The 52,384-nt window shown below is 40.9% G+C and overlaps 6 protein-coding genes across 11 annotated transcripts in view; 3 read left to right on the top strand and 3 right to left on the bottom strand.

Moving 5' to 3' along the window:
• Positions 1-977: 977 nt before the first annotated feature.
• Positions 978-7,020, bottom strand: zbtb22a (zinc finger and BTB domain containing 22a). 3 transcript variants are annotated; one of them, XM_065470496.1, is made up of 4 exons: positions 6,663-7,020; positions 5,164-5,382; positions 3,732-4,500; positions 978-3,336 (listed from the first exon to the last, which is right to left on the bottom strand). In XM_065470496.1, the coding sequence occupies exons 2-4, from the start codon at positions 5,368-5,370 to the stop codon at positions 2,252-2,254; spliced, it is 2,061 nt and encodes a 686-aa protein (XP_065326568.1). In that variant the 5' UTR covers positions 5,371-5,382; positions 6,663-7,020; the 3' UTR covers positions 978-2,251. The 3 variants fall into 3 exon arrangements, with proteins under 3 accessions (XP_065326568.1, XP_065326567.1, XP_065326566.1); XM_065470495.1 differs by lacking the exon at positions 6,663-7,020 and adding an exon at positions 6,533-6,622 and having other exon boundaries at positions 978-3,333; XM_065470494.1 differs by lacking the exon at positions 6,663-7,020 and adding an exon at positions 6,533-6,622.
• An 888-nt stretch (positions 7,021-7,908) lies between these two features.
• On the top strand, positions 7,909-19,504 carry scn1bb (sodium channel, voltage-gated, type I, beta b). The gene is made up of 6 exons (XM_065470497.1): positions 7,909-9,274; positions 9,360-9,526; positions 12,223-12,460; positions 13,748-13,889; positions 16,961-17,035; positions 19,025-19,504. The coding sequence occupies exons 1-5, from the start codon at positions 9,226-9,228 to the stop codon at positions 17,028-17,030; spliced, it is 666 nt and encodes a 221-aa protein (XP_065326569.1). The 5' UTR covers positions 7,909-9,225; the 3' UTR covers positions 17,031-17,035; positions 19,025-19,504.
• Positions 19,505-21,663: 2,159 nt separating this feature from the next.
• Positions 21,664-26,315, bottom strand: naxe (NAD(P)HX epimerase). The gene is made up of 7 exons (XM_065471754.1): positions 26,177-26,315; positions 25,381-25,571; positions 25,194-25,302; positions 24,444-24,554; positions 24,227-24,337; positions 23,759-23,906; positions 21,664-23,078 (listed from the first exon to the last, which is right to left on the bottom strand). Exons 2-7 carry the CDS (start codon positions 25,551-25,553, stop codon positions 22,879-22,881), a joined length of 852 nt encoding a protein of 283 aa, XP_065327826.1. The 5' UTR covers positions 25,554-25,571; positions 26,177-26,315; the 3' UTR covers positions 21,664-22,878.
• A 1,925-nt stretch (positions 26,316-28,240) lies between these two features.
• Positions 28,241-37,349, bottom strand: LOC135932821 (lamin-A-like). 3 transcript variants are annotated; one of them, XM_065470502.1, is made up of 14 exons: positions 36,345-37,349; positions 35,588-35,708; positions 34,829-35,184; positions 32,911-33,067; positions 32,500-32,625; positions 32,229-32,399; positions 31,879-32,004; positions 30,944-31,164; positions 30,579-30,852; positions 30,370-30,477; positions 30,162-30,281; positions 29,961-30,017; positions 28,888-29,082; positions 28,241-28,769 (listed from the first exon to the last, which is right to left on the bottom strand). In XM_065470502.1, the coding sequence occupies exons 3-14, from the start codon at positions 35,164-35,166 to the stop codon at positions 28,734-28,736; spliced, it is 1,929 nt and encodes a 642-aa protein (XP_065326574.1). In that variant the 5' UTR covers positions 35,167-35,184; positions 35,588-35,708; positions 36,345-37,349; the 3' UTR covers positions 28,241-28,733. The 3 variants fall into 3 exon arrangements, with proteins under 3 accessions (XP_065326574.1, XP_065326571.1, XP_065326572.1); XM_065470499.1 differs by having other exon boundaries at positions 28,888-29,085; XM_065470500.1 differs by having other exon boundaries at positions 28,888-29,085; positions 35,588-35,834.
• Positions 37,350-38,336: 987 nt separating this feature from the next.
• usf2 (upstream transcription factor 2, c-fos interacting) lies at positions 38,337-47,331 on the top strand. 2 transcript variants are annotated; one of them, XM_065470503.1, is made up of 11 exons: positions 38,337-38,747; positions 39,447-39,490; positions 39,933-40,048; positions 41,308-41,427; positions 41,997-42,159; positions 42,241-42,328; positions 42,616-42,660; positions 43,733-43,791; positions 44,767-44,858; positions 45,320-45,448; positions 45,855-47,331. In XM_065470503.1, the coding sequence occupies exons 1-11, from the start codon at positions 38,710-38,712 to the stop codon at positions 45,942-45,944; spliced, it is 984 nt and encodes a 327-aa protein (XP_065326575.1). In that variant the 5' UTR covers positions 38,337-38,709; the 3' UTR covers positions 45,945-47,331. The 2 variants fall into 2 exon arrangements, with proteins under 2 accessions (XP_065326575.1, XP_065326576.1); XM_065470504.1 differs by lacking the exon at positions 42,616-42,660 and having other exon boundaries at positions 38,339-38,747; positions 45,855-47,330.
• Positions 47,332-51,300: 3,969 nt separating this feature from the next.
• tekt2 (tektin 2 (testicular)) overlaps positions 51,301-52,384 on the top strand; it is a 4,173-nt gene continuing 3,089 nt past the window's right edge. Inside the window, exons 1-3 of the mRNA XM_065471756.1 lie at positions 51,301-51,456; positions 51,564-51,689; positions 52,305-52,384. The exon at positions 52,305-52,384 is cut by the window's right edge and continues 126 nt beyond it. Coding sequence (XP_065327828.1) covers positions 51,301-51,456; positions 51,564-51,689; positions 52,305-52,384 — 362 coding nt within the window. The remainder of the gene's footprint in view (positions 51,457-51,563; positions 51,690-52,304) is intronic.

Raw genomic sequence — 52,384 nt, forward strand, 5'->3', positions numbered from 1 at the left:
ATATTGACCAGTGGGAAAATGCTGCATATACAGTACTTGTCAAATACTTTTAGATAAGAGGCTATTCATCTAAAAACATTTCTAACTACTCAAAAATGTAAGATTTGTTTATTTTGGTCAAATTTCCACTAGGAAGGGATTTTTATTAACCGATGAGAGAAATTGCAAGAATCCACTTTAGTTGTGGATTTATTGGTGTTTACTGCACTCTTTCGTTTTAGAAAAGTACCAGACTGTCGACTGGTCACTCCTAAAAAAATGTCTCCCTCTGATATTCATTTTGTTTTTTTTAAGTCTAATCATAGCCTCCTTCACTTACATCAACATCTCTTTAGACCTCATACTGATAGCAAAAATAAATAAATGGTTCCCAAATACAACAGATGAAATTAACAAAATCTACTCCAGTCACTGGAATTACTTTTTTTTTTAAGTCAACTGCCTTTCCCAGTTATGTATTGCTTTTGTTGAACCACTTGAATTTAAACTGATAGTCTCCACCTCAATAATATCTTAATAGCTTGATTTAAAATCCACTGTTAGCCTAAAATGGAAAAATTAGAAATCAGTCAGTGTTCACACCCTGCAAGCCTAAATGTAACTGGTAGAGCTCGTCTCACAGGGAAGACGATCATACTTATCTACTAGAAACCCAAAGTCACCTGTTTCAACCTGGAAAAGATGCTAAACTTCATATAAATCTAACAAGCTATTCAGGAGCCCAGTGTTAGCCTCTCAGGCCCTGATACACTGACTGGCTTTGTCAGCTACTGCTAGATAAAACTGTAATCTCATCACCATTGATTTTAAGTTTCTTTCTTGAGAAGTAATTTAACAAAATATTTAAAAATGGCCTCAGTGCACTAAAATAACACACAATATTAAAATGAGCCTCAGTGACATGTTTTAAAATGATCACAGATCACCAAAACCAGGAAACAAAACTACTTTTATTACCATGATTTTTTTTTCTTCACATAAGTGACATCAGCATGGCACGGGAAAAAAAGCATTTTTATCCTTGTGCTCATTTTATATTAAAGGTTAATGACAAATAATTTATGTGCAAAATGCGAGAAGTACATTCAAAACACTGCTTGGTAGAGTTTAAAGCATCACTAAACAAAAACTGAGCCTACGTGACGATGCAAAATGAAAAAGGATCACTTGAAATTAGAATATTTTGTTTCATGTTTTTCAAAATAACATGGCCTGTAAATAATGCACATGTAAAGGACAAAACTGAAGCAGTGGCTCAAAGATTGGTTGTGTTATGCATTTCCATCTTTTAAAGTGTTTATGTACATACAGCAGAAAGCTGACGAATCCTTTGGGATCACCAACACTTTAACTGATTACTAATTATCTGATCAAACTCGGAAAATATCAGTTGTACTTTTCATGTCTTTATTGAACACATTGAGTAATCGCACAGTGTTTATTCTAAAACGGTAAGTAAACTATTGAATTTATTTAGTTGTACAAACATTAACAGCATTGAGGCCAATAATATTTCCTGTCTTACTGCATCTTCCCAAACTCTTCTAAGCATCAGATTTAGAACTGCCGCTTCAGGGCTAAATCTGGTAGAAAAAGATAAAATTATAAACGTATTACTCTCTCAATGCCTGCAAAGCATCCAGGTGGTGGATGGTAAGACTGACTTTTGTCTCAACTGTGCTCAGAAAATTATTACAGAACTGTTTTGGAACATCCATCTGGTCTTTTGCAAACTTATTTACTTAGCAGAATCCTTCCATTAACACTATTTGTTATTCAAAAGTTTTCTGTATATCTTTTAATTATTTTAGTAAGTGTAGATATATTGTTTGCAGATATATTGTGGTCTCTGTGGCCTTTGGAAAAAGAGTAGTACCAGTCCTATATTTCCACTTTATATAAATTTCAGAAAAGGCTTTGTAAGTAATCAGACTTTGTACACATTTGTTTATAGGGACAAGTGCCTCTACATCCCACAAGTCAAATCTCATTGCCTTAATTGGAACACCTGACTCCAAGCAGCCTTTCTGAGAAGTCATTAGCACAAAGGTTCGCTTATTCTTTCCATCCAGCACTGAGGGATTTCTCAATGTTTCATAAATAAAAGCATGAAAAGTATAACTGCTTGTGTTCTTCGTTTATTCAGATTGTGTGAAGATCGAATGACATTTCATGGCAATTTAAGCAAAATCCTTCTTCAAACTTTACAGTAAGTGCTTTAAATCACCGTTTTCCACATAAACATTTAATTTCAGGTAAAGCTCTCGCTGGCCTCCTCTTTAAAAACGTGACTGCCAGGGTCCAAGTTTTGTGTCTGGGTTCTTAGCTCAGCAACTATCCCAGAAACACTACCCAAAAGCCCACCCATCCCAACCTCTATCTCCTTATGAAAATCCACTTCCTCAACTTTCACCTGTCCTCCAGTGGGGAGAAAGGCTTCCCCTTCATCAAATCCATAACTGTAGCCATCATCCATATCTGCTGCTGCGCTTGCACTGTTGCTGTTCGCCGAGGAGCTGGAAGCAAGTCTCTCACATCGGGCCTGATGTCTCAGGAAGCTGTCTCGCCAAATGACTTTCTTCCCACAGAGGCTGCATTCATAGGGCCGCAGCCCTCCGTGGGTTTTAAGGTGCTTAGTGAGATGGTGCTTCATTTTGAAGGACTTTGTGCAAACAGGACACCCAAAGGGCCGTAAATTGAGGTGCTGCATCTTCACATGCCGGTCACGCATACTCTTCAGGGTGTAGGCTTTCCCACAGTGGCAGAAGTGTACTTTGCCCGTGTAGGGCGCAGCAGCGAGGGACACTGAGGATGATGAAGATGGGGTTGGAGGTGAAGGGGGCGGTGGAAATGCAGCAGAAGATGAGGACAGATGGCGACTGGAGGTAGGGGTCAAAGAGCCACCCTGCCAATTCACCTCCGCACCCGCCACTGTAAAGTCAGGAGACACGGGGACCAAAGGCCGCTGGGAAACCTGTCCTGTGCCATCTTCAATCTCATCGTAAGTGTCTCTCCTATAGGTCGCTTCTGTGAAACATTCAAAATCCACATCCTCCTCTTCCTCTTCATCATCCTCATCTTTACTGCAGCTGCCGCCCTCTCCTTCCTGAGGCCTCTGCTCTTGCTGAGACCAGGCACCTGTTTGCCATTGAAGCCTGGCTGAGGACGGGCAGGAAGGGTCTGGAACTGCGTCACCTGTTTGGCAACCATGAAGACTGGGCAGGTCCGTGGCTGGATCGCTTCCTACCAAATCTCTTTGCTTCGTCACGTCTGCACTCTGCTTCCCTGCAACATGTCCAGCTTCGTCATTTTCATTCGAAACTGAGTGAAAGTCTGCTGAAGACACGAAGGAACAAAAGCACATTTTAGTAAATTCACTAGGAAAATGCACAAAGAGAAAGAATATATGACCCAGCTATCTGGTCAGATTCAACACTATTTATAATCATATCCACTGCTGACGTAAATCAGAATTTTACTAAATTGAAACCAATAAATAAAATGTTTAAATTCTTGTATTTATTTTATAATATATAAATATATTAACTTTCAGTAACATTTACAGTAAATGTCAGGGCACTGCTGTTGAATGTCAGTCCAAATCATCCCCACAAAAGCTGTAAATTTCTTTATATTTGGAAAAAAACTGCTGTTCAAGAAAAGTAAAAATCCTAATAACAAATAGTGTCTAAAAAGGATTCTTTAATGCTGTTTATATTTGTCCATCTTACCACAGTGTCCCATTTGTGCAAAGCCTTCCTTCTTCCCCGTCTCTTCTCCTACTCCTTCATCCGCCTCAATCTCTCTTCTCTCACTCCTCTTATCCTTTGTCTCATCACCATCCCCACTCTCTCTATTCTTATCGAGCGGTCGATCAGAGGTCTGTGGTGCCCCCCGCTGTTGAAATCTGACTTTCTGCTTTAAAGCCTCAGCACCCGAAAACCCCCCATGGTGCCGGGCATTGTGTCCAGGTCCGTCATGAGTAAAGTGACTGGTCTTAGCATTGCACGATACCCATGTCTCCTCGCAGCTGGTGTAATCAGTCTCCACATAGCCAGGAAGGATGTCCAGCTGTGAATCAGCCAAGTGCTGGGCTGACGAGGGTCGAGGGCGTCCCCATCTTGAGAACTGCTGTGGGCGTCTCCATGTAGCCAAAGGAGGCAGTGAATCTGGCTTCTTCTCCCTCCTCCTTCCCTCCCTTTCAGCATACAGGCACTCCGTGCTGCTCGGGGACTGCTGGCGAGATGCAGAGCCGGGGTGAGCTGCGGCGGCAGCCTCTCCAGAGGCGCCCTCTGCTGAGGACCGAGGCCTCTTCAGGATCTCGGTGCATTTGTCCACGATGTGCCACATCTGGAGGAAACTGGCCACGGTAACATAGTTGACGATATCGTCATGCACGATGCTCAGCTGGCCAGTGTACGCAGAACTCAGGACGCTCTCAAAGGCAACTGGGTCCATGACTGAGGGCAGGGAGACAGTTGTAACATTTTTCAGTAACACCTGTGAAGAGACAGAAACAAAGACACACTTTGACATCTGGACTGAAATATACACATAAACAGGTTTTCTGCCAGTGTTTTACAAACCCAGTGCCTTTACAAAAACAAACTGTTGCTCAGTTTGTTAGCCATTTTAAACATAGAAAAACAGCTAAAGAAACTATAAGGGAGGCTTAAGACTTTTTATACAAAAGCTAGGTTTCCACTAACTGGAGTCACTGATGTGGACATTTCCACCATGTCTGTGCTGTTTGATGAAATTATCTGAGCTACTGTGAGGTACAGACCACCCAAGGATTTTCTGCTTCAGTTTTGGTGAGTGAAATTCAAGTATTTTATCATAACCATCAGCTTATGTTACTACGTATTAATTAGCAGGTATCTTTTTCAGTGGATTGCACTCCAACAGTTAATAATACAGCTTTTAAACATGTTTGACAGCTGTGGCCAAAATGTAAATATTAAAGCTCAAAATGTGGAGTAGAAAACAAGTAGGTGATATGCTCATAAAGGCTGTGAAGTGGTGTCTCGCCCTTCGTCTCTTGTCACCCACTCTACATGCAGAGATGATTTTAGGTATTATAATAGTGCTATATTACTGGAGTGCAACATCAGACAGTAAACCCCAACAACTTAAACCCTGCATGAATATGCTCTGCCCTACCTGATCATGAAAGTAAGGTGAGGATGCAGCGAGGACACAGCGGTGAGCCCTGAACACTTGACCTTGCACCTGGATGGAGAGATCGCACAGCCTGCCTTCCTCCCGCTGCCGATTCAGATTGTCCAAAACAGCTGCTCTGGCGCCAGGGAAGCACACCTGGACCGTCAAACCGGTCGGAGCCACAGACCCACTGCAGGTCGGATCCATGGTCAGAGAAACCTAGAGGAAAGGCACAAAAGTTGTCAGTTTTTTTCTCATATTTTACTTCACATATAGTTATTATTTTTCTAATCCACACTTATATATATATATATAATGCATTATAGACCAATATATGTTTTGTTACGCCATTAAAATATGCAATAACACTGTCTGTTTTCCACAAAACAAGGCTGATAACATTCACCGCAGAGAAGATCAGCTGGTACATTAATCTATTATCCTCTGATTGATCTTTAATTGCTTACGAGTAATTTCATGAAGACCAATTTTACCTCATCATTTTACCTCAAATGTCAGGTAAAATGATGCTAATATCAGTGTTATGGAAAACATGCTGTTTGGTTCCTGTACCGAAGAACTCAACACTATCAGGGCTTAACAACTGTTGACTAGCTGTTAAGCCCTGGGCCCAGCGGTGAAGTAGTCTAGGAGGAATTGTCTACCTCTGAATGTGAATAAGACCACAGTTACGGTGACTAACTTCAGAAGGAAGAGGGCAGCTACATAGCCAAGACCTATCCTGGGACAGAGTGTTGAAGTAGAGGGCTACTCCAGGCATCCAAATCAGGAAAACCAACACAGATTGTATACAAGAAGGGTAATAGGAGGCTCTATTTCCTAAAGAAACTGAGATCCTTCAAAGCATCCAGCAAAATGTTGCAGATCACCCAATTTTAGGCAGCACAGTGCACTTTGCTGAAGTCTGCTGGGTGACAGGCTGGCTCTGTGACTGGCTGCACACACAACACTTATGAAAGAGCTGTGGTCGAGACGAGGCCACTGAACAGTCTGCTATCCATCATAGATAATCTTGACCACCCTCTGCAACACTTACTAAACAGGCAGCAGAGCCGCTTCTCAGATACACTGCCACAGGGAGAGATACACAAAATCGTCCCTTCCACATGCCATCATACTCTATAATTCAATACATCCGTCTAGCAGAAAGCCATCTGCCAGATAATCCGGGTGTTATCTTTAATGTTCAATTTAAGTGCTGTAACGATAGCATTTCCCGAATATGGGATAAATAGGGCTGATTTATTAATAACCACCTGTGTTCATCCCAAATAATTTACCACCTGGTGATTACTGCTCACTTCGATGCACTACTATTTCACCATCTACTTTTAAAGACGGCACTCACATGATGAAGGGCTGAAGACATTCGCTCCTTAGTTTTTGGTTCATTGTTTATATTCCCTGCGTTAAGCTAGCTTTTAGCTACATTAGCCAGTCAACAGTTAGCCCAGTAAACGTTAGTTTAATGACTTTACCTTCGATGAGCCGAGATTTTGTTGTTTTACATGGAGCCTCGCTGACTATTTGCAGCAAAACGTCACTGGTAAACTCCACATGCTAACCGCCATCTCAAAAAAAATCACGCTAATAAAACGAGGCTAACGGCAGCCTGCCCGCAGGCGCAGCTGCTGCTTATAGCCAGTTGACAAAGCAGCATCCTCACACGGTGTGAGTGGGTGTTTGGTGTAAACGTCGGTTTGAACTGTCACGAAACGCCATCACACGTTAACCTGTTGATTCGCCTGCCGCTGAATAAACAATAGCTGCATGAACAATTATTAAACGTTACTGACAGACCCACTGTTACATGTATTGACAGAGCCCAATCCCCAAGAAACTGGCTGCAATTCAGCTGGAGGCCCAGCAGGGGGCGCTCCGGAGATATTCAATTAGCTGACAGTGCAACACGGATAAAATAACCGCTTCTAGACAAAACGGTCAATGTGTAATTTTATTTTCTCATATCTCATCGATAATGGGCCTGCACTGAAATAAAACGACGTTCCTGTCCTTTAGTTAGTCCTCACAGAGAAGCTTATGCTCCCCAAAAGCTAGCATTTTGCTAAGACACACGTTTTTACAAGCGTGAAATAAACGGTGGAAGAAAAGTTAAACCGCAACAGAAAACTACATGTGTGATGGTTGTGGTGGTTGAACGGGACGCTGTCAGGAGGGTAGTTGCTAGAAATTCGAGATATTCTCAGCAACTGGTGGATTCATGCCCAAAAGAAAAATGGCGGATGCTGTAAAGCGGCTCATAGTGCTGTGAAAATAAATAAACCCGCCAATGTGTATCTCCAACCAAAATATCATAAAAATTTCAAATTTTCCTCAATGAAGTTTACACTGTTAAAAATGCAAAAAATAAAATAAAAATAAAATACCCCCACCCACCCCCCTGCACCTAAATAAAGTTCTGCCATACATCAAAATTATTATAATTTTTTTAAGTTTCCATAAAAAATTAATGGTAAAAATCAATGTGTAATAAACACTGGGAAATACATTAAAATAATTACACGGAAAATTCCTTCACTGTAGCCTACTGTAATTTTAACTGGATTTTTTGAGTCACATCCCATTAGCGCCCCCTATAAAAACAAGAAGTCCAGAAAGTGGAAGCTCTCTGATGCCTTGTATGAATCAACAAGGAGTTAAATTAAAGGGCCAGCTCGCCCTGTTCTCGTTTTCTTATTTAACATTTTCCATTTAATTTGCTTCCAACGCACACCGGGATCCCTGCAGCAGGTTTGAGGCAGGGTTAAATGAGCATCAGTTTAAAAAACCGTACAGAAGAGGCTCAAACAGCTGTCACATGCAGCACCTGCCCTGTCTCACACACGCATGGCTGTTTTTACCGCAGTGCATCTGCAGCATCAGCCTCTCAACTGAGCGACAGAGGTGCCGCTGTGGCGCAGGAGAAAACACCGTTAACTGAGCACTGGACGGATTTTTTTGAGGGTTGTTGTTTTTTTTTTTATTGCGTGTCTGGCTTATATGCCTGCGTGTGCGCTCACGCAGTTTGACCTGCAATGCCAACACGAACGAAACATCTCTTCTCCGAGCACGGGGTCATTAGATAGCTGAAATTATACAAAAAAATTATATAGCTGCCATCGCAGGAGAGGACAGTATTTTTCTATATTTTTTCCAGGAGAGACGACTCTGCTCGAGGAGAGGAGGCCTGATCAGGACAGTGGCTCTGATTTCATTGATCCGATTAAGGATAATTACCATTAGACCATTAGACTGGTCTCTATTAAATACTGGTAGCGTGTACCCTGTAAAAGGTAGCCATTTGTTTCCTGCCGTAGAGCATGCAAATTGATTATAAATGCACTGGAATGTAAATGTATTGTTGACGTTTATTCAGTAGCTGGCATGTTGCACTCTTGAACACATATTCATTTTAACCTCGTAAGCGTCTATACTGTCTGTAATTTTCCAACATTTAGAGCGGAACATGCCCCAGGCAGGTCTATTGATTGCTCTCTGCATCTCATATTAAAAGGACCTCAGGAAAAAAAAAAGAATCATAACCTCAGGGTGCGGATCTGGGGAGCACTGTGAGTTAACAGATATCTGGATCGTTTCATAAGCTATTTGATCATTGATAGCAGAAAAGGTCACCGCGTGGATGCGGGAGGCCAGTGGGTGTGTAAATTGGGGGAACTGTCTCAAAAGGAGCAATAATTTGTGGCAATAAATTCTGCAACCAGAATTCTGGAAACTGTTGCCGGCTTGAGCCAAAGACCTGAGTGGTTCCACGGGACATTACATTTACGCGTATACGGTTTGCACTTTACAATGCATGTTTAGCTGCTAGTTGCCACCAACACATGACATCAGCCTGCACTTAAAAAGACAATACAGATAAGCTTCCTGAAATCTACAAGAAAACATTTGCAAATATCCATCCTACTATTGCAAACTCGGAGGTGCTCAGTGCGTGAGTGTCACTACGCTCCGTGAAAGCTTCAAGAACCATTTTAGGGTTGTACTTTTTGAGGCCCCTCCTTCGATAAAACATCTGGAGCCATGGCACTACTACGCTTTCTGCTATTTTCCTTCCTCTGCACGCTGTTTGGTGAGTGGGCGTGATTTCTGGCAGTGTTTTGCTATGACACCTTGTTAACCCAGGCTGATGACTTCTCTTCTTTTCTTGTAAACAGTGTACCAGTGTCACGGGGCCTGTGCAGAGGTGGACTCGGACACTGAAGCTGTAGCAGGCAAGGGTTTTAAACTGGGCTGCATCTCCTGCAAAAGAAGGAGTGAGGTGAGAGGTGAAGCCAGCGTAGAATGGTACTTCAGGCCAAAAGGGGAGGCTGACTTTTTTCTGGTGAGTGTTTCCATGAAGTGGGATTTATGGCCCTGCAGATCTGGATTTCCCCCATCTTTTTTTAAAATAAACCTTTATTAGAAGAAGGAACAAAGTATAGAAGTAACTTGCTGCCTTAGTCACTAAAAATTTATATAAAATAAACACTGTTCAATATATTTTCAGGGGGGACGACAGTATGAATATGATTGTGGAACTGCATTCGTTTTCAGTTTAGAAACTTACATTTGTGAATATGAAATTTGGCACAGAATTAAAAAAAAATCAGATTAATCAGAAATTCACAAGAGTTTGCGTTATTGTCTTGATGGAGTCCAAATAAAATATCTTTCCAAACCAATCGGGAATCACTTACATAAACGTTAACATTCTGTTTCAGTAGTCAGGAGTATAGGTAAAGCTAAAATAACTGAAAGACAAACTCATGTAAGATTACATAATGTCAGGTTTGAGTCTTTTTAAGGACACTTTGCACTTTAAAGGATGCTTGTTTCACCTTGTTAAAGTAGAAGAAAATAACTGTGCAGAAGCCAGAGCTTCTTCCAGTTAATATCACACAAAACGATCCCAGTACATTTGAAGGAGAAGCAATATCCTTCAGGAAAAGAGCTCTCAGTTCTTAATTGCAGTTTTGATGACGGAGATTAAAACAAATTTTAGTCTTCCAAGATCCTCACTGTGCATCGCTGAACTGGATGACATACACGTTAACAAGTGGGCCGGTGTTGCACCCAAAAGATGTTTCTGTGTGTAATATCTCCTTGTGTTGGTAAATTAACTGGATTTATGAAGAGGTTATATATAAAATGAAGAAATGACCTGCTTTGCAAGTATCTTTATGAATCTGCATTATTGTACCTAAATTATAATCAATCCTGTCCTTTTTGGCCAATTTAATAATATCTTTATAGAAATATGGTGCTATTTATGTTTGTTGCAATTTCTGCAAAATCTCTTGAAAAATACATTTATGTCAATGACACTTTTTCTACCTGGATAAATGAAAGATACATAAAAGTAATTTTGCCAAAAACTGGTTTAGCGTCAACCTTGTGATACAAATGTTTTGTTGGGCCAAAAATGACTTGATGATACGTTTGACAGATTTTAGGTAAACAAGTCATTTAGAACTGTTTAAGTACAGGCAATAATTTTTTGGTAAATCTTGAAAATCACTTTATGGCAAAACATTGGGACAGAGAAGGGAGCGAGAGCGGGGTTCAGCAGGAGAACAGCATGAAAAACAACAGAAAGTTCTGCAATGGACACGTTTCATTGTTTTCAACACTTTGTTTCACTTCAGCTCTTTGAGTTTTGTAACTTTCTCTGCGGTTGGCAAACAGGCCATCCCCAGATTGTCAGAGGACAGCGAAGCCGCTACCTCTGCCGGACCTTAAATTCTGCTTTGTACACAACAAGCAGCACTGCTGACTATATGGGAGGTTTGGAGCAGGAAGTCTTAGTCATGCAAGCATCCATAAAATCAAACTTGTGGGCTACTTCTCTCAGGACTTGAGCTATTTATATATGCACTTATATATAGTGCACACCAAAGCTCTCCTCCTTCCTGTCGCTCTCACTTACTCACACATAGACACCTACAGTACGGTCCTCAGTCACATAATAGCACCCAGTGATGAGACCATCATGAGCTTCAGATGGGAATCAATCAGAACATTTTACCCCACTGAGGTCATCAAAGCATCAGAGAGGATGAAGAGCTCTGCTGACCTTGTGCTGGATTCTCTGTTTGATGCTGCAGTGCATGCTGTGTTAATGTAGCTGTGGATGTATTTCAGTAAAGTAGTGTCTGAATGGTCCTTTCAAAATTTTTAAAAAAATATGCCTGAACAGTTTCAGGGGAAAGTATGTTTCATATGGAGTGACTGAGGGTGTAGACAAATTTAAATCGGAGGCTGAAATCTCAACACATCCATCTACAATATGGTAACGAGGTATTTTCCTCTCACATGATATCCATTTGGAGCTGTCAAGTGTGTTTACTTAACCAATTAACATCTAAAAATACATCTAAATAATGGAGTATGTTTTTTATTCATGAACCTGGACATATTTTTTTCATTGTTGCTTCCAATTTGAAATCAAACAATCAGGGTACAGCTGAAGTGTAGACTTTCTGCTTTAATTCAAGGGTTTAACAAACATTTAGCAATAAATGTTTACGAGTTACTGACAGTTTTTACACTAAATCCTTGATTTTCAAGAGATATGAAACACATTTCCAAAATAATAATAATAATACACAACCTACAACAATGTAGCCTAAATAACATAACAGCTCATTGGTGGATGTTCATATTAGACACCGCCAAAGTTTCAGTGTTTTTAAAAGTAACACCTGTGAGCCAAATGCTCTGTTTCTGACAGTTTCTTCTACCCTTGGATCTGTGTGATGTCATAGAGTGCGTATATCCTAATAGAGTCATCTCAGACACCTGGTATTAGCTGTGAGAACAGAAGCTCCACCCACAACTGTTCCGATCTTCTGTTTATGGGGGACAGCCAATCAGAAATAAGCTCTCTTTAAGGGAGGAAACAAACTGAGCGGCTACACCAAGGCCCAGAATAACATAAATAATGAAAAATTAATTTTAACCGTCACTCATGCAAAGGTGTTGCATAAGAATATATAACTAGTAATGAACATAACCTTAAATGATCTCTGTGTCATCCAGATATACACCTACAATGAGTATGGCCCCACCATAGAGAATGACCAGTTTGTGGATCGTGTCGACTGGAACGGAAGCAAAAGGAGCAGAGACATTCAAGATGCGTCCATATACCTGTTGAATGTCACCTTCAATGACTCGGGCACTTACCGGTGCTTTTTCAACCGCATCCTCTCCTACGATAACTACGAGTACAACGACGTTGTCAGCAAAGTGGTGCACCTCAGTGTGGTGGGCAAAGGTACGACTTTATACAGGTCATTAGTATTTGAGCAAGTAGACTTAAAGACATCTGAGGACAGTTAACAAGAAAAAGCAAATTTATTGCTAAATGTTAAAATATATTATGCATATTGAAATAAGGTTGAAAAGTGTGGTTTGAGCAGTCAGATTTAGATTTTTTGAAATTTTTTTGAATGCATTTATGTTTTTTACGTGTAAATGTGACGATCAATGGTGGAGGTGGCTGAGCATTTTCAGGCCTTAATTAGACTTAAGCAGACTCTGTCATTGCAGAAGCATTTCACAAACTGATTCACACTCACACAATACAGACCGTCACTCTTTTAAATCTCACTGTGAGTGCAGTGTGCATTCCTATTAACCTGGAGGTCCCTGAACAACAACGGAGCTTTAATATTATGAGAATGCAGCCTGCCTCCATTTTCAGAGGTTGAAGATTCTGGCACTGTCAATAAAGAAGCCTCCTAGTCTCTGTTATGATTAAAATGGAAGCAACATTCATTTTGTTTCACTTCTATTTCATCAGTGGCTGATATTTACTCTCTACAGTTTTCAATAGATGGAAGAAACATGTCTAATCGTGGATACTGACACTCTGCCAGTTCAGCAGCTTAGCTGAATTATTTAATGTTTCCTGATAAATGCATTACTATCAGGCAGCATAACAGTAAGCATATATAACAGTGCGCTCTTTGGTTCAGTCTCCCAGACACGGATCAAGTCTAGTCTTAGACTTTGTGGTGATCTTAATTTAATTTCCCTTTGAATCTAGGACTAGGCTTTAAATATGTCTGGAAAATTGTCTCTTAACTGCAACTTTGGAACAAATTATGATTAATTAATAGATATTTTGCAAATATATAGGCTCTTAAGAGAGCTTTGCATAAACGAATGCCTGCAAATTGTAATGATCCGAAGCAATGTTGTGAAGTGGTCCGAAATTCCTCTGCAACAACATGAGAGACTGATAAAGTCATATGGAAAACTTTTTTTTTTATTATATATTATATATTTTGATTAAATTCAGTAGTGTCTCACAGGCAGACTGCACAATGTCACAAAAGTGATTCTTCTGCAAGAAAAAACTAAGACTATTCAAGCACAGAATTCTTTATTTCGATGCATGTGGCTCTTGTGGTCTTCCATAGTTGAAAACAAAAGATTTTAGATAGAACAGATGTTTCCTCTTTAGGTTTTAGGTGGTTTCAGCTTTGTCTCGACCCAGTCAGGTCACCTTTGTTTTGTTTGTCTGTTTGTCTCGTCTTTCCTGGTTTCCTGTATGCAGCCACCAGAGGTACAGCTTCCATCGTGTCAGAGGTCATGATGTACGTGTCCATCATCGGCCTGCAGCTCTGGCTCCTCATAGAGATGATATACTGTTACAGAAAGATAGCAGCAGCTGGAGAAGAAGCATTACGAGAAGCGGCGTAAGTATTTTTCTCCTACACCTAAATGCATGCTGACTTAATGCATGTCAGAATCTTGTATATACAGTTGAGCCTTTTCATTTCAAGATTCAGCTTGAAAAGATATACAAGATGTGCTTATATGTTAAAGGCGTATAAAAGTACGGGTGTTTCTGAGTGCAGTTATGAACTGGATGCAGATATGTTCGCCAATATTAGTTTGTAGCTCAAAATAAAATGAGTTACGCCTTGCTATTGTGGACCAAGATGTGTAATTAAGTCATTTTACAGTTGAAAAGGAAACAAACATATCTGCAACACTTCATTTTCTGGCACTTATTGGCATGCATATTTGTAGATATTGATGAAAGACAAATTTGGGTTAAGGCCCGGTCACACCAGCATTATAAACTCACTCAGAGGTGCAAATGAAAGCAAATTTTAGGTCTCCAGCTGAAGGAAGTAAACACTGTGTGAGTGTAAGCTAGCGATTCCAGAATTTTGTGTCTGCAGGTTGGGTAAAAACATTTTAGGTGTTCCAATTAGGCAAAAATTAAATTAAAATAATTGTAGTTCACACTAACAGTCACCTCAAGGTGCTTTAAATGTCACAGATTTCAGGCTGAACCAAATACAGCTTTCAGAGATGGACTAATTAAACAGAAAAAAACCCAAAACGTTATTGAGACAACGTGGAAAATTAAAGAAACAGAAACATGACATAAAGCTAAAGAGGGCAGCAGGGTTAGAGTGTAACTGAACAAAAACTGATAGAAACTGAGGCATTAAATGGGCACAGGAGGCAATCAGGAAAAGTGGAAACACCAGATTAACAGGGTATAGCTGAAACTAATTAAGGCAATAACAAAGGAAATAATACTAATGATAATGTACAAGAGACCGAAAAGCAACAAAATAAAACAGGAAGTACCCAAATGGGGAAACCACGGAAAAGAGAAACACTTGACAACAAAATTCAAGAAGACATCAGAGAGACCAGACCAAACCAAATCAAATCAAGTATAGGGGTATTCTAAACGTTGAAGAAAAACTGATTTTAAAAGTAGGAAGAACTAAAACACTAAATGAGAATCTAGAGATGAAATAGAACCTAGAAGTAATCAGCACATCTGTTACATTTTTGCTATAATTACAAAAAACCTCAACTATAAACTGTGAAATCCTTACTGAAAGAACCCAACAAAATCCACAGATTATGTTATTTTATTGCAAGGTAAAGACTGCACATCATTATAGAGAGAACCCACAAAAAATCAGAGGATCCACTATGAGTAAGAACTACCTTTTAACAAGAAGAACCTTCCAGCAGAACCAAGCTGTGAGAGGGCAGCAACCTGGTCTGAATGGTTGAGAGATGAGGGTAAAAGGAAGAAAGGAAAGGAAAACAGAGAGAGACCACGAGCAGACACAAAGGGCGTTTCTCAATATGCGTACTTGTGCGTACTTGCGTTCTCGTGTACTCGTGATACGTCATCAGTCGGAGACCAAGTACTGTTCCAATTCGAAGTACGCATCAAGCCGAGAACGCGAAAAAGTCCCGGATGTGTTCTCGCTCCCCCCATTTTATCGAGCATGCATCGGTGTGTGGACTTGGTACAGCTAAATATCCGAGAATGCATTTCGTCCAGAACAGCGGACTCCCGGCACATCGTTTTCAACCCCCCCCCCCCGCCCGCGGTCTTTTCGCTACTCTTAAACAAACCCCAGCAGCTGTCTATTGTATTAAATGTCCACTAAAATAAAAATAAAAGCGTTCTAACATCTCACCTGCTTGTTTTTATTAAGGTATGTACACGTATGTACATGTACACTATTTTTATTATTAGAGGTTTCACTACTGAGGTTAAAAATGATATATAAGTCACTTAGATCACTTCTAAATGTTAATGTTTGGTTTATTTCAGTGTTTTATTTGTTCCTGAGTAAACCGGTTTGGCTGTGATTAAAGTTAAGCTTCATAACATGTTACTCACAGTTAAATTAAGAGGGGACGGCAGTAAAAACTCCGGACCTGTGACATCATCACGTACGCTGGTGTTCCAATTGTACAAATCACGAGTTCGTGCTCGCGTTCTCGGCGAGTCCGTACTCCCGTGCGTTCTCGGCCAGTACGTACTCACCGAGAACGCGAGTACGTACTCGCGTACTTGAGAATTGAGAAACGGCCCAAGTATGGGAGGAAGTAGACAAAGGTTGCAATAGTTGCATATAAACACATCCAGGAGAGTGGGAAGAACTGCTCAGTGCCTCATGGGAAGTGTCCCAGCAGCCTGAAGCAGCATACCTAAGGGATCATTCAGAGTCATCTGATCCAGCCCTAACTATAAGCTTTATAAAATAAATGAGAGCATTCTTTGGAGTTGAGAGGGTATTTGTCTCCTGAATCCAAACAGGTGAAAATGACATCATAAAAAGGTGGATGTTAACCAAACCCAAATTCAACCCTAAATGCTCATCCTAACTCATGACCTGTTGGATGTTGAGAAGTTAACTTTCCTCGGTGTGCAAAAGGAGAAGAATCACATAAGAAGGATATGGTTTGGCAGACTGCCAAAGAGACAAATTTATATGCAAAAATGATAAGAGATATGTGAAAGCAGGTGCGGTTTCCTTCTCATTGATACTTGTTTATTAGGTGTTAGTTTGGCTTACAGTGTTTGACGTGAATGGTACTTTCCTCAAAAACAAATTTGGTGTGAGTGGGAAGTTGTGAAAAGTGTGTATTTCCCCATGAGTCATGCCATTCTTTATTGTCCTGCTATAATCACACCTATAATTTTAACTTTTGCCTTTGCCTGCTATATCATTGTTTCCTTTACTATAAGACTGTCGCTGTCTCCATCGTGTTTGTGTGCGTTCACTTGTGTGTCTTTGTCCCGTTCCCTCTTGTCGCCTTGTCGTGTTTTCATCCTGCCATCCTCCCTAGTCAAAACCAAAACCTTCCTCCTGTAAGTCAAAAAGAAAATCAAACCTGTATCTTTTTATTTTTGCATTTTTTAACCCATGTCACTGTGATAAAAGAAAACATTGCAGATGATTACTGAAACTGATTTTCTTTTTTTCCTTTCCAGAAATGCTGAATATTTAGCGATAGCCTCGGAAAGTAAAGATAACTGTGCAGGGGTACAAGTCGGAGAATAGCACAGGTACGTTGTGATCATTTAATGAAAATGGATGTCATCTTTCCATAAAAGATACCTACTGTTACAATGTATTTTAGAATGATTAGAAACACTACATAAATGTCATTAGACCCTGTCAGCTGACCACTCCTAACCACGGCTTTGTTTTAAACATCATGTTTGATCTAAGTAAACTGTGTCCCTGTAGCAGCAATGATAACGACATCAAGCATAAAATATAAAAGAAAAAATTGCTCTTTACTTATTATCTAGTCTAGCAATTTTCTGATTTTATTATTATGGTGAAAGTTTTGTTATTTCTAGACTGTGTACTTTTATTGAAAACATTATGTAAAGGTCATTAAGGGTCATTTTTGCACTTTTGTATGGATATAGCCAGGCTAGTTGTTCTAGGGATGTCCATGAAGCTAAGCTAGGCTATTAGGCTGCTAACTTAACATTTACTGGAAAGTGCAAAATAAACTTTGTAGATTTACCGAGTTCTTGCACTAAAGTATATTTTTGAGGGAAATTAATGAAAGGTTAGAAAGGTGGATCCCTTGAATTTCTGCTCAACTATATTTTTTCACAGCTAAAGTGTTAAAGTGGGACCACCTTTGCTAATTGTGTGATACAAGTATTGTACCTTGAGTTAGGTGAAAATGTGTGGGTTTTAGACGTCAGACTAACACCCACACATGGGGGACTGTGTGAAAAAGTCACTGTAATTCCTAAGCAGTTAATCCACTATTTTTATAGCATTCCTTAATTTAAAGCTAAAAGTCTGCACTTCAATCATTCATAGTGGATCTAGAGAAAATATATTTTAGTGGGGTGAGGTGTGCAGCTGGAGTGACAGTTGTTTCAAAGTAAGGGTGGGATTACATCAGGGATTACTTCTGAGCCCGTTTTTGTTTGCAGTAGTGCTAGACAGATTGACAGATGAAGTCAGGCAGGAGGAACTCTGATGTTTGCAGATGACACTGTGATTGGTAGTGAGAATAGGGAGCAGGTGGAAGAGAGCATGGAGAGGTGGGGGTATGCACTTGAGAGAAGAAGAATGAAACGCAGTAGAAGCAAGACACAATACATGTGTGTGAATGAGGGGGACACAGGTGGAGAGGTGAACATGCAAGGAGCAGAGGTAGTGAAAGTAGATGAGTTTAAATACCTGGGCTCAACCATCCAAAGCAAAAGACAATGTACAAGAGAGATGAAGAAGCGAGTGTAGGCAGGATGGAGTGGGTGGAGGCGAGTGTTAGGGGTGATTTCTGGCAGAAGGATAGAAGCAAGAGTGAAAGAGAAAATGTACAAGATGGTAGTGAGACCTGCTATGATGCATGTTTTGGAGATGGTGGTACTAACAAAAAGAAGATGCTAACGTTTTCACTGGTAGTGACCAGAATAGACAGGATTAGAGACCACTGCATCAGAGGGACAGCTCAGGTAGGGCAGTTTGGAGCCAAAGTTAGAAAGGAAAGGCTGAAATATGCAGAGGAGGGAAGGTGGATATATCTGACAAAGGATGTTGAAGATGCAAGGCAGGAAGAAAAGAGGAAGACTGCAGAGAAGATTCATGGATGTAGTGAAGGAGGACATGCAGATGGTTGTTGTGACAGAGGAGGATGTTAGGGAGTTGATGAGATGGACGCAGATGATCTACCCCTAAGGACACGATAATAAACCTTTGTGAAATATTAGGAATTAAGCATTATTGGAGTCCAAAAGGCTACACCACCATGTACTCCAAACCTCATTAATAAATATAAAACTGATTTGTTTTCTCTAATAAAGTGTAAAAGCATAATTTATGGCACCATCTAACACAGATATGTTGTCAGTGATTAGGTGTGCAAAGCTGAAACTAATGGAAAACATCTGTGAGATCATTTTAATTATTTAAATGTGGCTGTAGAGGTTGGATTAGTTAGAGATAAACTGGATTTTCCACAAGCTCAGTCGCTTTGAATCTGCGCCAGCACTTCCATTTACGTGAGCCGTCTTTGTCCTCAGGCTTTCTTCATGGACTGAAAACATCCTTCCACTTAACGACCTGCATGACGACAACCTGAGGGAAAAACTCTTCATCTCAAACCTCTATTTTACCTTCTTCTTAACAAACCGAACAAAGGACAACACACTAGGAGAGCATGGTACCAGCACTGTATATAGTACCCTGTGCACAAAAAGCATGTTCTGCACTTATATGAGAAACCATTATGCATTAATGAGCCACATTGTCTGAAGCATATACTGTACGTTCAGTATTTCTCTTTAAGTATATGTAGTCATGCATTTAATATGAGTGGTGTTGTGGAGAGTCCATGAGGCTAATTGTCCAAGAAAGCTTTTTACTAAATCATCACCACATAATGTATAAAAACACCATATGTGTAAGTGATTTCTAAAATAGAATGTGATGGGCTACAATAGACTGTATTTCTAAATTAACTGCTAGTTATAGATTCAATCATAAAGATGTATTAATAAAAATGGAGAAAACATAGTTGAAAGTTCTCGTGTTTGAATATTATGATTGATGATTATGATGAAGACTTCAAGTGAGGTCTGCTCTGCTCAGCTCCAGCTACATTTTTAATGTTCAAAACAACTTTTTTTTTAATCTTCTACTGGACCTAATATGAGCGTCCACTTTTGTAACCATATTTAGAAACCAGTGATTTATTTTGAAAGTTGCTGGTGCCAGCGGGGCGGTCTAAGAAGTTCATAAACTGCTGATATACTGGAATTTTTCCCCACACAAGCATCTCTTGGATTTGCAGTCTGAAAATTGTCCAAATAAGAGAAAATACCCAGTGAGCAGCAGTTCTCTGGCTGAAAACGTCTTGTTGATTCCAGTAGCAGCAGACCACACTATATGACACTCACCTAAGAACAGGAAACCGAGGCTACAATTCATACAGGTTCACCAAAATTGGACAGCAGAAAATTAGAAAAACATAGTCTGATGCGTCTCAGTTTCTGCTGCAACTTTTGGATGACAGGGTCAGAATTTGGCATAAACATGAAAGTATGGACCCATCCTGCCTCATGAGTGGTTAAGCTGCTGGTAGAGGTGTAATGGTGCAGGGGATATTTTCTCGGTACACTTTGGCCTCCTTAACCTCCTAGGACCTGGCGTCCACATATGTGGACATCACATTTTGGGTTGTCTAGACCAAAATACTAAATTTTGCTCTACAAGGGTCTGATATTCACTTACGAGGACATTATACTGCTTCTGTTTTATCAACATTTAAAACGAATATCCTCATATGTGGCTCTCATTTTTCTTAAAAACAAAAATCGGGTAAAAAAAAAATAAAATAAAATCTGGTAATTCTTTGTTTTTACATTCATAGGGTCCCAATCAGCCCAAATATCAAAGAGAAATTAAAAATGCATGCCGTGGAAGAGTTCGGGTCTTAGGAGGTTAATACCAACTGAGCATTGCTTAATTGCTGCTGACCATGCCTATCCCTTTATGACCACAGTGTGTCCATCTTCTGATGTCTGCTTCCAGGGGGATGATACTCCACGTCACACAGTTTAAATAATCTCCAGCTTGTTTCTTAGATATGATACTAAATTCAGTCCACTCAAATTACCTCCAAAGTCACCAGATCTAAGAGCAATACGGCAGATTGTTTCATGTCAATGCACCAAAATCTCTGAGGGATGTTTTCAGCACCTTTTTGAGTCTATGCCACAGAGAATTGAAGCAGTTCTGAAGGTAAAGAGGGCCTAACCCATTATTAGCATGCTGTACCTAATGAAATGACTGGTGAGTGTACGTATATGCATCCATCCATCCATTTTCTTCTGCTTATCCGGGGCCGGGTCGCAGGGGCAGCAGCCTAAGCAGAGGAGCCCATACCTCCCTCTCCCCAGCCAGCTCCATCAGCTTATCCGGGGGAACACCAAGGCGTTCCCAGGCCAGCCGAGAGATATAATTTCTCCGTGTCCTGGGTCTGCCCCGGGGCCTCCTCCCAGTGGGACATGCCCGGAAAACCTCGTCCAGGAGGCGCCCAGGAGGCATCCTTGTCAGATGCCCGAACCACCTCAGCTGGCTCCTTTCGATGTGGAGGAGCAGCGGCTCTACTCTGAGCACCTCCCGAATGACCGAACTTCTCACCCTATCTCTAAGGGAGAGGCCAGCCACCCTTTGGAGGAAGCTCATTTCCGCCGCTTGCATTCGCGATCTCGTTCTTTCGGTCACTACCCACAGCTCGTGACCATAGGGTATAGTGCTGGGCGATATGGAAAAAATATTTATCACGATATGAATTCTTTTATATCACGATAACGATATATATCACGATATACCACCTGACCTGTGGTCATCTGGAAAGTATGCAGTCTTTAAACAGCGAGTGGAGAGGGTGCAGTCTTTGTTTTGAGTTACTGTAAAGCATGTCGCAAATCCGGGTGCACGTAAAGCAGCACCATGTTGCAAACCATGTTGCGAAAAATATCTTTTTTTTTATACTTTATTTTCTCTTGCATAAAGTTAAGAGTATGTATAGTAAGAAGACAGCACTAATATATTTGCACAGGCTATTTAACCCTTTAAGACCTACCATAGAACCAAGTCCGCCAGAGCTCATCTTAACATTTATTTATTTTGAGTGTCTTCATAGTTTTATTTTTGAGATACACAAATTTTTATATACTACAGGAAAAATGAAAATAAATAAATGCAACTTTGCAAAAACACAGCATGTGCATCAAAATAAACTATTTACAACAGTGTAATTTGACTTCTAAGCATCCCAGAAACGATACAGAAGAGCATAAAGTCAAACATGACTTTTAAAAACACCAACATAGGCTTTGAAGCTTAAAAAACTACATTTTCCGCGTAAATGGCGTCACTTCCGGTTTCGGACAGGTAATGGCGGACATGCGATAGTTCGAGCTGACTTATATTCCAATGTAGGAATTGTTATGAACAGCTGATCGGATCGGCAAATGGAATATTCTGGAATATTATGTTTTTGTTGCTGCAAGTCTGGAATATTATGTTTTTGTTGCTGCAAGTGCTTTTCATGCAATTTTTGCAAAGCTATATGCGGAAGGAAACCGTGACCTAGGGCAAGCTAATGGAATAAGATGTAAGTACAACTCCTACGGTTTCATATGCAAAAAAAAAAAAAACATTATTGCGCTACCGTACGTGGTTCCAGTTCTACAGGGATTTAAAAATAGTTAGGGAAAACGGAGTGTGCCTGCTCCGACCGCTAGTAAAGGGTTAATGAGATATTTTATGTAATAATTTGTAAAATTTGGGTTAAAAACGATAGAAACGATAGAAGACAAATGGCACGATAGACACTTTTCTATCGTCCACACGATATATATCGTCATATCGCCCAGCACTAATAGGGTAGGGACGTAGACTGACCGGTAAATTGAGAGCTACGCTTTTACACTCAGCTCTCTCTTCACCACAACAGACCGGTACAGCGTCAGCATCACTGCAGCCGCTGCACCAATCCGTCTGTCGATCTCCCGCTCCCTTCTCCCATCACGTATATACGTGTACTATATGTTAAAAAAAAACAAAAAAAAAAACAGGGAAAAGCAGAATATATGAACTTTAAAAAGTTTGTCAGTTTGTCAGAGAAAGAATTTTTTTATTTTCATATTTACTTTAGCTGATGCTGCCATTGTGCTGCAGGTGTGATGACAGCATACGGTTATATCACATAAGCTCTCTTAAAATCAACAAACAAGACGTGTTAATGAGTGAACGGATGTCGCGCTGCTGGCTGTTTTACCCAGTTTACAGCCTTTATGCTGAGCTAAGCTGATTGCTTTATTATGCCAGTGACAGCTTATTTCCCTTCAGTGATGGCCCACATCTCTTAGAGTTGCAAAACACAGTCTGTGCCAGGGTACTGGGGCAAGTTGAGTTGATATTTCTTCTCCAAGCCAGGTGGCACAAATCTGCCTCCCAAGAAGTGATATCGTCCTTTAAACAGGGAGGCAGATTTCTTTGGTGCAGTGAGAGAGATGAGCATGTCAGGCTGGAGTCCATCTGTGCTACCCTGCTCCACATCCCAACCTTTAACATGAAAACAAACAAAAAAAGGATGTCACTAACCAGCTGAAATCTCTTTCCTGAGATAATCTGCAGTATGTCTGTTAGCGACAGTTTGAAGTGTTAGAGCAAAGGTTAGACCCAAATCAATATCCTCTGTTTGGGAGCGCGGACATGCAGCAGGCTTCATGCAGTTATTGATTATAATCATTCCAGACTGTTGACAGATGCACTGCAGTTTAATAAATCCTCACTGACAATAAGCAGAACTCCACAACATTGCTGGCAAGCCGTACTGCAGCGAGGAGGACTGCAAAACCACACGTTTTTCAGCTAAAAGCTGGCTATAAATTGGGTTTAGCCCAGCTGCTGGTCATGTGCAAGAGGCGATGCTAACAAAAGTTAATACATCCATTTTTATAAGAGCCATTTCAATTCAAGGTTGTGGCGACATGGAGCTTTCCCCAGCTGCCATGAGCTGGGAGGCGGGTTATATCGTTGAAGGGTTAGCAGTCTGTCTGTCAGCATGGCTAACAAAGAAAAACAGCCATTCACACTCACATTCACATCTTCATGGTGATGTGCTAACCCCGGCCCCACTATACTGGTGCATGCCTTATTGATTACTTTTTAACGGCAGTAATTTTGTATTGTAACCAGTTACCTCACAAAGTAATGTCACCCAAGGACTGGTGAGGACTGACCTGAGGGGATGTCGATGCTGGCTATGGGCACTGTGGACTTTTTCAGTGTGTCCAAGATGGAGCCAAAGGGCTCTCGCACAGCTCCCTTGAAGCTGAAGCCAAAGATGGCATCTATCACCAGGTTGTACGCTTCATCAATCGCTTTGGCCTGAGGAGACAGTTTTACCCAGATAAGTTAGTTTCAAAGGAATTAATCAATAGCTTGAAAGCACATTTATTTCAGTGAGTAAATCCATCAACTAAAGCTCCTCTTAGCTACCAATGAAATTATTCACTATCTAGTTTGCTGTAATAAAAACAGAGCTATTATCCCCTCAGTATCATTTAGACATCTAATTTAAACTGGAGCCTAATTACTTTAGCATTTGTACAGCTTCATACAAAATGCACAGTCAGAAAACAATAAGCAGTGTGTCTGTGTGTTTACTGCGGATAAAGCTGCAGCTGCAGATTTTATTAACACCAAACCTCAGGCATCTCAGTCAGGAAGGGGATCTCCATTTTCTGGCACTGTGTGGTTAGGCCTTGGAACAGCGGCTTGTTTGGCCTCTTTGGGTACAGGATGGTCGGCTCGTAACCCTGAAATCAAACACACAAAGTACTAACGAAGGAAAAAGGAATTTAGGATGAGGATGTGAAAATAGATGGTTTATTTTCCTCTTCTGTGAAATTGAGAGACACTCACAAAGAGTTTCAGATGCCGGGCACAGACCAAGCCATCGCCCCCGTTGTTACCTGGTCCACAAATCACTAGCAGAGAAGGTCTGGCCTTCACCAGAGAAGTAAGTGGATATGCCTGAAGGAAAAAAAGAAAGCAAAATAAACTTTGATATATTTAAGGGCCCGTTCTGTGTTAGTTACGCAAACCAAGTAAAGCTTCTTCCTGCACCTTCGAGCAAAATGCAGCTCTATCAAGTGCATCTCAATTCCACAACAGCAAACTTAAAAGTGCTGATGAAAAAATTTCAGACTTTGATTGTGCAAAAAGACGAATGTTTCAACATTATTATAACGTCATCAAGTGTAATGTTACTTTAGTCTGATTACACAAAATAAAGGCTGATGAGTAAGATTAGATCAGAGTTTTTGGAAAAATTCATCACACGATTTTTGCGTAAGTGGTTGGTAGCTGTCTATTTAAATCAATGTTTAAACTTTTATTTTTGTAACTGGATTAAGTGGCTCAACCACCGCATCCATAGAATAGAAGAAAAAAAGTGAAAATATTTCTACACCCCACTTTCGATCCTCGTTTCTTTTTTCAAACCCTAAAGACACCAAATTCATTTTTGAGCAGCTGGAATAGGTAGAGGTCTCAGATTAAAATGCCTGAAACAATTATTTTACTCATAAAAGAGTTTGTTGCAAGTTCAATAACTAATATTCCTCCCGTTAGATTTGCATTTCAAAAATAAGAGCCCACGGTGACACTCACCCGTGTGACGGCTGTGGCACAGCTGAGTCCAGCCAGCTCCATCAGCTGATCCACACTGAAGCCGTACTCACTGAAGAGCTCCTCGTCGATGTGCTGGGCCTCCTCCTGCCTGTGAAGTATTTACAGGTCAGTCTACACTTATGAAGTCTGGTTTTACTCTTATGTGTGAAAAGGTTAAAACCTTCACCCGAGATATTTGATGGCCTGGGCCATGGTGGACGCTGGTCTGCTGCTGAAACAGTCCTTTCTGTGGCTGTTAGCTGCAGCGGGCAACGGGCATGTCCCTGCCTGAGCAAGGGCTGTCGTGGCTCGTGAGGTCACCAGGAAGCCGATCCCAAACAGAGCTCGAATGCTCAACATCCAGATGGATACAAGCTCCTGAGGAAATTTAAGAAAAGACCACAGTGAGCAATGTTCAGTCTGCTGATGACGCAGGTTTCACTCCTTTCGCTGTTTCCTTGCGTTTTTATTTGCTCACACCTGCAGACTGCAAACTTAGAAATCAGTCTTTTAATCAGTCATTCCCTTCGTCTGCGCTGCTGCTTAGTATGCGTTAAAGAAAGAGGTGAGACACCCCACTCTCACACAGTCTGTGCAACACCAGAACATGGTTGATTAAAACTAAATTAAAAACCTAAACTACACATGTGTATTTAAAAAAAATTCACAATAAAAATGAGCTAAAATGATAATGTGTGATTAAAAAAACTAATAAACAGTAAAGATAAACTGAGCGTATCCTGTGAAAAACTAATTACAGCCCATGATTCAGCAGCTTGTAGCACCACCTTTAGCAGCAATCATTTCCTGTATGAGTTTATCAGTCTCTAACATCACTTATGTGGATATTACTGTGTACACATTAATGTCGCAGGGCTACAGTAGGAGCACTCTCATGTCCACTTCACTGTTATGTAGCTCTGACTTGCTAGCTAACGTTTAGAATTTGCTCCACTTCGTGTCAAAACATTAGCGACACTCACCAAATTTTAACACCCTTTTTCTTGCAGACAGCTTCACATGCAGTTTTGTCCTTTTAAACCACAAAGCTCTTAGTTTTGGAGCTTTGACGCTGTGCAAGAGCAACACTTGCACCCTGACCTTGTAGGCTACTTCCGGGTTTGAAAGCGACCTGAAAACCAGGATTTCAAAATAAAAGCCTGTTCTTAGGCGGAGAGACTGCAGTAAAAGACACACTTTTCTAATTAAAAGGAGAAAATATGCTTAACCCTTACTTATATATAAATGAAAAGACAGCATAATGGAGTTATTAATAGAAGTAGAATCCCTCCACTATATGCCAGCTATATAGAATCAGGCCCATGTGACACACGATATAGGCCTATTTTAAACATTCTTTTTTATATCTTTAATTTAAATATAACTAGTAAAGCACAAATGTTCAAAAACATTCCATTAAAGTTATTCCAGTAAATAATTATTTATAAAAACAGAAGGTCTATGAGCAGAAACTTCATTTATGATTTGGAATGTTCATTATATATATATATATATATATATATATATATATATATATATATATATATATATATATATATATATATATATATATATGTATGTATATGAACGATTTGATTTTGAAAATCTTTATTTTTTGTAATTTCAAGAGGCAGGAATTCCTTCTAAATAGCGGAGCAAAGGTATAAAAAACATAAATGAAATACTTCATAAAGTTCAAGAGGTGGTGAAATAAATGCACCTTATAGTTTTATAATACCGTGGTCGAGTACAGTGTTGGGAAGGTTACTTTTCAAATCTATTCCATTACAGATTACAGAATACATGCCCCAAAATGTATTCTGTAACGTATTCCGTTACGTTACTCAATGAGAGTAATGTATTCTGAATACTTTGGATTACTTAATATATTATCATGCTTTTTACAACTACATGAATGTACTATTGCTGTGATTTATTACTGTTACTGAAGGTCCGCGGCTCCGAACCGTAGTAAAGGGACCTCTGGCTAATACGTGGGGTTCCGTGTCAGGCTCGTAGCCGGAAAATAGCTTTACTTTGTTGTGTGGGTCAACTTTGCTTGCAAGAGACAAAGAGAGGCGTTGAAAGGCTGCTCCAACGGAACTTATTGTTTCGGAGGAAAACACGAACACAGCGTACAGTCGAGTCTTAATAGCGTACTTACAACTGGGCTCGTCAGGCACTCTTCTTGGCTGCAGTGGTTATTATTATATTTACATGCTTCCAGCTCCCGTTTTTGCTCCGTGACAGCTCATACTTTTCCACTCGCCTTTTTCTCCCTCCTCGCGCTCACAGACACATAACGGGCATGGCAGTCCATTCTCCCTGCAGCACGGACTACACTGCCCATCAGGCTACATTCTTTAGAGCTATGCCTGTAGCATTCTGCCTATTAGCTTAGCACAACAACAACAAAAAGGCGCTCTCTCACCCAGGAAACACGCAGAGAGAGAGCGTCACCCTGTAACCATGGCAACCGTAACGCTGCCGCCTGGAACAACAGAGCGTAGCTGTCAAACAAAACCCAAACAGTCCTGACCCGCCACAATATGAAACAGGAAAGTACCGCCGTGTAATCCATTTATTTCAACAAAGTAACTGTATTCTAAATACCACCTTTTTAAATGGTAACTGTAACGGAATACAGTTACTCATATTTTGTATTTTAAATACGTAACGGCGGTACATGTATTCCGTTACTCCCCAACACTGGACGAGTATGAATACTGAACAGTTATAATCTGTTCTTTTATATTATTGTTATCATGTAATTGTGAACCTGAATACAAATGTCATATTTTTCTTCATTTGAATGAAACTAGAATTTTTAAACAAATTATTGATTTTTATTAAATCAATAAAACTCTTGGCCTCAGAACAAAGCATGGAGGGGACTCTAGCTTTTGGCATACGAGTCGCCTGTTCAAACAGGTGAACTATATAGCAACACCTGACTGTCCTATTAGATTCTATGGTGAGGCAGTAAATATTGTAAGAAACTGAGTAAATAGAAAGACACAGAAAAAAGGCAGGTTTCTGAAAACACGTTTATTCATTTTAATAAAAAACCCCGACAATATTCTGTAGATCTGTAGCAAGGTTGGGTTCATTTTACCTTCACCATGTAAGAAGATTTAATGAAAAAAAAAAGTTTTCAAAATAAAGTTTTCAATTTTGGTAAAATTGTAAACTGATCACAACCCCGCTGTGTCAGAGTGTCTATAGGTTATAATGAAATTAATTTGAATTAAGTTTTTAAAACGAATGAATGTTAAAGTAACTGGTTTACATTTTCCAACCTTAAATGTCCCTAATATAAAAACAAACAAACAAAGCTAACCCCAAATTAACCTTTAGGCTCTGGAAAAATTATTCTTATTCATGCATATGTACATTATAAAAAGCAGTATAACATTTTCTGGCATTCAATAACTTGAAATTAAATTGAAAGTACATAAACTGAACTAAAAACTATACCAGACAACTCAACAACTGATACCTAAGAAGCTATAGAAAATGTAGTGTAGTGGCCCCAGGGCTTCACATGATTGGACAGCTCTCCATTCTGCCTCCAGTCTAGGAAGAAAATTTGACAAAATTAGAATTATCACACATGCCTATTAATAGACAAAAAAGAGGTAATCTTTGCATGAAAGGGAAGTCATATATCACCTGTATGAGCTGCGGTACTCACCTTGCGAGGTGTGCTCGTGCTGAACACGTAGGAGTGGGGCAGTAAACCCTCGGAGATGCCTCCGCTGCGGAAGGATCGGGAAGCAGAGGACACGGAGCAGTTGCTGGATTTATCTGAAGGAAGTCCGCATGAGCCGCACACGACCGTCCGGCTCCGCAGGTTGTACTCGCCGTCCCCACAGGTGCTGTGAGCCACCTGCTGAGGCACAGACACAGCTTTCAATTAGTGTGTGTTCAAAAGTATGTGTCGTGGTGTCTGTGCTTATTTAATTTTCATTCCTTCTCACTGATATTTTCCTAATGTTTTGGTCTCTGTTTTGTCTTTCTTGTTTCCATTTCCTGTCTTATTTTGGTATGTGCTTTTCTTTGTGTCTCTTGGGATTGACTTCCTGTCTTTGTCTCTTCCCCCCCCCACCTCTGACCCTCCTTTGTGACTGTCTGCCCCACCCTTATTTGTTTAACGAGCATCTACTCAGTCCTGTGTGTGTAAATAGTCTGTATCTATGGGAGGACTGGTTTTGTAACAGCTTTTGTTATTAAACCCGCCTTTGTCTCCTGTATTTTTGTAGCCCTGATACAATGAACAAGAGCCTAAAAACAATAAGTGAACTGTTTTTTTTTTTTTTAAAAATGGCTCTTTTAACAGTTAACATTGAGTTGCGTAAACAGTTGATGAAATATATGTGTTTGCAACTATTCTTTTGACACTACTGATAATCATTTTTCTAGTAAGAATGTAAAATATCCATTGGGAGCTGCAATTGTGTGAGATTTTGCTGTATTTCTTCATTTGCACATGCACATGTGTCCTTGCTTCACCTAACTAAAAACACATATATCCTTTTAAATATCTTTGTTTTACTTACCAACCATCACCTTATCATGTAACATGTAATGCTCAGTTTCAATGTTACCACCCCACACAGTGATACGGATCCATTTGAAATGTTAATATCTGAATTAATGTGACTCTTATTTTAATTCAATGCAAAACCAGTGGATGCTGCTAATTAGATTCTGGTCCTGCACATGATCTCATTATGCACATGCTAGGAAAACTATAATTTCTCTCACCATGTCATCATCTTCTTCTTCAAACTGAGTGCGGGTGACCTTCCTCATTGCCATTTCCTGAAAGAAAAGTGTTGTAGTTCTTATTTATTCATTCAGTTTCAGTATATTTTAAATATACTGGCCATGAGTTTTGATGTCTTGACACTTTAGGTCTGAATGAAATGTCTATCAAGCCCAGTAAGCTGATTTAATTCAAAATACCTCTCCGTTAGTGCTGATCAAAGTAGTCTGGAAGAGGTCTCCGGTGCCCCAGGAGGGCTGATTCTTCCACACCAGGTCAGATGGAGGATTATGAGTTCCACCAGAATTAGAGGCCCAGATCTGACCACAGGGACAGTACAGAGTAAATCATCTGTGCTTATCAGGTGTTGACTGGTGATTCTGATCGCTGAATAAAGACGCTACTAACCGTCACCCTCTGACCAGCCTTCAAGGTGAATTTAGCTGGGAACTTGAAGGCGATGGGAGTGCCAGATCCCACCTGTCGCTTCACCTGCCAGTTCCCCAGATTCTGATCCTACAAGAGCAAGAGGGTAGTTGGGTAAAAACGTCAGAGTTCAAAGTCACTACATTACAAATAGTAATGTAGTCAGTCCACCTCCAACTTCTCCATCTCACCTCATCAGCTTTGTTGCTGAGTCTGACATATTTCCCATCCAGATCCACCTCGTCCACAGTGACACGTCCACTGGCCGAGGCCTGCTGGGTGATGCGAGTGCGGGAAACGGCTCCACCGGCGAAGCTGGAGGCCTCGCTGTCGGTGTCGTTAGGGCGACGTCTCTTAGCAGGGGAGTTCTGAGCGCTGAGGTGGATAGATCGAGAGAGAGCTCCAGAAGTAGAGGATCGACTTCCCGCCGCCCTGGTAGGAGGAGGGCTGGGCGAAAGACGCAGTCTGCAGAGAGAAACATGTTGTTGAAGATGATGAGATAAATGAAAAAGTTTATGAACCACACAGAGGAAATGATGACCGTCTTTACACATACCTTTGCTCTTCTCCCTCCAGCAGCTTCCTGTAGGCGCATATCTCCATGTCCAGGGCCAGCTTAACATCGAGGAGTTCCTGATACTCATCGAGCTGCTGCTGCATCTGCTGCCTCATCTCTGCCATCTCTCGATCCTTCTCACCCAGAAGGCGACGCGTGCTGTCCCGCTCCCGCGACAGAGCATCCTCGAGGTCCCTGATCTTTGCCTCACGAGCTGCCAGCTGGATCAAACCAAAGAGTCACAAAGTTACTGCCTGATAGGATCAAACAAGCAAGTCTGGAGACCTCAAGAGCAATCAAAGAGTGAGACAACTGAGCTCAAAAAACAAAGAAAATCTAGAGAAACCATGAAAAAACTGAACTTTTAAACAAATAAATGGAGTTTATAGCTAGCATCAATTTGAAGAGCCTAATTCATGTGAATCCATAAAAACAGCTTCTGTTTTAAATAAAATTGATTTCTGTGGGGTCTGTTTTTACTTTAAAACATGGATGTCAAACTGATTTTACATAGTGAGCCACATACACCCCACTTTGATCTTAAGTGATCTTAAATTGGCCGGACCAGTGAAACTACATGATAAATACACAAATTTACAGAATAATTTATGTTACTTCTTTCCACAAACTGTTCTGTAATGATAAAATACAAAGTTTTTGTTGTTCTTTTTACTATGGACTCAATATTTGAAAAACAAACTTTCTTGTCAGCATGAAAGTGGGCAATCTTTATTACCAGGAAAATCTGTAAAACCTATGAAACTACAGTTAAAAATTCAAAATCTATGCACTCCTTTACGTTTTCTACAGCTTTGGCAGGCCGATTGTGTCTTATGTTTTGCACCCCTGCTCTAAAATATGAAAAATATCACAAAGAGCCCCCTTTTCTGTGATGTATGCTTGCAGATAAGTGTGTGCTGTTTATTTGTAAGAACCTGTTTCTGTAGCTGGCTGAGCTGAGTCGACGTGGACTCCAGGCGTACTCGGATCTGCTGGAGCTCCTCGTGTGCTGCCCCAACCAGGTGGCTGCTCCTGTCTGCTGACTGACGAGCACTCTCCAGCTGATGGAGGGAGATAAAACATGGACTGTAACCAAATTCTACTAGACATTTGTGAAACTGCGAAACCCCAACAACTCGGAACTACACAACCATGTCACGATGTTTTAACTGGATATTTCTGCTGCGCAATTATTCAGTGCAGCTTTCTTTCACCACTGAGGACCAAAACAGAAGACATAAATGCTGCAAAGTAAACCTTTAGTAACAGTAACTTGATGGTCTACCTTGGTGTTGTAGGTCTTCTCGATCTCATCCTTGTACATTTTAATCTGCAGCTCATGCTGGTTGCGCATATCCGCCAGTGCCTCAGCCAGTTTGCATTCAAACTCCTGCTGGTGGCCATTATCCAGTTCAACCATGCGGGACTCATGACGCCTCTTTACCTCCCGTAGCTCCTATTGAAAATTTAACAGCAATGATTATCAGTAAAGTCCAGCATGGGTACTTTTAAAATGATTAACTAATGATAAGAACATATGCAAAAAGCGCTCAGACCTCAGAGTGAAGGTTCTTCTGAAATTCCAGCTCCTCTTTCAGAGTCTGGATGCGATTCTCTCCATCCACCCTCCTCAGCATCTCATCCTGCAGCTGCTTCTTGGCATCGGCCAAGCTGGTATCCAACTAAAAAAGAAGCACAAAATGGGCCGAGTATGAATACAAAGTAATGCTGCGGAGTGGAAAAAAAGCAGTCAGTAGAGTATGCGGGCAGGAAAACATGCAGAGAGGCTGTCCTTCAACCCCTGCTGAAATCTGAATTAGCTGACATTTACTAACAAAACTTGGAAGAAAGAGAGGAGGATTATGAGGGACAAACAGAGAGGTTCTGAGCTTGTAGACTGACTGCAGAAAGATTGAGCCCAGATGTGTTTCTATTGAGTTTTAAATTGAGCGTGGGTTTGACTTTACCTTGGCAACCTGCGCCTTCAGGTCCCTGTTTTCCACCTCGAGGTTACGCTTTTCTCCCAGAGCCGTAGTCAAGGAAGCATCCTTCGAATTAAGCAGAGCCTCCAGGTCTTTGAGCCTCTGCAAGGCTCCCCCCAGTTCTGACTCTTTTTTAGTGTTCCTATGAAAACAAAAATGGAGGACTAAGTTCCACTTTAAGTTCTCAAAGTGCAGCCTTTTTTCATTTTTAGTGCAAGCATGAAGGAAAGAATGCACTACTTTACATTTTCTATGACAGCTTTGAGTGAGATCAAGGGAGGATTTCTCATTCATGTTTATCTCTATTAGTCATCATAGCAACAATACTTGAACAAAACCTTAAACTACTATACAAATGACACTGAGACTTTCAATGTGTACATTTTCTCTTGTTTTACTCAAATGACACTTAATTCATTCAAGCTTTGAGAATCCATAGTTTAAGAGTTTAAGCATCTTACTGGATTTGTTTTAGTAACCTAAGACCTAAAACTGAACTACTATAGTTTCCTTTACACACTCTAATCAAACAAATATGAGCTATTTTTGAATAAGGATGTCTACAAGAAGCAGAAGCAGGGGAAAGACCTCGGTGCATATGACTCATAGACCACAGTGATTTTCATCGAGTCCCGTGGATCTGGTAGCCACAAGCCACAGCCGTTGGTGTTTAGCTGAGATATTGCCATGGCAACGGTTTGGCTTTGCCAAACACACTGTGGTCGTCGTTTTATTATTTACGGAAAAATAATCCAGGCAAGAGTGGAGCTCTTTAAACACTGCCACGTATTGTGTATAATGATGACTTTGGTGAAGGAGGAGAAGCTGGGGAAAGAGTTAGTCATCAGCCTCTGGATGTGGAAGCATGGGAAAGAGCTGGAGTCCCGCTCCAGCTCTTGCCCAGTGAGCAATGAGGAGAATATGCTACAGCTATAGGGAGTGGTCGCAGCGGCAGGGTAACACAACTCTCAGTGCATCACCAAGTTAAAACATCAGTTATTAAAAGATTATGAGTAACTGCTGCTTAATATGTATCAACACTGAAGTCCAAACCCTTTCACACTTGCATTAAGGGACAAATGGATGCCTTCAACTGAAAGGGTTTGTTTGAAAAGGGGGATTTTAGATGCCTCGCAGCAGCCAGACATCTCATGATCACCAGACACTCTGCAGCAGAGTTCTTTCTGAGAAGAGTTTGGCAATCGTGACTTCAAAGCTGTACCGTGTAACTTTAGCTGAACAGCAGACACTGTGGGACAGGTGATAATTATGGGATAATAGTAACTGCTAATGTAAATATAACACAAACAGAAATGAGTTGTGAAGTCAGCAGAGTGACAAGAAACTCCTAAGACTTGCTGAAATTAGATACTGGAAGCTAAAGGTCATACCACATTAAATCGTGCCGTGACAGCCCCTGAGTGTAAGGAATGAGTAAGGGTGAATTCTGCAGCTCATGATTTCATCTTGTTGTTACTATTTTGTCTTTTAAAGTTGTCTTTTAAAGTTGCATACTCCCACATATTTAGTATACACATTCAGTAATGTATATACCTTTACATATTGTACATATATTTATTACTTTTTAGATTAGCCATTTTTATATTTTGCTTGTTTTACATTATTGTATTTTGCACAACTCTGTTGCTTGTGAAGCTCGCACACAAGAATTTCACTCACATGTACTGTACCAGTGTACCTGCACATGTGATGTGACAATAAAAGTGATTTGATTTGATTTGATTATAGCTATAAAAAAAACAACAAAAAAAACACCCACATCGATCAAACGCACAGGGGTGAGTTTAAGGAATTTAGGGACCAAGATGAGAGGGCACAAACCCAATCAATCTTTTTCCTCAGGAGCTCCTGCAGACACGTGCAAACACAGTAAACATTATACCTGGCTTTCAGCTCCTTGTGGTCCTCTCGCAGCTTGCCCAGCTCCAGCTGCAGCCGTGCTCGCTCTTTGGCCACCGAGTCCAGTGTCTGGCGGGCATCTGCCAGCTCCGTCTCATAGGCGGCCTTCAGACCCGTCAGCTCCCGGCTGACCTCTGTCTCCGACTCGGTGATGCGCAGACGCAGCCCGGCGTTCTCAGCCTCCAGAGAGCGGACCTTGTCGATGTAGACGGCCAGTCGATCGTTGAGGTTGCAGAGGTCCTCCTTTTCCTGGAGACGGGTGATCCGGTTGGGAGAAAGTGGTGTGTTTGCACCTCGTGGAGTGTTTTTGGGTGTCGCCATTGCAACTTTCTTATTTTGCTGTCAAAATAGATATGATTATATTCATTTGAGTCTAAAGAGTCAATTTGAGCAGGTTTTATTCAAGTGCAAATGCACACCCTTCAGTTTGATCCGACAGTTGACGTGGAACATGTGTCACAAATAAGATGAAAGAAATGTGCCCAAGAAATATTCATTGAAACACACAAAAATGAGGCAACATTTTGGTTTAAAGTTCAAAGTTAAAAAGAAAAAAAGCTCAATTCACTGGAACATATTGATTATTTCCAAACACATCCGGCTCTTTTCAAATCCCCTAACATTAAGCACACAAACGACAAAGCACAATTAATCAAAAGACATGGGTGGGGTTAACAACTCCACCCAAAAATTAAAGTGATGTCCTTGCCCAAAAGATACTAACTTATAAAATTCGATTTACCTTTTTAAAGTTTGTTAGAGGATGAGAAATCTCTGGAGATCTTTGTAGAGTAGTTTGACGATTTCCTTACGTGATCCCAGTGTTCGTCTTGGTTCTCTCTTCAGTCTGCAAACTGAGCTGTCTGCAAACCCATCAGAGTGCCCATGTAGGAAAGAATGAGATGGGAGGAGAGGTTGGCCTCAAGTTTGGCACTTGTTAGGTGGCTGTTCCTCCCTCCCTCTGTCTCTCTCTCTCTCTCTCTGTCTCACTGTAATGGGTGTACAGTCTGAATAAATGAGTCATCCTCTGCACAAAGCCACGCACAAAGCCATGTGATGCATATAAGGGATAATTTTAAGCAGATCTGTTGGCTGAGACTTGAATTGTAGTCGTTTTGTAAAAGCTCTGCAAAGGTTTTAACCCCAGAAGAACCCCACAGAGCTGGAGTCTTCACATCCTGTAAGGATGCATTTACGCAACATCTTTTCTTAAACTCTTACACAAATTTCCTACTTAGCCTTTGGCTTAAATACCTAAATGGCCAGAAATGTATTTTTTTGGACAGCCTTAACTAAGAGATTCCGAGTCATAAAACAAAAACAGTACCAAAAGTGTGCTCTGGCAGACTGGTTTTCTTTTGTAGACCTTTAATTATTCTGATTTTAGCCCACTAAACATCACTAAACATCATACATAGCCCACTAAACATCATACATATAATATGTATGAGAAGATACAAGATACAGTGTTACAGATACAGATGATACAGTGTCCTTACATTTCAGTGGCAGGATGAGAGGACTACGCAGTGGTGCAGATGTTAGCACTCACTTCCTGGTCGGCTGGAGTGTTTCTCTGTGGAGTTTACAGGTTCTCCCTGTGTGCTCCAGTCTCCTCCCACACTCGGAACCACAGACATGCTCCTCTATAGGCGCTTCCGTCTCACCTCTCTCCTATCAGCCAGGTCAGTCTGCCTTGCCTGAGACCAAAATTTGATTAGGAAAATGAATGGCTGGACAGCTGGAGTGACTACAGTCCACTGAGGCTGAAGCATTGTACTAAATCTTATAAACTGATGAACAAGCTGATGGAGATTATAGGCTAACTAGTCATTTTATTAGGGGACACTTGTTTGACTGCTTGTTAATGCAAATTTCTTATCAGCCAATCGCATAATGAAAACTCAGTGCATTTAAGCAATGTGAAAACTGAAGTTCAAACTGAAGTGGTGGATATTTTCTGGGCACGCTTTGGCCCTCTTGGCACCAATTAAGCATTTTTAAATGCACAATCTTACCATGTTCAGCCTTTTATAACCAGTGTGTATCAATCTTAGGATGACTGCCTCCAGCAGAATAACATAACATAACCTCCACAGTCACCAGATCTCACTCCAGTACAGCGCCTTTTGGGATGTGGGAGATGGATGGATGTGCAGCTGACAGAAACTGTGATGCTATCATGGCAATATGGAGCCACATCTCTGAGGAATGTTTTCAGCACCTTGTTGACTTTATGCCATGAAGACTTAAGGCAGTTCTGGAGGAAAAGGGGGTCCAACCCAGTACTAACTAGATGTACTTAATAAAGTGGCCGATGAGTGCGTATGTAGGATTTTTTTTCATATGCACTTTTATCCCATATATAACCTGTAACACAAGCTAGAAGTGGTTGATTTTAATAGTGGATTTTAAAGGGTTAAAGCTATGCTTGTAAAAATTCACGTTTCCCTTTGTGCTGGCTCTAAAAACTGACATGTAATAAATGGCAGACAGTTTTATTAAACACTACGAATTATGACTTAACTTGGACTTTTGGACACACTGTTACAGACTTTATGCAAGTAAATTAAACGGCAATGAATATTGTTTCAATCAAATGATTTATAGATATCTGGGGTAAAATTACCAAGTGTTTAAAAATCAAACAAACAAAGGCCTAATGTGTAAAACATGTTCTTAAATAAATGTGCTGTGCTTTGCGAGGCCTTACAAGCTTCAGTATGTTCGTGCTTTATTTTATAGACAGCTTCTGAGATTGTGTGTATGATAAAGGTGCATTTATTTGTGAACTAAATAGACTGTAAAAGAAAATCTGCTGATCTCAGTTGCTCAGATCAGCTGTGGAAGACGTCGTGCCTCCTGCAGCTGACACTCAGCATCGCCTCCTACTGTCAGAAATTGATGGGAAGTTTGGCTGTAAAGAAACAAGAACCCGTTTTATTTGTCTTTTTCACTCATTCAGCAGCTCAGCGATGTACAAACTGGGTCTGAATTTTAAGTAAAATGGTCTCCATAGCTGTCCGATGTGTTAAAACCACCATGCGAGCTTCGGCTGTGCCTTGTTATGTAGACAGTTTTTGTCATGTGGTTTGTGAGAAAACCCGTATTGGATCTCTGTGGTCACCTGGGCAAAAGAGACCCGAAAAAAATCCCATTGAGGAACTGATTGATTGGGAGAGAAAAACGAGCACAAAAAATGACCCTCAGTGACAATATTTACCACGCTATTAAATCCAAAGTCAAATAATTCACGCGTAAATCGTTTTTAATAGAGAATTAACCAAACAAATCCCTTGAAAATCCGTCTCTAACCAAACTGTTTGCACACCAGGAGTCACGTGAATACAAGCTCTCCAAATCTTACAAAGACAAAGCGACATTTAGAGTAAAAAAGACGCATTTCCTTCCGTGAAAAAACGAACAAACTAATCCACTCCGTGTCTTCTGGAGCGCATGTCGCAGCCGCTTTGCGCGGACAAACAGCAGCTGTGTGCAAACAGAGGACACGGAGGACATAAAGAAATCAATTTAACCGCAAACCAGCCTCAATCCGTGCATTCAGATCAGAATTTATAACACAATAACGATCATAATCCAGGACTCAGGACTCCACCGCCTCGGCACCGCTGCGGAAACACCCGGACTCTTTTTTTTCTTTTTTTTTTCTACTTTTCCGCACAGACGCAGACAGCTCCGTCCTGCTCCTCAGCGGCCTCCATTTTAGCTCCTTGCCCGGTCGGCGCCTCACGTGTCCTGGACTGTCTTCCTCACATGACCCGTGTGTTTGTCCCCGTGATCAGCGCTTCCATCTCCGTAATTCGGTGTCGTTGAATATCGGCGTTTTACACCCGCAAAAGCTTCATGGATATGCTGGAGCAAAGTCTGGACAGCTCGGCGAGGTGAGAAGCTGCTGGCCGCTTCCTGCTCAGACATGGCTCCACCACGGCCTATAAACCCCTCTGTTTTTCCCCTGCTCCCTGCAGCGCAGTGCAGTTAATAACCTGCCTTCTCAGTATACTTTTAATATTTGTTTCGTGTTGTCTCGCACTGTCTGCGCACTTTGCTCAGAGGATTTCTGCACACATTAGGTTTCCAGCAGAAGCTGTGCACCCTTTTCCAAATCTGTGCGCTTGTTTTATCCAATGCACAATAAAAACAAGTGCACAGCTGCAGTTTGTGACTGTTTTTAGGCTAACAAGTAAATGCACTTCACTGCTACTGTAACTGATGCAGCATCTCTAAGGTTTAAAACTCTTAAATCCAACCACATTAGGGCGTTGTTTGGAGTATTATGTATATTTGTGAAGTTTGCCTTTCCATGCGCAACTGATCAGAGCAGTTAGACTAGACTTCTAGGTCTTAAATAATTCTCATTTCCCCCCTTTAAGTGCAGATAAACTGATTTTAAGTCACGCTTAGACGCCAGTAACGTTTCATTTTATTTATATCTTAATGATTATTCTCCCATATAACCACCCGGGGGCGCCATATTTCCTCAGTTGGTTCAGGAGAGCTGGGTTTGTATTCAGAAAACGTTAACGATCTTATTTCAGAGAAATACTTGAAATTGACTGAGCTCTGCTCTGTTTTTGTTTTAGTCACGACAAACAGGAAACAGAGGAGGTGGTGCAGCTACAGGAAGGTAGGAGCATCTGTTCTTGTAATCCACACGACTGAAACAAATATCAGATTCTTTTTGTGGCACAAAACACACTTAAAAGTGAGACTTTATAGAGTTTTTCCAGGTTCAGAATGCCTTTTTTGGACTCTCCACACAAGGAAGATTGAGTTGGATATAGTTGATTCAACAAAACTGTGGATATTTTTTTATTTCTTGGCATTTAATGACTAAAATGAATTTTATGGTAGTGAGGACATGAGTACTGTGAGTACACGAAGCTCCACTTGGAAAATAACAGGTCAATAGTTCAGATGAGGCCAAAACTTGTTTGGACAGTGGCAGATTTTTGCGTATGCAGAAAAAAAAAACAGGCTTGCTGTTAAGCCAAAAGGCGTGCACCCGCGTTACACTGCCCTGCGCTTGTTTAGTGTTCAAGGCCTGAAACGGTGTGTGTGTGTTGCAGGGGAAGCTGTGGGGACGGACGAGCAGACTGCAGTGACCATCACCGGTGTCCCTCAGACTGCATTTGCTGACCACAATGTGCAGTACCAATTTCGTACAGACAACAGCGGCGGACAGGTGAGCGCAGGCAGCATTTCCTCTGTTGCTGATTTGCCATTCAGATATTTTCTAGTTGGAATGCAACAATAGATCTTCAGATACTGGTAACCATGGTAACTGATAGCAGCAGCAGTTGTGCCCTGGTTAAATGTTCAGGATCTGTTGATCAGGAGCTGAAAAACTTTCAAAGGATGTCAGCTCATTTTTATATAAGGAAGAATTATTTGTTTACCTCGACCAAAGGAGAAAAATGTAAAAAACTCTTTGGCGTCAGCTATCAGACAAATTGTTATTTTAAACATGAAAAAACAGTAAATCAGCCCAGAATTTCACAGTGGGAGCATGACAGTCTTATACAAGGGAGATGGACACAACAGGGAGACACAGAGCCATATTTCTAAAGATAGCAGTTCATCAGCAGCATGAGCATCTGTCTGCTGTTGGTGAAAAAGTTACTCCCGTTCTGAGCTGTGACAACAGATTTTTAAAGTATCCTGGGATCAGGCGTCATAGTTTTACACAAAGGATGTGAGGATATCTTTACAACAAAGCCAGACAGACCTTAATAATAAATATGTGGTGAGTAGGCAGTTGTGATATAGTTGCCCTGTCAGTGATTTTTGCTTCAGTTGACATATTTATTGTGGATCTTATTTTCTTTCTATCCCAGTTATGTTTCTTTAAAAGCGAGGCTGTAGCCACAGATTCAACTTTGGCAGGGATCAAATCGAAATCCGGGCGTCACGCCGCCTGAGGTCATTGAACGTGGGTGTCACTGTTGGTCTGTGGGGTGAAAGTGTAACTGACTTGATTGATAAGCACATGCAAAATTAGCAATGACTGTTGTTTTGACTCCAGACAGTCACTGACACCTTTGAACAAAATCTATTTTTTAAAATTTTGACCCAAATATTTGAAAGTGAACTTGAGAAGTTTCAGAACCAAAAAAACTCATGAAATATGGTAACAAAGAGTTTGTGATCAGAGAGTTTATAAGAGGCTGTGAACAGTGATGGTGGCTGTCCCAGCAGCGCTGTGATTGGATCACTGCTGTCATCTTCAGAATACATATTGTGTTTGGCAAACAGTAAAATTGAAACAGGAGACAAGTGAGACAAATGCGAGCACCTGATAGTTGCTCGATAAGATGAAATGTCTGTGTGACGGCTACACGATGAATGTACATCACCAGGCTTGTGTGAGGTTGACTCGTACCAAAAACAAAATTCAAACACCTCCATATTGGTCACTGACTTCATGCCCTCCTCTGTCTGCAGGTGACCTATCGCGTGGTTCAGGTGACAGATGACCAACTAGAAGCGGCAGCTGACGGGACGGGAGCCGTCAGCGTCGTCTCCACTGCAGCATTTGCTGGAGCCCCTCAGGCAGTAGCGCAGGTCAGTTAACCCTGCAAGATGATCAGGATGCACAAAAGACTCTAAAAATAAAAACAAAGTGCAGTCAAGACGCAGCAGCCATCAGTCTGTACAGGAAGCCACAGATACACCCGCTTCCTTATCTGACTAATCTATCAGCTCGTGACTGACAGGAAGGCTGAGGGGCATGCAAATAGGGGATTGGATCACCATGACGTCAACCTCTTCTACGTGAAATTTCACACGGGCTATAATTATTTAGAGAAGTGTATATGGTTCAGTCTGGAAACGTTTGGGTAGTGACCCTATTTTAATAATTTTAGCTCTGTGTGTGACCACAATAGATTTATTTTTGGCTTTTACCATGAACAACTGTGACATTTTAAAAACACAGTCTGTGAAAAAGTGCATGACAAGGACGTGACCGGATGACACAGAGTCAGTCTGTATATCAAACATGGGTTAAGGAGTTAAGGAGCTCTTATTCTGAAAACTGTATTTCAGCATTTTGGTTTTCCAGTGGCAAAAGTGACCGAATTTGTATTAGAGATGATTCCAGCTGTATAAACTTTCTCTCTCCGACTTTGCAGGCTGTCATCCAGAATCCTTTCAGCAACGGGGGAAGTCCTGGCGGGGAGACGGTGGGAGGAGAGACACGTTTCGCTTATTTCCCTGCAGCCACAGTCAGCGATGGAACAGCCACGGCCGTGTCGGTGCAGGCCACCGCCGACCCAACAATTACACAAGCGGGAGGTGAGAAGCACTTCTTTAACCGTTAAATAAAATAGGCTCATGTTGTCGATCTAATGCCTCGTGGTGTTTCGTCAAATCCAGGTCAGTTTTACGTGATGATGAGCCCACCTGAGGTGCTGCAGACGGCGACCCAACGTACCCTAGCGCCACGCACACACACCTACACTGCGTGAGTACAACTTAAAGCTTCGCCGCACATTGATGCTACTTCCAAAAAATTCTCACAATGACCAAATCACCATAAATCCCTAAACACGTCTGTTTGGCCGACATCTCACCTTTTTCCTCCCAATCCGCACTGGACTGGGTGTACTCTGCCTCTTGCTTTCCTTCTTGGCGTGATCCGTCTTGTCATTGTGTGTAAAACAATAAATATATACTAAAAAAAAGAAAAACCATCATTTAAATCATTTAAAACATCCAACATACTATGTCCTACTTACCTGCCATCCCCAGAGACCTTGGTGAAAGCGAGATGTTGCAGCATGGCAGTTCAGACTGGTGAGAAGAACTTTCACTTACGCCCCCCACCCTGCCCCCATCATGTGTCGTAGAATCAGACGTTTGGTGGCTGCTTAAGATACGAGGATTAAACTGGAGTTTGGTCTGCCTGTGGCTTTGGTTAATAACTGCAGGTTTAGTTCAGGCATCAGTGTTTCCCACAGATTTAGATTTGTTTGTAGCTAGTGTGAGGGCAAACAGGTATGCAGATTACAAAATATTTGAAAATGTCAAACAGATGAGCAACAAATCTCATCTCCAGTGATGATATCGTGTAGAATAACCCCATCACCTTGGACTGCAGCTGGTGGTCCCTGTTCTGCTCTGCAGCCTCGGGGAGTTCGACATAGAGGTGCCAGACTCAGTTTTCCACCTCTTTGCTGTTTTAGTCTGTGATGGTGAGGTTGGACTACATTGAGCCACTGAAGGAGATCTTCAGCTGAATGACTTTAATGAGCAGCACACGCCTACGAGCCACCTACTAGCCACTGCTAACGCAGGACTAGTGGTGTAGCAGTGATGAAACTTTCAAAATAAAAGTGAGGAGGATAAAATTAACTGCAAAAAATGCTAAAATGAAAGGCTAAATATAATAAGGGCCCATTACTATACTTGGGCAGCCCTCCCAGGTAATAAGTGTGTGGGAACCACTGAGCTTTGGTGTTTAGTTTGACTGATTCTCCTTCAGAGAGGGCAACAGCAAACCGTACTCATGATTTTTTGGGGGGAGGTTTAGAGCCTGAATCCTTCAAAGGGTTGAGCTCAAAGAGCGTGCCCTTCAGAGGACTTAAAGGACCTGGGTCTGTTCTTTGGATGTGAAAGTCTAAGTTAACACAGACTCTAGCAGTTGGTATATTTGTGGGGTTCTTTACAGCTCATTAAACCTAACTAAAGATCATTTTCTACTAAAACCAGATGGGTTTTGGTTAACATGCTTTCCTTTATATCAATACTTTTTTTGTTAACAGACTTTTGGGTCACAGTTTTGGCACATCAGCATTGAGTGTGATGTCTTAGCATTTTTTTTCATGTTAATTTACAATTGTTGTGTCTTTTCTTTGTGCCTTTACAGGAAAGTAGATGGTCCACGGGCGCCCAGGGATGAGAGGCGAAGAGCACAGCACAATGAAGGTGCGTGATCGCCAAGGTTACGGATATTTCAGGGCTATTACATCTATCACTCCTTTTTAACTTCAAGTTCCTAAGGAAAGACCATATTTAATTTGAATAGTAAAAGATGCTAGATCAGCACTGATTCATTCTAACATTAAATGAAAGTTTTAAAGCGATTTTATTTTAATTGCTCTTTAATCACAGACATGAATGGCAGTTAAATGTAAAAGTGCACATTTCCAGCAGCTGTTTCGAGACTTCTTTGTTTTTTGTTTTTTCCTGCTCGTGTATATCTCCACAGGTTAGCCACAACATTAAATAAATCTTATGTGGGCTCTTGTGTAGAGCCTCTGTGTTCTGGGAATTCACCCTTTGGGTTCTTCTGGTGTCCCTCATGTGGTTTCTGAGCAGTTTTTGTTGCATGGGATGGTGTAATGTCATGCTGTGGGAGTCTGCTGCTGTTCACACACAGAAACTACCAAACACAAAGGTCACTGAGAGTCGGAAGCAGGCAAAGCTTCTTCTTCTATTTCTTTTCTTTTTTTTATTGACGGTTGGCAAACGAATTGGTGCGTTACCGCCACCAACTGGTATGGAGTGTGGACCAGAATGTCACTTAAGGATTAGAGCAGGCACAGCTGGCGAGGGAGCTGCGCTTTTGTAACGATCCCTGGCGAGTGATTGGCCTAATGTGCTCAGATCAGCCAATAGACACGTACCAATTAACTTTGAATGGGCCAATAGGCGGAGGCTTTATACCTGGAAAAAGAAGAGCAACAGAAGAAGAACAGAAACAGTTTCACTTATCGTGCATGTAACAAGAAGGGTGGCACGTATCGAAGTAAGATCTGCGTGGCAGGAGCTGAGGTTTCCCAGCAGATGTTCAGTGTTATTGACGTCACCAGTCGGTGGTTTTAATGTTGGGGCTGATCGGTGTGTAAAACCACAGCTTGCGAGAGCTAAAACTGAGCATCCTTTTCATTTCCTTTACAGTGGAGAGAAGAAGAAGAGACAAGATTAATAACTGGATTGTCACGCTGTCAAAAATCATTCCTGACTGCAGCATCGACAGCAGAACCGGAGCGGTGAGCGTTGTATAAATAACCCTCTGAAGTTCACTGAAAACTCGTGTATATTTTGCATGACCGTGTAAGTGCTGACAGATGGTTACAGAAGCACCTGCTAGTTAGATTAGATCAGTATGTAACGTGACTTCATTTAGTCTGAAAGCAGCCGTTTCATGTCACTGATCTTTTTAAATTTGCCTCTGTCAGGCCTTCATCTCTTCACATTCACTTCCTGTTCATCCTGTCCTTTGACTTCATGCCTTCATAACTGATGCAGAGTCAGATTGAAGCACCAGGCTTTACTACAGCCAGGGGCGTGTGACAGTGTTTACTTTATTTATTTTATTTTTAGCTCAGCAGGTAACAAAGTGTTTATATGGAAGCAATGACAAAGTGTGTCAGCCGCTGGAGAAAAGTCAGCTCACAGTGGGAATGAAAGACTAGAAAGAAAAATAATATATTATTTGTTTGTTCCTCAGAGTAAAGGAGGCATCCTGTCCAAAGCGTGCGACTACATCCGCGAGTTGCGTCAGAATAACCAGCGGCTGCAGGACAGTTACAAAGAGGTGGAGCGAGTCGAGATGGACAACGAGCTGCTTAGACAACAGGTTAACTTCCCATCATTGTGCACACATCTCATATAGGAAAAAAATTAAAGAGCCCCAGAGTTACTTTTATATTAAAGGGGTAGCTTTGCATGATTCAATCCAAAATCATGCAAAGCCTTATTTATTATTGGGCCATGGTGGAGGGCTCGGTCAAGATACAGAACACAGATTTGTTTCCAGTTCATGCACCTATTGTGACCATTATGTTAAATTTGGGCATAGAAAATAACACTTACATGAATGTGAGAGAGTGCTCAAGTTAACGAGAAAAGCACCGCCGCTCTCCTGTTTGCACTTAAAACACCATAAACGTGGCATGAATCAAGAGAGTTAGGGGCATTTTGATAAAAAAGTCTTGGAAGGATCAAGGATGAATGAAATTAAATACTCTGTCTTACGTTTTCAGATTGAGGAATTAAAGAATGACAACGCACTGCTTCGAGCACAGCTGCAGCAGCACGGTATAGAAGTCAACGGAGATGCAACACCTCAGTGACTGTGGACTGGACAAGTGCAGGATCACAAACACAGAGTCGCGTCCTCCCACACAGCTGAACGACACCAGGAGAGGAGCAAAAAAAAAAAAAAGAAATAACAGGAGACAATTTCTGTCTGAAATTGGACCAGAGAAACACGCAAAAGGCTCACGAAGAACACCGAAGGACTGCAAAGTGAACACGTCTCCTCCTCCTGCAGCTCCATGAAAAGCTTGAACGCTCTGAAATCCGTTAACTGAGTAGCTAACTGAACCTCTCACTTCTGCTTCAAGGAAATCGACCTCTGCACTCCACCGCCACGCTGCCGCCAAACTCTTCTTTTTACTTTAAATTATGAACCTGCCACACAAAGTTTATTTTTAGCGTCTTTACATTTTTATCATCACACAAACTTTTTCCTTTGGGTTTGTTTTTTTGTTTTTTGTTTTTTGGACATGCTTTGTTTGAAGCTACTAAATGGTCCCATTTTGTTTTAATTTATTAGTCTTTAAACAATGTGTACACAGAAGTTTAAAAAAAAGAAAGAAGCTGAAATCATCTCCAGAAATGAACAAATAATGAGCAAATCAGTTGTTTTGATCCTGCTCAGCACTGTTACTAAGAATACTTTTACTGTCAGTGGATTGTTTGTAATTTTTTTTTTTTGTTCATTTTAATTTCTTCCTCTCGACACTGGTACTCCACACACCAGACGGAGCTCACACACATCGTCCATTGTCAGTGAATTCAAAACTATAATAATTTCCGTAGAGTCAAAGTGGGAGTGGCTTTGACATCACGGGCATGGAGGTTTTTCTTTTTAGTGTAAGGCCTTAATAGATGCCTACTGGAGAATATAGGTGTTAACATAGCTCAGGTAATTGGGATTATGCACTGGCAAGCGGTTCCCACGTTCAATGACGTCCTTATATAAAGAATTTAGAGCTCATATGTGTCCCCTGTTAGGTGCAATGTACAAATAAAGTAACACTGAGATGATTTTCAAGGCGAATCGTCTGTGTCGGGCATTAAACCATGGTTTGGTTGTGTATCTGCTTAATAGGTCACTGGAATACAGGTTTGGGCGCGTGAGGTCCTGGTTGGAGACCCGCCTCGGTTTTGGCCCACCGGTCCTGCTGCGTTTCGGTGACTTTTTATTTTCCCTATATTACTATTTACACCTTGGGAACCATTGCTGCTGATTCATGACCATAAAACAGCCATGGTCAGGGAGGGGATACAAGTTATGATGATGATTATGCCTAACTAGATTTTTTTTGTCTACACTGAAAGTCACCACAGCATGGAAATATAACCACTGGCATGACTAATTCTGATACTACAATAAATGAGTGTTTATACCCGAGTGGTGTTTATTATCGAGGTTACGAGGAAAAGCGTCTTGGGGCTGGAATGAAACTTCTGGTACAATATTTTGGTTGTTTTCTTTGTTAAATTTTAACTACAATATAATCACAACAGAACCTTAAAAGTGTTATATGACCCTATTTTTTTCAATTTTGCAACACTATGATCTCAAATTGGTCACATTATTCAGATAATTTTATTATTTTTATTCATATTACATCATAACTTTAATATTTAGCTTTACTATTTTAGCTTTTTATCCTTCATAGTTATGCGACAGGAAGGGTGTGTAAAGGTGTCAGTTTGGTGCTACTACCACAGTAGTACATTTGAAATAATTTATGCGGATTTGTCTGATTGTGTTTAGATAAGTACTGAGCCTTTTCTCTTCCCTGAAGCAGAATAAGTCTATTAAACATAAGTCTGCTTCTACAAGTCTAACAGGAATTTTCTCCGGCTGTCATTTAGGCAAAGTGGATTTAAGTTGCTCATGTTCCCTGATGATTATTTCCTGGTAATCTGACTCAAAACTAAACGTAAGGAAGGCATTTTAATTATTAAAGCCTTTTAGGCGCACGTTGTGTGTACTTGTTGCCTAGAGACGGTCGCCACGGATAACAAAGCCCGGAAAAACCAGCTCATTTCTGAGGGTTCCAGAATTCCGGTGAGTAAGATTCGAAGTGACGAAACATTTCAGCTAAATTTAAACATTGCAATATTTTTCAGATTTATATCTAGAAAACATAAAAGGGGGCATCCAGATTCAGAGGGGGAAAACAATAAATATTCAAATGAGCTGGTCAATGTTGGTATTTTCGAACATTGAAGTACATCAAGGGCAGCACTTCGTTCCACATTTTGGCTGTTTTAGCCTACTTGACTGTTTTTATCTTGTTGCATTTTCTGATTCCACTCTATTGCATTTAATGCTGTACTCGTTCAATAATAACTCGCACAGAGTAAGAAAAGAATACGTCAGTTTTTGTATAAATCAGTTAATTACAGATAAATCGGGAGACAGCTGGTAGAAAATTTTGGTGCATTTTTGATCCTTTATTCGTGCATGTACATAACAAAAAGTCAAATATGGCTTTCCTTTGAACTTGTTTCTATTTTTGCTAAAATGTTATTTGGAAAAAGCATTGCAAAGGTAGTTTGTACTTTTATTTTTCTGTTTGTACTTTGATTTATTTATATTTTTTGCATGTTTTCCCGCTTTAAATAATAATAATTTATTTCCTTATATTTTTAATCTAACCTTTATTTATACAGGTAGTCCCACTGAGACTCAATGTCTAATTTATAAGAGAGACCTGTTTGAGAATAACAATAAAATTACAACCATAAAAGAAATAATTGTACGCAGTGGTGTAGCCTTTTGGACTCCAATAATTACTTAATTCCTAATATTTCACAAAGGTCTGCCATCTTGTTCTTTCAGCTGCTCCCTTTAGCGGTAGATCATCTGTGTCCATCTCATCAACCCCCTAATATCGTCCTCTGTCACACCAACCCTCTGCATGTCCTCCTTCACTACACCCATGAATCTTCTCTGTTGCCTTCCCCTTTTCCTCCCGCCTGGCCTGATTTCTTTTGATTGCACAATCCAAATTATTTATAATATTTAAATTAAAAATGTCCTTGATATTCTTACATGTTTTTGCAGTTGCTAAGAGGTGATGTAACTTTGAAAGGAGTATTTACACAGTGTGGTATCTGTTTATTTTCTTACTTCTATCATTGATGTTTTATTAATGTTTCTGTTTCTGGCAGCCCATTAAATCTCAAATCTGCATTTAGTGTTATTAAATACACAGGGATGGTTTGTTTGTAAGTATGGTTTATTAACACAAAGCACACTCTTTCAAATATATATTGTAATAACATCTATCAGTTTACTTTGTCAGCATTTCATAATGATATTATAACTAACGCTCCAGATGGCGCACTTATATAATTAATACACTATTGGGTTTATTGTGTGCAGTTTTGATAGAGTCATAAAAGTGTATCTAAAGTAGCTGATTAACTGCAATATATTCACTGACACAAAATAGAGTAACAAACAATGCAATATTTACCTTGGATCAAAGCAAATTACTATTGTGATATTTAATAAAATGGAAACATTCAAAATAAAGAGCAGAACTTTGATGAGTTTTTTTGATCATTCAGATTTTTCAGGGGATATGATGCCAATATTTTATAACAAGGAACCATGAATGTATCTCAGTTTGATTGCTACTCATTACTGCACTTTTTTCTGGTAGTACCTTTGCACTGGTAGTATACAGTGGCTTGCAAAAGTATTCGGCCCCCTTGAACTTTCCCACATTTTGTCACATTACAGCCACAAACATGAATCAATTTTATTGGAATTCCACGTGAAAGACCAATACAAAGTGGTGTACACGTGAGAAGTGGAACAAAAATCATACATGATTCCAAACATTTTTTTTTTTTACAAATAAATAACTGAAAAGTGGGGTGTGCGTAATTATTCAGCCCCCTGAGTCAATACTTTGTAGAACCACCTTTTGCTGCAATTACAGCTGCCAGTCTTTTAGGGTATGTCTCTACCAGCTTTGCACATCTAGAGACTGAAATCCTTGCCCATTCTTCTTTGCAAAACAGCTCCAGCTCAGTCAGATTAGATGGACAGCGTTTGTGAACAGCAGTTTTCAGATCTTGCCACAGATTCTGGATTGGATTTAGATCTGGACTTTGACTGGGCCATTCTAACACATGGATATGTTTTGTTTTAAACCATTCCATTGTTGCCCTGGCTTTATGTTTAGGGTCGTTGTCCTGCTGGAAGGTGAACCTCCGCCCCAGTCTCACGTCTTTTGCAGACTCCAAGAGGTTTTCTTCCAAGATTGCCGTGTATTTGGCTCCATCCATCTTCCCATCAACTCTGACCAGCTTCCCTGTCCCTGCTGAAGAGAAGCACCCCCAGAGCATGATGCTGCCACCGCCATATTTGACAGTGGGGATGGTGTGTTCAGAGTGATGTGCAGTGTTAGTTTTCCGCCACACATAGCGTTTTGCATTTTGGCCAAAAAGTTCCATTTTGGTCTCATCTGATCAGAGCACCTTCTTCCACATGTTTGCTGTGTCCCCCACATGGCTTGTAGCAAACTGCAAACAGGGCTTCTTATGGTTTTCTGTTAACAATGGCTTTCTTCTTGCCACTCTTCCATAAAGGCCAACTTTGTGCAGTGCACGACTAATAGTTGTCCTATGGACAGCTTCCCCCACCTGAGCTGTAGATCTCTGCAGCTCGTCCAGAGTCACCATGGGCCTCTTGGCTGTATTTCTGATCGGCGCTCTCCTTGTTCGGCCTGTGAGTTTAGGTGGACGGCCTTGTCTTGGTAGGTTTACAGTTGTGCCATACTCCTTCCATTTCTGAATGATGGCTTGAACAGTGCTCCGTGGGATGTTCAAGGCTTGGGAAATCTTTTTGTAGCCTAAGCCTGCTTTAAATTTCACAATAACTTTATCCCTGACCTGTCTGGTGTGTTCTTTGGACTTCATGGTGTTGTTGCTCCCAGTATTCTCTTAGACAACCTCTGAGGCCGTCACAGAGCAGCTGTATTTGTACTGACATTAGATTACACACAGGTGCACTCTATTTAGTCATTAGCACTCATCAGGCAATGTCTATGGGCAACTGACTGCACTCAGACCAAAGGGGGCTGAATAATTACGCACACCCCACTTTGCAGTTATTTATTTGTAAAAAATGTTTGGAATCATGTATGATTTTCGTTCCACTTCTCACATGTACACCACTTTGTATTGGTCTTTCACGTGGAATTCCAATAAAACTGATTCATGTTTGTGGCTGTAATGTGACAAAATGTGGAAAACTTCAAGGGGGCCGAATACTTTTGCAAGCCACTGTATGTGTTGGCGTTTGATCTTCACAGAGACATAGAAAAAGATCCCCCACATTTAGCTGTACGTGAAAGATCCAGTGAATCTGGGCCTTGTTTCAACAGAAATATGATGCCTTCACTAAATGCAAAGCCTGGCCTGCACCGCAGTGTGTCAGAGTGGACCAGCAACAATCAGCAACTGTCTGCCACAGCTCAACATGAACGACATATTTCGAATGTCATCAGACAGGAAGGGAGGACACTACGCAACGAGACTAACTTTAAGGTGGGGTCTTGTTTGTTGGCAGAGCTCAAAGGACACGGTCCACTGGACCATCCAACAATTTCCTTTCTTTCTCCACACGTTGTTAATAAAGCGCCTTTTCTCCGTAGACACACTGGGATGAGACTGATACGTGTCGTAGGCTGAGTGACCGTGTTTGGGATGTTGCTCGGTGGAAGGAAGTGTTGGAAACTTGTGCTCAGAAAGTGGATGAAGAGATGGAGACTCTGACACTGGTGATTTATTCAGACTTCTTAAAAGCAGAGGATGAATCTGTAGACTGTATAAGAAACATAGCTGATATACTTCTTTGTCTAAAAAGTAAAGCCAACATTTCAGTGCCTTAAACCTGTTTTCTTTCTAATGATGGTGGTGACACCATCTGGATGTGATAAAATCTCCTTTATCACTTTTATTTGGTTTAATAACTCCGCAAACATGTTCCTAATATGTTTAAGATCTCAGTCCCTGGTTTAAAATCTTGTTTAATACAGCCTGATTTGCATTTTGTAAATGATGCTCTCGTTTGGAGACAATAAATTGGGATGTGCAGAGCCTGAGTAGACTGTGCCCTATAGTGGAAATGTCAGCTTGCCTCTCGCTCATGTTTGATTTCAAAATCCAAGATGGCCCCAGTATGACTGAGAGGTGCCTTTGTCCATTTTTTACATAAAGTGTGTGCTAGATAATTAAGGCTAGTTTCTTTTAACGTTCCTAAACATTTGTAAAGCTTGTGTACATGTGTCATACTTAAAGAAACATCTAGGTGTTTCTTCGTCAAGTGCTCATAAAATCTTTACTCCTGGTCTCTGAGATAACTTTCATTTATGTGGGCTTCACGCTGGTGTCAGTCCAAAGAGCACACCGAGCAAGCTTTGGTTGCCACTGCTGTTCCTCTGGAGGTCACCACTGAATGCCTGACACTGAGGGA

Source organism: Pelmatolapia mariae, linkage group LG22 (genome assembly GCF_036321145.2).
Source record: "Pelmatolapia mariae isolate MD_Pm_ZW linkage group LG22, Pm_UMD_F_2, whole genome shotgun sequence".
In the NCBI taxonomy this organism is placed as follows: Eukaryota; Metazoa; Chordata; class Actinopteri; order Cichliformes; family Cichlidae; genus Pelmatolapia; species Pelmatolapia mariae.

Bases quoted from the DNA above. Each gene is read 5' to 3' on its own strand.
- naxe (XM_065471754.1), bottom strand. From the start codon at position 25,553: ATGTTGAGCATTCGAGCTCTGTTTGGGATCGGCTTCCTGGTGACCTCA. The intron at 25,303-25,380 runs GTGAAGGTTTTA...AATACTTCACAG, and splicing joins CAGGCCATCAAATATCTCGG to GCAGGAGGAGGCCCAGCACA. The intron at 24,555-25,193 runs GTGAGTGTCACC...TTTTTCCTTCAG, and splicing joins GTGCCACAGCCGTCACACGG to GCATATCCACTTACTTCTCT.
- zbtb22a (XM_065470494.1), bottom strand. From the start codon at position 6,553: ATGTCTTCAGCCCTTCATCAT. The intron at 5,383-6,532 runs GTGAGTGCCGTC...CCTTTCCTCTAG, and splicing joins TGTCTTCAGCCCTTCATCAT to GTTTCTCTGACCATGGATCC. The intron at 3,337-3,731 runs GTAAGATGGACA...TCGTGTCTTCAG, and splicing joins TGCACAAATGGGACACTGTG to CAGACTTTCACTCAGTTTCG.
- scn1bb (XM_065470497.1), top strand. From the start codon at position 9,226: ATGGCACTACTACGCTTTCTGCTATTTTCCTTCCTCTGCACGCTGTTT. The intron at 9,275-9,359 runs GTGAGTGGGCGT...TCTTGTAAACAG, and splicing joins CTTCCTCTGCACGCTGTTTG to TGTACCAGTGTCACGGGGCC. The intron at 9,527-12,222 runs GTGAGTGTTTCC...TGTGTCATCCAG, and splicing joins GGGAGGCTGACTTTTTTCTG to ATATACACCTACAATGAGTA.
- usf2 (XM_065470503.1), top strand. From the start codon at position 38,710: ATGGATATGCTGGAGCAAAGTCTGGACAGCTCGGCGAG. The intron at 38,748-39,446 runs GTGAGAAGCTGC...TTTTTGTTTTAG, and splicing joins AGTCTGGACAGCTCGGCGAG to TCACGACAAACAGGAAACAG. The intron at 40,049-41,307 runs GTGAGCGCAGGC...CTCTGTCTGCAG, and splicing joins CAGACAACAGCGGCGGACAG to GTGACCTATCGCGTGGTTCA.
- LOC135932821 (XM_065470499.1), bottom strand. From the start codon at position 35,166: ATGGCGACACCCAAAAACACTCCACGAGGTGCAAACACACCACTTTCT. The intron at 32,005-32,228 runs GTAGACCATCAA...TCCCTCCATCAG, and splicing joins AGAAGACCTACAACACCAAG to CTGGAGAGTGCTCGTCAGTC. The intron at 30,478-30,578 runs GTGAGATGGAGA...TTGCTCTTGTAG, and splicing joins TCAGCAACAAAGCTGATGAG to GATCAGAATCTGGGGAACTG.